We start from the raw sequence: 72,089 nt of genomic DNA, 5'->3' as shown, positions 1-72,089 counted from the left end.
TAAGCTAATTTAATAATATGGCATACAAAGTTATGTTAAAGGCTTATTCACGTTTATCCAACAAATGGCAACAAACACAATCCGAAAAAAACAACAAATTGCTGATGCGTTGCAGACTCAAATCTCCATCTGTATCCACCTTTTTTTAACGCGGAAGTAAGTGGTGACATATTTCCTTTCCGGTGTGAGACTTCCGGTTCAATAGCCAGCCGGTAGAAAACAGTGTAGTGGAAGCACGCATAAAACATTATTTAAAAGCGCTCTAAGCGAATCTGTGTGACGTCACTTTTTGTTGATGTTTGAACTGTTTTCAAACAAACGGAGCGTAGCTAACTCCTCTTCCTCCCTTTCGTGCTTTCATGAACGCGCCCAACCCCCACCCCCAAATCATTCTTGTCATTTATTGGCTGGAACACTTTGTTATGGTTTCTGGTGGTAGGTTTGACCACTTTGTTTTTATTGCAGTTTGTGGAGCCTAGGCTGTCTACAGAGATCACGTTTTTTTACAGTTTGATCAGCGGACAGGCAGCAAGCAGATAGTGAGGAGATGTTTGCTGTATGAAAAAAAGCTTTATGGTCTAAAACCCGTGAATTTGCTTAGAGCACCTTTAAACAGTTTATATTTACTACACCTGCCATGTATGAACCAGTGTGAGAATGAAATTAAGAAGTGGCTTGATATATGAAGATAAATTCAATCATTTCGTGTTGTTGATCGGAAGTGACGGGTCTTCAATGCGCAAATATAAAAGCACAGTGACATACAAGTATCTTTACAATGGGCAAATCAGTCGAGTGTTTGTACATGGAATTGACCAAGACTTTGTGTTTTAACTTTTCAGGGGCTGGATTAAAATGTTACAACTGTCCCTTTGGTGTGAGGTTTTTTTAAACTGCAGTTTTTAATAGACTTGTTTATGGCGACAAGTTATTTGAACAAACCATAATATATTAAACTACTACATGTATTGAGTATTGTTTTCGTTTTATGAAAATATTATTACATCGCTTCTTACGCACTAGGTGGAGACATGAGCTTACTTTTTAAAGTATTTGCTTTTTATTTAAAACATAACAAAAGTATGCGCAAACACATAACAAACCATTATAAATTAACCAAGCAGATTATGTTGTATATATTCTGTACTGTAATCGCATTTTTGTTATAATATATAGTAGCAGAATAAATAAATCAGCTAAAGCAGCATATTTTTATCAGCATAATATGAGTTGTTTTTAAACAATTATTGTATTTATTGTTTGCAGTTTCTATGAAAGGTTTTACATGGATTTGTAAATACAGATCATGAGTGCATGTGCGCCACATACACATTTAGGTCTTGTGCATGGATTATGGTTAAAACAAATGTTTTGTTGAGATGTACTGCATTTGTATTAGCTATTATGGCAACCCCTACCTGCACAAATTATGTCGGTCTTCTTGGATTTCATAATAAACATAAAACAGCCAGTCAAAACGGCACACTTGTGTCCTTTTCGCAATAGACTACCATTAGCTTTAGGTGCTCACCAGATATCATAAACAGGAAAGCTCAAAGATGGCGGTGCCCACATTTACGTCAAGAAACAGGTGGATTCTGTACAATGACCAACATCTTGATAGATACACAGATAGAAAAATGGTCAAAATATGTACCCCAGCTATCACTGGGGCAGTACCTTTAAAAAAGTTTCTATATATAGTAGGGGTGGCACGGTTCACAAAACCCTCGGTTCGGTTCGTATCACGGTTTTATGGTCACGGTTCTCGGTTCAGTACGGTTCTTGTTGTTATTTCATTTTTAACACTCCAGAAATGTATGTATTATCCATAATTTAGGATACAGTATTAAAAAAGTTATATCATGTAATCATGCACAAACTGAATTTGACTTTAAGCACATTATTGGGACCATCCCTGAGGAAAGCCAGGTGATATTTTTGATACAGCAAGAGGAAGATAATGATGATTTCAACATGCTTTTCATTTATTTGGCAAAAAAAAGAGAATGTGTATTGCCATCTACATGAACTTATGTGCTTTTTTAGCATACAAAGATAACTTGCATTTATCAAAATGCCAACTTCAGTGTAGCTCTTAGATTTATCACTGAGAGGCTGCTTAAATATATGTGGACGAGAGAGAAACATAACGTTTACACCTGTAATATTTAATCCGTCCCTTTTGTTCACTTTTGACCACTTCTGTCCTGATTACTTTGAGGGGCAATTTATGAAATAAGATCGCGCAACTTTCACACGCTAGCAAAATGAAACTACGCGGAAATCAGCCGCTTTCGTTTTATCAATGAAAGGCTAAAAATAGCGCTGTTCCTGTGTTCGCAGAAAAGACGTGAAACAGTGTACCTCAGATTAGATAAATGGTCGGAGAGAAGGCGGTCTCCTGTGGCTGTTCGAACACATTCAACCCATAGACTGCCGTACTATTGTTTCCGCTGTCATCATCCGGGCAGACTTCCTTTTCTCTCCCACTTGCCATTTCTACACGTAACATAACCTGCAGTACTTACACTCCACACCAGTCACCTCTTCTTTCGCGCGAAAGGAAAACATGCTATCTGAGGTCACATACAGGGCATGAGGTTACATTGCTCATGCCATGAACCGTTGAACCGTGCGACGCACGCGCACTCCGAACTGAGACAAGCGAACCGAACGGTTTGGATTTTTTTTCATGAGCCGTGCCACCCCTAATATATAGGTATAGATATGTATACATTTAGTACCAATATGTACCTTTGAGATACTAATATGTTTCATGGTTCAGGTACTAATATGGACACATTGGTACCTCTGAGATGCTAATATGAACTCCTTAGGGACTTTTTAAAAAGGGCACAGGCCCAGTGACAGCTGGGGTACATATTTTGAGTATTTGTCTAACCGTGTAGTCACAATTTATGCTCCGAGGCGATACGTCCACAATAATTAATGCGAAAATACCCCAACTGTCAGTGAACTATGGCTTTGTATAGTAAATGCCGCTCCATCTGAAGGCAGGTGATGGCGATTTACTACTAATCAAGGAACCGGCTTTACTTACGAGATGTGCATGACAATCACATGTGATTTATTGTGCAGCCCTAGTTTGCAATAATTGTAAAACTTTGAAAAGTTAGATATAGTCAAAGTTTTAGTCCACGTGACGCACCGCTGGATTTTTGAAACCCTGCGCCTACAGGAGAATGTAGTATGTATCCCAGGAGATGGATTGCAAAAAAAAAACATTACTTTGCAAGGCTATGCATTCGATCGTGCGCGTACGCTGGCAACACGAAAAAACTTTACTCCGAGCTTGATGCTGTCTTTCTTTATTGTTTTTTGATCAAAATAATTTTATTCCTATTCTATTGAAATGATTAGTTAGTACAATATGTTCTACACTCACAAAAGGTGAACCCAGTCATAAACAGTCTGATTCATTACATGGGGTAGGCCAAGTCTATGTTGTGCACAATGTTGATCCAATAGCACCGTTTGATATTCTATTATTGGATACAGATAGTGTTAGTCCAAGACCACTGTTGCAGTCAGTTTCATTTATAGTCCACCCAACTAAACAGCCCAACACACAAAAGCAGCTTTGATTAAGGCTGAAAGAGAGGAAGTTATTAAGAGCCTATCACAGTTCTAATCTAGTAAACCACCAAGGTCAGTGCAGATAAAGAGAGGAAAATTAATTTCAAATGCTTTTCTGGTAATACAAACCCAAAAATAGAGCTTAGTCAAATTAAGACGGCAACAGCGGCTTACAGGGAAGTTCAAGCAGCGTTTAAAGCGGTTCACAGTTTCTTACAGAGCATGGGGCATGGCTGTGAGTAAACTCATAAATGTGCATGTATGTGTGATTTTGCAATGACTCAGTTGGGTGTGGACCTGGCTTCACCTCTGTGGTAAGTTGTTCCTTCAGTCCCTATTTTCTGTTACACACTCCAATTCATTTCACTCACAATATGAATAAAAATGAACACCACATTTTACACCACATGTAAAAAAAAATCAGAGAAAACTCTTCTCTGTTGTATGTGATCATTGTTGCGGTCATTGTTTACTTGTCACCTCTCCAAATTAAACCAAATGGCATATGGCTGAACGTTTGCCCTTAAATTTACAAGAAATTATCTTTGGGCCCTGACTCAAGTAATGGAAATTCAGCTTCCTTGCCAGCCACAGACCAGACCTCTGCTCGCCTAACCTTGGCACCCCTACTGTGGACATCCATAAGCGATTTCCTTCATCAGAATGTGTATTGTTTGCAGGTTAATTGTGTGTGATTGCCGCTGTTGTAAAGGTCATACATTGTTGGCCTGAGATGACTTACAAGTGTCTTTACATTTCAATGTGCAAAGAATATATTGTCCTTTAAGAATTGACTTTGGCAAGTACATTAAAGGTCCCGTTCTTTCTGTGTTTTTGAAGTTTTGATTGTGTTTACAGTGCGCAATATAACATGTGTTCATGTTTCACGTGTAAAAAAACACAGTATTTTTCACACAATTTATTTATCTGTATAGCGCTGTTTTCACTGTCCTAAAAACGGGCTGATGTCTTCCTTGTCCTATGAAGTCCCTCCTTCAGAAATACGTAACAAGTTCTGATTGTTTAGTTTGTTTAGTGTGTTGTCATTCGACAGGAGCTTAGCTTAGCAAAGCCGTTTGAGCCAAAGATGGCGACTGACGTATTTCTGTGGGCGGAGTTTAGTCAAAAACTGTTTTATTGACGTCACTCAATCGAGAAGTAGAGGGCTGTAGTACAAACCGGCCATTCGCTGTAGACTTTGAGCTTTATCATTTTACAGGTATTATTTATGCTATTATAGCAACATTACACACTAACTAGGGTTTAAAAAATGGGATCAGGAAGAATGTGACCTTTAAATGTTACGTGCCAGCTGGTTAGTAAAAAAATTTGACCTGGTCTATGAAATCCATTTTAAAGTCTTGTAAGGTAATTATGGGATTAGGAGCATCAAAGTTCGATTGCATTCACTGATTTCACTTTAATTTTATTCTTTGACATGACCTTAAAGGGACACTTCACACATTTGCAGTATAGTTAGAAAGGATTTCAGTGTTACACTTCCTTCTTTCAATGATGTAAAAATCATAATTTTGCATCATTGAAAGAAGGAAGTCCTATATCTTTGTAGAGGGGGTGAGACTACAAACACTCCTTTTCTCGGTCAAATAGGCACCAAATTCGAAATTTATGTAACATTTCGACTACAAATATGATCCACTTTTAATAAAGATGAATGTTTCCACGGGTGAAATGCTCCTTTAATCAGTCAATAATTAAGATATCAAGGCTATTTTTCACAAAATGATCTTTACATTTGCTATGTAGGACTATTTTATGTCAAAAACAATAAATCACAAAAAGTGACTTTCGCTAGATTTTTACAGACAGACTGGGTAACGTATTTCTGGCCTGTAAAATTTTAAAGTGACTTAAAGGTGCATTGTGTAACTATGCAATATAATATGCATAACTATATTAAGACATAATAAACTGTTACGTTTTTCTTACCTTAGAATGAGCCGTTTTTATCTACATATACTGCGAGTCCTGGTTGTGGCTAGAAAGAATACAGCTACGGCCAAAATCTTGTGAAATTTTTCTAGTTTTCATCCTAATCCTACCCATAGATATGTATAAAGGCTAGATGTCTCGCCCGCGCTGCTGGCCAAGTGAGTGGAAAGTCTGCATTCGGCGGCCATCTTACCACAGGCAGCTCGCTTACTCGTAGCATTGTGTTTTAATGTTGCATGTACTTTTAAATGACCATAACTTGCTTAATTTTCTACCGATTTTCAAACGGTTTGGTTTGTTATTAGCATCAAAGATGTACCTATGACACTGACTGCATACTAAAAAAATGTATTAATGAAACATGTTAAAGCATCCAGAATTATAGCCACGTTAACAACATTTGTAAGAAACCAAACCGTTTGAAAATTGGTAGAAAATTGAGCAAGTTATGGTCATTTAAAAGTACCTGCACCATATAACTCAATGCTACGAGTGAGTGAGCTGTCTGAGGTAAGATGGACGCCAGGTGATGACGTTAGAGACTCCGCCGTAAGACATGTAGCCTTTATACATATCTATGATCCTACCCTCAAACCTAACCCTAAACCCAACATCTCGCGAGTTTTGCCCGTAGCTTTATCCTCTCTACCCAGAACCGCGAGTCCCCATATACATTGCCATTTCACACTGCCATGTTTCTACAGTATATAAACGCTATTCAGAACATTCTTGCAAGCCTTTGACCAATCAACCATCAAGAAATCTTGATCACTAGAATTTTCAAGGGGACATTTTTATTTATAGGTTTATCTGATTAGAGACAATACAAAAGACATGATTCCAGAAGGCTGAAATAGAGAGTATAGCTTCATCTCTGGTCCCTATACTTCTGCATGTCCAACTATTTATAATATGTAAATTTAATTGCTTTAATTGCTTTTAATGCAGGCCATGAAAATCATATGGATACAGAGTATGTGTCATTGCTCAATTTAAGTTGCTTTTTCTTTCTCTGTCTTCCTTATTCAATCAGTCCTTGAGAAATGTTCCTACACAATAATTGGGCAAAGTGCTGTGTAGTGTTTGTTCGAAATTCCTCAGGTGGATGCAGGAGACAGCCCAAAGTATTTCCAACATTCCTCTTCCCATCACTGGAACAAAGAAAAGCATTTCCAATGCTGGAGTACTTTCTTCCTTTTTAAAGAGGTTAATCACGTAAGGGGCCAAGACAAGGGCTCACACGGAGTCTACGACCTGGAACATTTGTCACTTCTGTACAACAGCGAGACATTAATGCTGTGTTCAGGCTAACTTGCAAAGCTTTATTAGGTATGCATTAGGCGGCTACCGTGGCTTCACTACGCGTCTCGAAAAGGAGGGTGAGCTGTGGACTGAGCCCATTCAAAAATTCAAATATTGGCTACAGAGAGATTGTTACAAAAGTTATAATATGGCTGCATGCTCCATCTGCACAGCATATATTGTGAATATATGTCTTTAAGAGTGATTGCAGTTATTCGTCATCACTGAAGTTTATTATTTGAATGTGTTTTATAGCCCTGCCAGTTTACACTGTCATGCGATTGTACTTGCACACAATTCTTATATAACATATGTGCATGCGCACCCGAAGCAGGCACACAGACAGCGGATGTCATACACCTTGTAAATAGTAAAGTTCTCTTTTGCATCTTACTGTGCATAAACATAATTTGCCCTTGCTTGTGTGATGCCAGGCTCTGAAACTGCACTAAACCTATCCACCTGATTGGCAATGCAATTGTTTAGGCAAGCAGATCTCTCCCTAACACTTACTACTATCTCAAACCTCTAGATGGCTCTATCAGATGCCCCAGATTGGCTGAAGGCAGATTGATTTTTACCTTTCTGTGTGTGTTACCCAAAAGGGCTTTGCTACAGGAATGTTATCACAGGTCCTGACGTGCATTCACAATATGAAAGAGCCACTCACTTTAGACTGAAAAACAGACTGCAATGGTATATGAATGAACACTTACGATAAAGTGATTCCTAATACGAACCATAACCCAGTCCCTCCAGAAAAACGCAATTATGCGATCGCATGATTCAATGCATAATCAGCCAAAGTCCGTAAACTATTTTTTCTGAAAGGACTGATAACCAGCTCAATTAGTTAAAAAAATAACATTAACCTAAGTAAGAAAATAAAGAGCTCAGACGCAAAACCCTGTAAGTGCGCCAGGCATGGTTTTTTTTTTGTAAAAAATACATGTCACTCCTGGGCAGTTTGTGGCCTAATGGTTAGGGCTGTGACAGAGGCAGTTTTTTACCACCGCGCTGGTAAACGCACAAATTCACAGCAGGGAACTACACTAACCTTTTCCACTGGTGGCACTTGCGCTACCAACTTTTTCAGTTACTGGCGCAAAATATGATTTGGTCGCACATATTTTTTCAAGTTATATTAAGGCGCTCTGGATAATAATGAACAATAATAAAACTGTATTGCATACAGATATGCTTTTTATCTTACTTGCCATCTTTTAAACCACATGCCCCCTTGTTTTCTTAAACGTTGCAGTGTTTCCCAAAGATCTGAAATTTACTTGTGGTGGTAGTCATTACCCACTGACAAATAATGGTGTACTATACATGTGACGAAGAACTAATAATGTGTGACACAACACAATACTTTGATTTATTGAAAATTAATATTAATTTCACATTATATTTCATTAATCTAACCACCCCAAACTTTCTTTGCCATTAACAAAGCTGACACTGTTTGTCAAAGCACCACGAAAACACTTACTGTTTTTGCACTGATATATGAAGCAATTAGACCCCTTTTATCAAACTCAATATAATACAATACTATGTATAGTATATTAATAGACATTGCAGGTCTACAGATTATAAATGTTACTGATGTTATAATGGTTATAATTTCTATTAGATAGGCACATTAACTGCTTATGTTCTATCTTTCTATTTCTCCCTTGCCGATTAAAAAAAAGCTTAATTCACTCATTATTTCAGATTTAAAAGTCTACTTGCTGTCCCGATGACAGACTTTACATTGCTTTGCGTTTTTTATATCCCGGGTCAGATTATGCTTTGCTCGTTCAGTGCAATGGGCTTGACATTGGCACTGCTTTTTTGCTACAATCTCTATGCAAACTTTTTAAATATGGATATGGTTTTAGAAAAGATATGGTTTATTAATAATACGATTATTTAAAAAATGTGAGAAAGAAAATGCAGCGCGTGGACATAACAAGAACCATCGCCATAATAACCGAAGGCATGCTGAAACTGCACTCGAGCTTTAGCGCGGTAGCGCTCATGGCCGTTTTCCGATCGACTCGGGTTATACACACAATATTAATCAGACTTGGGACCCAAAATAATTAAAATTGTTTCTCCGCCGGTGGGTGCTCCTCACAGCGTCAGGCAATGCTTAGGTTACTTAGCAAAGAAAGACGCTCTGAAGCACCCACACGCTTTGAAGAGGAGGAAAGCAGTGCGGTCACGTTTCCGCGTGGTTTTAGACACGACGTAAAGTAAATGTGAAGCAACTGTCCATATATGCTTGGCCATTTCGGTGGGTGCTCGGCCGGAGCATCCACGGGATCGGCCCCTATCTGCATGTTTATTGTAGCACCTCCATTCGTGAAACAATAAGTGGGAAACCTTTTTGGGGTTATAATGTTTCCAGCCGCACTGAAAACGCGTTCTGGTGGTGTACTTGTAGCAGAGATTGATACCTTTATTCAACTTTGAGTGAACGGCCGTTTCTCAATCCGAAGGCTGCAGCCTCCGGAGGTCGCATATGCAGGCTGCATGTCTTCAAGCCTGGTTTATTTCAGTTAACTGAGTTACATTTGCAAGTCATAAGTATATTACAACAATGTATGATTAACAAAGAATAAGAGTCAACTTTATAATTGTTAATGTTATGAAATAAGACGTATGCAGCTCGCAAACGCGACCTCCGGAGGCTACAGTCTTCGGATTGAGAAACGGCCAATATCTTCCCTCATTGTTCCACCCCATTACCGATATCATCACTGATATCACTTGTCTTCCCTTGCAAATAGTGCATTAACTCTACGTCTGCTGGCTGTTTGCAGTAACGTGAACTTGAAGACATCTCACTGGGCAAGATTGTAGTTTATATTTTTTATAATTTGTGACGTGAACACCACCGCAGGACGCACTTCCCCACCGTGGGTCGCACTCCACCACCGCTGTGGTGCGGTGATCATTACAACCCTCACAGCCCTACTAATGGTTAGAGCTTGTAATCAAAGAGTCGCCAGTTTGAGTCTTACAACCAGCAGGCTGTGACTGAAGCCCTTTTCACACAGAGATTACAGAAAATATATAGACAATGTGTCCGGGAAATTTTTATTTTTGATTCATTCAAACCGCCAATATTTTTTTGGAATCTGTGCATGCATTCACACACACATAAAGACATGTGAAGTATTTTTTCCACAGCGTTTGAGATTTGCTATTTGTCTATGATTTCGTTCTCGAGAAACCATGCACGTGCATTTTAGTTTATGACAAGATGATAAGGAGTGCGTGATGCACTGTTCTGTCATGCTGATCAATGATCTTAGCTTCAGCACCGATAGTGATAAGCTCCCTGATCTCTGCTTCAGTCCAATTTGCTGACATTTCTCGATGTGAATGCCGATCTGCATTTAAATCCCTGAGTTAAACCATAACTTCTTGCTCCAATGACACCCTACGGCACACCCCTTACGTCATTGGTAAAATTAAACTTTTCGCATCATTCCACAAGCATTTTAACCATAAACAATGCACTGTCACTTTAATTGAGCGTGAGCAGCGCAGCAAAAATTGTTGCTTCAGTGCAGCTACTTTTAGGCGAGTATATGCTGCTGATGCGTGCGGTGTGCGTGCTCTAACTTGTTAACATGGGCGCAGAAAAAAACATGCGCCGCTTACGCACTGCCCACGCGTGCGGTGTGAAACCGGCGTAATACATGCCGAGATCTTTCGGTTGATATCATCATCTCATTTTTAATGGAGGTGTCGTTAGAGGCTTTTGCATCTGAGCTCCTCAATTATAGTTTAAGCAAAACATAACTCTTCATGGAGGCGTGCTGGAAACACTGAGCAGTAAAGGAAGAAGAGTCTGGGGAAACTGACTCACTAAGAAAGATCAAAATAAACCAAAGCCCAGCAGCCTGTCTATCTTGGAATAAACATTATCGTTCATTGGACACTATCAGTTATCTGTATATTTATCTTTATAATTATCATTCATAGTGTAAATGGTCCTTAAGAGTCATAAACTAACTCAAGAACTAAATGTAACTCATACAGCCCATGCAATACATATGACATTATGCAGTAACAAAACACATTTACAGACAAGAAAAACAACAACATGAGGATGTTAAACCTGCTTACATCAACAGAATAAATGTAAACCACTATCAAATGCAGCTTAGCTTACACTGAAAGGGATTTAAAACAAACACAGAGGCAGATACACCACTCATCTGACACAGAAAACCGTGTTCAAAAACCAGAAAGAAAAATCTATCTCTGCCGACCTTTAAAACATTTACAGTTATTGATTTGCTTGTTTGCCTTTAATTTAGCCTTTAGTCTCAGCAGTGCGATAATGTGTTGTATCATCCATTATACAGCATCAAAGAGCAAATAGTTAAAGGAGCATTTCACCTGTGGAAACATTCATCTTTATTAAAAGTGGATCATATTTATAGTCGAAATGTAACATAAATTTAGAATTTGGTGCCTGTTTGACCGAGAAACGGAGTGTTTGTACTCTCACCCCCTCTGCAAAGATAGAGGACTTCCTTCTTTCAATGATGCAAAATGATGATTTTTGCATCATTGAAAGAAGGAAGTGCAACACTGAAATCCATATTTCTCCCGTCACAGGGGAAACAGAGGGAATGATGCATGACCATTCAAAAACATGACTGGGTTTCTAACTATACAAAGCTTAATGCAAATGGGTGAAGTGTCCCTTTAAGAGTGTAAATAAACATACTAATGCAATGCACTGTGACATTCGAATTAAAGAAACATGCATTTTTATAAAACCTTGCAGCACACATTCTACATAATATGTACTTTATACTGTACATAGTGTAGAGAGACTAAGGCTACATTTACACATAGCCGGGTATTCAGAGAAACAAATATTTCCCAGCCTCTGTTTTCAATAATAACATTGTGCACACAACATCGTTTTCAAACGTGTAATTTACATCAACCCGCATAAATACGCCGTCAAGCGTCATAATTACTATGTCAAAGCTATGGACAACAGTGTAGGGAGAGGAATAAAATCCTCAGAATCGACACCAACGAATGACACGAGCGACTTCCTGTTCATTTGAAAACAGCATAGGGCGCTCACATGACGTTAAGCATTTTCTGGCACATAATGTGACGTTTCAGAACCTAAAACCCTGTTTCTCCCAGTTGACACGCCAACACATAACCAGGGTTATCAGAAATCTTCACTTTGGCCTTTCGCACCTTGGTGCTCGGGCGTCGGGCCCTAATAATGCATTATGATGATAGATCTTGTTCTACATGAGGAGATTTGGAATTTTCCAGGGTGTTTTCACATTACAAAGATCTTTTAAACTAGAAAAGAACATCTTTTAAACTAGGGATGCAATGAAACTAAATTTCTGTGCCAATACAATACCACAATTCGATTACTTGTGTGTGGGGCCTCCAATGTAAGCAGCTTAATTCAAGCAAGATACAGATAGTTTTGCTTTTTACTCCTTGTTTTAAAGTATTATGTCATGAAATCCTAGAAGTCCAGAGCATACAAACTGCAATCCTGTTGTCATTTTCACCCAGTTGAAAATAATCTAACAGTTTAAGTTCTGATGCGTTTTCTGCACCCTTTGATTGCTAGGATATAATGTGCCCTGAACATTGGATTATGTCCGAAAGTGGGACAAAAAAGCTTTTATCTGACTAATTATGGGCCAATATATCATATGCTCTATAGCACTTTGTAACTTTGTCTGAACTTTTTTCCAGTCAGTGACCAACATTTACAAATGGCAATATATCTTGTGCGGGCCATTGATTAAAACTTCTCAAGATGATACAATTTCTAAACAATATTTTATCTTGATGGTTTCATACAGTGTCGTAAAAGACTACTAGTCCATACCCTGTTGTTGTTGGGGGGGTGGGGTTTTGGGGAGGGGGTTGTTAAACGGTATGCATTTTTGCATGTTCACTAGTGACAGTCCTTAACTTGGGGCTTGTATACTAAAAAAAATACATTCCTTCTTTACAAGAAATTCACAAAAAAAGTTTCTCCCAATTTGTTATTGGGCCACCAAACATTACTTCCGCTTTTACCATGTCTTACACACACCTTTATACCAAATATTTTCCTTTCATGCACTTTTTATGGGACTTACAAGAACCAATCATATACAACAATACAAGTTAATGTGTTGCAACAATATTCAATATAACAACTGCAAAAAATACCAAGTGAAGGAAGCCAGACTGTCCTTAAATGATAGCCTAACCACAGGGTGTTAAAAATATAAAGCTGTTATCAATGAAGCACACACACAACATCCATTTGTTGCCCAGCTTTGACAGATCAAGTTTGAAATGCTTTCTAACTAAAGTTTACTTGCTTAATGTAATGTTAATCTTATAACAAGCAGCCTAAACTAAAACAGCATACCATGAACCACTAAATACATCAATACACATAAATGTAAATATGCACCCAAAACAAAACTGATATTTGAAAAATACAATTTTGTCTGTTGTGAATAAATTACAACTAAACTAACCAAACCAAAATACTACTGGTATTGTCTTCTTCAACTGATGAAACGTTATTTTCTATCACGTAAACAAATCCTGACCTAGAGTTGCTGAATATTAACTAAAATCGGTTATTAGCGGATTTAGAAAAAAGGTTTAAGGGTTTTATCTACACAATCAGTAACCACTTTCTTTTGATAAGACCGTAATTATGAACAACTTAGGCTCATTTGTTATGGCACAAATGAGTTATAATCAAAACAAACGCCTCAACGACCCCAGTCTGAGAAGTTAAAAGCCAGGGTTACTTCCTTAAATACAATGGACAGCAACAACACGAACTGTGCTCAAGATTCTTTTGGTTAGTTTTCAGATCAAGAGCATTATTCATTATACTCCATTATCCGCCTCCTCTCCGTGTGTCATGCAGAGACACATGTGAGAGGAATAATAACTAAAATACTCTCAGGCTGTAAAGCATTACTGAGTGTCCACTTCACCAGCCTGACAACTTGAATGGAAGATTTTCTGGCAAGTGAGAAGTTTGAGGAACAAGGAGAACAATCTCTCCGGGCACCTTTGAATCAAAATGTCACCACACACACCGAGCTCCTGTCCGGTTAGTGACTTACCGGAGTGTGGGCCCGATACAGTTCGTGTCTGTGCTCTCAATCTCGCGCAGGATTCGCTCGTGCTCTGCCGCTGTCTCCGCGCTCGCCATCTTCCATATCCTCGCGACGCGCTCGCGAAAATAACGCACCGAGAGGGGGGAAAACACTGGAGCTTTTACTTCCGGTATTACGATTGAACGATTCATTATGGATAAATAAAGTTTTAGAGAGAACGCAAAAAACATATTACGTTTATCTAATCATTTGGAAAAAAAATAAACAAAGAAGGGGTAATTTAATTTGAAAATGTTATTATTTTCTTTATTGAATTGTTTCAATTGAAGTTTAAAATTGACATTTATTAAAATTATTATTTAATATGAGACCATTTTTATGAATAAAAATGTGTTATGGTTAATATATGATTAATGGAATAACGTCGTATGTTTTTATCGTTGCTGAATACAACAACTTCTACAACCCAAAATAAAATAAAAAACATGTGATGAAAGACAGTGACATCTAGTGATTCAAAAGCTGAATCAAACTAAATGTGCAAAACGTATACATTATCTCATCTGGTTTAACAAAAAATAACTTTTAAAAAAACTATTAAAATAAACAATTAAATAAAAATAGGCAATTATACACATTTATGAAATTCTGGGAAAATTTGTCACGCACTAAACCATATAACACATTTTTATTTTTTTACTAAAAATTTGCCTCAATGTAAGTTTCTAGTTTTCTATTTTTATTATTATTATTATTATTTAATTTTTATATTTCAAACGATATGGCCATTCACAACCTCTGTTTATTATGACGTATTTATATATTTAGTTAATTTATAACAATTCATAAATTATTTTGTTAATGAATTAATTCAGTTCCCTTGATGTGTATTTATTTATTGTTTGCAGAGTTAGTTTATAATTTTAAATGCGTTGCACTTTTAACCTGAAATGCTGTTGCGCATCTATACAGCATAATGTAGTACATCTGAGTGTCAACAGAGTATCAGAAGTGCTAACAGAGCCAGTCCAAACATCAGCCTGATAACACCCGGAAGACACACACCGACAGACGGCAGAAATCGGTAAGAAACTCGATATTTAACTCGAAATTTGTTATATCAATAATGAATGGAGGCAAAATGTGACTTTAAATCGCCCGCGGAGCTGGACAAAACTTTAACAAGATAGTAACTCCCTTTTCTTTTGAAGAGATCATTGCAACAACTCGATTTTTAAGGGTCTTTGGGGGTTGGACGGAGCCTCAAAGTTGTAAACAAATGTTTCTCGTTGGTACCTGTTTTGAAACCCTGCTCATTTAAAGACGTGAGATGAAACTGCGCATTTATAATTATGATTGGCACCGTGATGAGGAAAAGGCTAATTATCTTCTTGACAAACGTCATTGGAGACAATAGGTTAAAATGTAACGTCGTCAGTGGATATTTCACTGTGGCACTTGCTCCAGATGTGTACTAATTAAATTATTTTCATGTTTCATGGTAAGACTATTAAATTGTAAGAGTAACTCTCTGAAATTAGCTCTAAAAATGTGGCTTTGCCTGTTTGTACCACAACGATCATAGTAATCAATAGACGTGGTAAAATGTTTTTTTTATCCACATCACTGTTCTATGGCAAGTGGTCAAAGCACGTACATTGTATTGTTTTCGTGTATTACTCATTAATGCTTTGTTAGCTTTGTTTTCATCTGATTCATGATCTACCCCTAGTTGATCTTTTTGTGCCATTTTTTAAGTAAATAGCAAAGATTAAATCATCTATTTTTTTAACATACAGTCATGACTTTGAATTAAATAAAGTTTGTAATCAAAAACAGAAATATGATAGAATAAATGATAATGTAGATTATTTACCTATTGTCTTTAACTTACAGTGTAATCATGGCGCATATGTTTACACTTTCTGACAATGAGTCAGATACTGAAGACCAGGAGGACTCAGGCCGGACAAAAGCTAAGATAGGATCACATCAAAGAATGCAGCACCTCAACGTGACTGATCAGTTGAAAAGTAAGTCTCAAGGGCCAGTGGGATAGTTACAACTACACAACATCATTTCTGCTGTATCCTGGATACAAAACACAGCGGTTTATCAACAGCACAAGTACCTCACTGCATTTTTCCAAGGAATCAACATCAGTTTTTGCTTGAAGTTAAGCTTTATGACTACAGAAGTTGAATTACATTGACCTTTAATTATTGTTTGACCAAGTTTTAAGCAAATGCATGAAACAAACTACTAAACAGCCAATTTCTGTACATGATTAATTGTTTAAATTACTTGTGTTGTTTTGGTTTTGGTTTTACCAGTTGTGTCTGTCATCAAATAAAACCTGTTTCATTCTGTATAGAGCAGGCCATCATGATGACATTACGGTACATGACCAGCCATAAACAACTAGATTTATTTTGGTGCAGTAGAAAAATGTGTTATTTCGTTAAAAGGAATATTCAATTTTCATAAAAATAAAATCCCAATTATTTACTCACCACCATGTCATCCAAGATGTTGATGTCTTTCTTTGGTCAGTCGAGAAGAAGTTTTTTGAGGAAAAAATTCCAGGATTTTTTCTAGAATGGACCTCAATAGTTAACAGTTTCAATGCAATTTAAAGGTCCCGTTCTTTCTGTTTTTTTGAAGCTTTGATTGTGTTTACAGTGCGCAATATGACATGTGTTCATGTTTCACGTGTAAAAAATGCTGTATTTATCTGTATAGCGGCGTTTTCACTGTCCTAAAGACGGGCTGATGTCTTCCTTGTTCTATGAAGTCCCTCCTTCAGAAATATGTATCGAGTTCTGATTGTGTAGTTTGTTTAGTGTGTTGTGCATCGATAGCAGCTTAGCTGGGACTGACGTATTCCTGTGGGTGGAGTTTAGTCAAAAAACTGATCTACTGACGTCATTACAGCAGGAAGTTGAGGGCTGTAGTCCAAACCGGCCGTTCACTGTAGGCTTTGAAAGGCAAATTCTGTTAAAGAAAATATATCGCCTGTCAGTGAACTTTGAGCTTTATCATTTTGCAGCTATTATTAATGCTATTGTAGCAACATTACACACTAACTAGGGTTTAAAAAAATGGGATCAGAAAGAATGTGACTTTACTTTTATTAGTGCTTACGCAATACGTAAGGTCACGCTGGCGTGCCACATGGCTAATCCAAGACGAGAATTTTTTTAATAGTTTAATAGTACATATTTTTTTATTTGCGTCGAAACTGCAATTTTAAACTGCACTGAAACTTTAAACTGTTAGGAGCGGTTTCCCGGACAGGGATTAGACTAGTCCTAGACTAAAACATTTTTAAGAGCTGTCCAAACTAAAAACAACTTGCACTGACATATCTTAAAATACATCAGGGCCCTTTGTTTTGCCTCACAATGCACACAGGTAACGTTTTTAGTAAGGCATGTTTGTTAAAACTACTTATATTTCATAATTAAACTAAGGCCTAGTCCTGGATTAAGCTAATCCCTGTCCGGAAAACTGCCCCTTGGGCTTCAATAAAGTCTATGCAGCACTGCGTTTTTTAAATTGGGAAAAATCTTGAAATGTTTTTCTCAAATTTCTTTAACTTAATTTCTTCTTGACTAAACAAAGAAATACAAAAACATTCCTTAAAGGTCTACTCTGATCTGACAAGGCTCATTTATATTCACATTTCATTAAAGGTGAACAACTGGTGAGGCAAAGAAATCACTCAATGAATGAAGAGGCCCTAAAGGAGTCCGGCATAGGAGAGGGAGGATTAGTTAATGATTCTTTCCGGCGTCGATCCAGTTCTGCTCCCCCTGCACTGTGGGCAGCTAAGAAATACGGCCGACAGTTGAGGAGAATGAGTGATGAATTTGACATCCTACTTGATCAAGGGGTAAGAACTCTGTTTTTGGACATGAAAAAATATTCTTTCTAAAAACTGTTACTGATAGCCTACCTACAAAAGACAATATTTAAAAAAAAATACTTAAAAATACCTCTGATCCTTATAGATGAAGAGGGTAAAGAGTGCAGGAACATCATCTCATATGCGCCAGTCACCCAGCTGGTTGGCTTTCCTTTGGAGTCACAAAGAATCTGATGCCGAGTCGCGTCCTGCAGAGTGATTGAATGTGAACGTATAATGGAAAATGGACTACTGTACATATTGATGCTGGTACAAGAATAGGATGTGCCTGCATTCAAAAAGCAATTCCATGAACTGGCTGTAAACCTTTTTTATGAACTGCACTGGGACTCTTGGCTAAATGAATAGCATGATTTCACTGGCATGTGGCACAGAGGATACACAAAATGGAGATAACCATTTGACCTAAACTCTGGGAATATTTATGCAGTAAATTAATGAAACAGATCGCTTGATATCACCATGTCCAAAGCACAATCTTTCTGTCACGTTTGGTGATATTGCAACAAAATATAATGAAAACTGGATACTTGTAAGGGCTAAAACCTTTTAATTTTGAAGGTAAAGACTAATGCGAAGTTATGAAGAAATAGTTTTTAACAAAGTTTAATAAGGTCCAAGATGTTTATTTGTATATGAAAAATTGTTAAGTGAATTTGTAATAATATTTTTAGAAAATCGTCTTTTCAACAACGATGAAATTTCACTTGTTAGTATCTAGAACGGCACACACAGGGTTGATACTGTAAAGGGACTTTGACCACTCTGAGGGCCCTTTTCCTTTATTTCCTTAGAGTAATAAACACTCTTGAAATGGTCTACACAGACATAATAACTTTTTTTAATACTAAAAGCACATGAGCTAAACAACGACGAGTTTGAATACCCAAAACTTAATATTTTTTTGGTCTAAATACCCCAAAGGAATAGAACAGGGAGTCCATCACCACTGGTATTACTTGATTTGACAGATTTCAGATGTTCTTTATGTTTGTTTGTCATTTTAATGTTTTTATCTTGTAACAGTATAGCTTAATAAAAAAAGAAATTAACACAAAACTTTATAAACTTGTTTTTGCAATGCACAATTGTTTTTTTATAATGTAAATACTTTTTACATTTTTGGTGCATCAAGAAATGTAAACAGAAGATTTACCCTTTACCCCACTACTAAGTCTGTAAATGTACAATTTCTTTATCTTAATGTTGTTGTTGTAATCTTACAAATTGTTTATAAGATAAGAATGACTTAATACCTGTGTCAACACATATATCCTCTGTAGTTATCTTTTAATTTTAAACAAATGACATGTAGTTAATGTAAAGTGACTAACAATAATAGATGCAGAATTGTGGAGGTTCTTGTATATTAAAGGGTTATCACATAATTGTCTTTTGTTAGGACACTTGTTTTGGATCCCAGCAGAACTTCACTCCACAGTCAAGAGCGGAAAGACTTTCCATGTCCTTTTCACTAAGCTCGAAGTCAAAAAGACACCCATTCTTCTTCACACGTTCTGGCTGACACGATTTCGGAAGCACTGGAATCTTCTGTTGTACGGCCCACCTCAGCAACACCTGCGCTGGTGTCCTTCCACACCTTTTTGCCACATCCTGAACCACAGGGTCTGACAAAAGAAGCCCTGTTCCAAGAGAGGAGTAGGCTTGGAAACACACCCCTGTTTCTTTACACAGAGCTCTAAGCTCATTTTGTACTAACTTTGGGTGAAACTCCACCTGAAGAACAGCTGGAGAAACTTTACAGTTCCTCAGAAGCTCCTGCATGTGTTCAACGGTATAATTAGAGACCCCTATGGCCCGAAATTTTCCTTCTGAGTAAAACTCCTCCAGAACAGCCCAGCTTTGAGCACGGTTTGCAGGGTTATGTTCATCCCCCACTGGCAGCCCCTGTGTACCTGGCCAATGAATAAGAAATAGATCAATGTAGCCTAGTCCCAAGTGCTCCAGGCTTCTTAGGCAACCATCCCTGGCTTTAGAACCCTGATCTTTAGGACCTAGTTTACTGGTAATGAAAACATCCTCTCGTGATAGGCCGTGCTTGGGCAGCAGGCAACGGAGGGCATGACCTACATGTGTTTCGTTACGGTACACTGCAGCTGTGTCAAAAGCACGGTAACCGGCTGCCAAAGCAGCATCTAAAGCGTTGTAGGTGTCCTCTTGCCCTTGCAAACGAAATGTGCCCAGTCCCAACAAAGGCATCCGGGTCCCGGTGTTGAGAAGTACAGATGGCTGAGTGTCTGTCATCGTGAGGTCTTAAACTGGACAATGAAATTCTGTGATACCTAGAGATGAATTATAGCAATATTGCAAATGTATCAGTACTGTAGTAATAATAGATTAAAACACACTTTGCAGACAAAATTCCAATGGGACAGTAAACAGGCATAACTTACCCAACAGGTTTTTAAAACCATTAAAAACAAATAGTTGCCAGGGAACTTGATCAAAGTCCAATGTACGTACAACACAGATCAGATTTTTTTAAATGTTAATTTAGACTGATGAGTTTTACCTGGAACACGTTGCTGCTGCAGCCTTATCTGACTGTTACAGTTGTGGTTTTATTACCCGACAACTTAACCTGACTTGATCATGAGACAGCACAAGGGCGGAACGTATTTCTGCATATGGCTAAACCGTAGATATAAATAAACGTAGATGTCTGCCTAGCGGCTGTTTCTATGGGCTACAGTCTTCCGCCATATTGAAACGGTCCGTAAACACTCGAGAGCAGATTAAACTGCGTGTGCAGCTGTATTTATACTTATTTATGAATATGTTGTGCTGGTGTATAGAACCAAACATTTCAATTGCTTAACTTATATACACCACACAGGCATTATCTAATATAAAAGTTATCATTGCTTAATACCTCTAATATTCAGCGAATCCATATAAAACATAAACTAACAAAATTTTACCAGTGAAAGGTAATCACATTAAACCACGGCAATTTTACAACCAGAGTCTTCTTCTTTTAAAATGTGCGGCAGGTTAGACGCCGTCGTAACCAGAGTCTTCGCAAAGTTGTGCTGATTTTACTGTGAGAGACGACGTGAACCGTTCCAAAATGGCGAATGCATCAACGTGTCCGTAGCTGTCGACTGGGACCCATCTATTCATACATGTCTATGACATTGGACCAATCAGAAGGCTTGTTCGACTTCATGCGGCGCCGCAAGAACTGTGTTTAGCGCATGATGTAAAACTACCGCGAGAGCCGAGTCGAATTTAGACGTCTCCGTGTGATTTTCCGAATGGCTCTCGCGGTACTTTGACGTCATCAGTGTGTCGGTTCTTGTGGCGATACATGAAGTCGAACAAGCCTAGTTTGTTGTGATGACGCCGAGGCGGGAACTCTGACAGGATTTCACAACCCGTCGGGGTTTATTTAACCATTAACACACCGGCGGCGTTTAAGTTGGCTCAGATACTTGATACTTTACGGTAAATGAGTAATTACCATATAATTTACATTGTAAATTGACACGTTATAAACATTTACATAAACACTGCTTTAGTATACATAAAAGTAACGTTATATAAGGTCATTTACCATTTGTAGAAACGTAGTAGATAAAATATAAAGATATTCACTCAACATCCTAAGGTACTTATACATTATTATTATCATAATCTCTTTTTTTGTATATTTTTTTCTGACGAAGGTGTCTTTTCATTAAATTGCTTAGTTACAGAATGTCTATCCAGGCCTTTTCTTACCCTGTACCTGAGACCAGATTTTTTCAGGCTGGACAACATGTCTACAAATGTAGGATAAGAAAAGGCGAGAGGAGCAGGTAAGACGATAAATACTTTTGTTTGATCATTTAAATTGGTTTGAGACATGATACAATGGTCATTTCTGATGAATTGTTAAAATGTCTAGTATGGACATTGTGTTTTACAGTAACTGTGAAGAATGCATGCTGGATGAAGAGTTAGTCAATGAGGAGCTGGAGGTTTAGCATCAAGTTTATTAGTTTAAATTTGATTGAAACTACACAAATAATGAGTCTTTCATTATTTCACCTAAATTTGTTTTGCAGGATGCTGTGCGTGCAGTGCTTGCAAACCTGGATGGGCTTCACCCCTTCACTACCCAGCATTTCAACATTTTTCCATGTATGCTTCTCTGAATAGATCTTTAAACATAGTGTACAATTTTGTTATTTTTGGCATTTTGACAGAACTTGAGCTGATATCAACAAGATGTACAGTACCATTCAAAATTTTAAAAACACTTGACTGAAATGTTTCTAATGACCTTAAAGGGGTTATATTATGCATTTTTTCTTTAAAGGACAAGTTCGGTTTTTTACACTTAAAGCCCTGTTTTCAGATTGTTTATGATGAAATAGAACGGTTTTGACTGAAATTTGGACATATGATGCTGGCCCGAGAATTTTCGGTTTCTGTTGTATCAGCCCCAACCTCTTCAATGGCTGCATAGGTGCACTAGAACAATCCTTTCTAAAATGCATTAAACCTTCGTTTACAAAGACGTGAAACTCACCGAGTGGTCAGGGATGTTCACTGATATGCTTACACAAAAAAAATCGCTGCAAAATATGCTTTCCAACAGGTTTTATCGTAGTTTTTGTTTGTAAAGGTGGGAGGTGATACAATAAACACCCGAAAATTCTCGGGCCAGCATGGTAAAATTGCCACTTTGTAGGCCTTAGCAAAAGTGTGCCGTTTTGGGGTGTGTCATTTAAAATGCAAATGAGCGGATGAAATGCAAACACTGATCACAATGATGATGGTTTGTTGTAATTGAAACTTAATTTTGCTGTCAACTATTTCTCTCTCTTTCTCTCTGCACTAAATGGCAGTGCCGTGGTTGGATAATGCAGATTAAGGGACTGTATTATTGTAAGTGGCCTTGCTACCTACATTAAAAAACAGACGAAATCTGAACAACCTAATTTTTCACATGCTTTCAAAAACGGCTTACCAAAACTAAGTTACTGGTTGGTGTTTTTCACGTTTTCTAGGTTGATAGAAGCACTGGGGACCCAATTATAGCACGTAAACATGGAAAAAGTCGGATTTTCACCCTATGACCCCTTTAAATATCTTTAAATATCTGAAGGTGTGTGTTGAAACGTTTGAAATTACGTTTGTAGACAAAAATGCAGTTTGCCAGCGTTTTAATTTCTTTCATTAGAAAACATTTTTTATTTTGTGATGATGATTTAGACAAAATAATGAAGAAAAAGAAACTTATATGAGTACATAATACATGGAAACTCCTCAGTGCTGTTAAAAGTTTCCCACAATTGTGTTATTACATAGTTTTGATGCATTTGCTATTATTCTGAAATATGGAAAAATATAGAGACTGGGCGTTTTGTACAGTACTGTATTCAAACTAAGACTGATAAGTGTTAGTATACAAATCTTTAGTATCATTACTGTTTTCTCTTATCCAGATAAGAGTAAATGGGAACAAGTGTCCAAACTGAGATTCATGAGGGAAGGTGTAAAACTGTCTGCATACCCCTTCCTCATCACACTGTACGTGGAGTGTCGTGAACCAACCGGTCGTTCAGGTGAGACTCCTCAATAGCAAACGTTCACTGTACCCTACATGATACTCACTGTGACATATGTGCTTGTGTCTTTTTTGTTTAACAGTGTTAAATACCAGTGTCTGTAACCTACCGGTAAGTGTCTCATATCATATTTATACAGCTGAGTCATATTGAAAACCACAAGAAATAAACTGTCAAACTTTCTGTTGATTTCATTTTGTTAATGGGATAATATCCTAATTGAAACTTCATATAGCTATATCACAAATATCTTATCATAGTTCTTGTTTTTGAGTTGGTCAATTGCTCAATATGTAAAGTTTTTAGGAAGGATTCATAGCTTAGAAAGGAAAGTGCCTGATAACATGTAAATGCCCACAGGAAAGAGAGACTATTTTACTTGCTGGTGACACACTGGTAAAAGACCAAACCACTGCAGTTGCACATCCAGAAGAGGGCGTTATGAGCCAGGGCAACCAACATAAACCATCTTTAGAGAATCTTCAGTAAGTGTGTTGTATAAAGTAATAGATCATTGCCAGGTCCTGCCCATCTTTTACGGTGTATTTAGATATTTGTTCCGTGTGTAGTGTAGGATAATATCATAAAATTTCTAGACTTTTAAGCACACATCCTAAACTATTCGCTTTAAATGCTTATATCTTCTGTATGCGGATGTTGATTCATACAAAAAGGCTTTTTTGTATTTGACAAATGAAAACGTCTCTGGTTACGTATGTAACTGTTGTTCCCTGAAAAGCGAAAGGGAGTATGGCAAGGGAGACGCAGCGTCTCGTTCCCTGAGACGCTGCTTCTCCCTTGCCATACTTCCTGCATCCCTGTAACGCCGTCTTTGGCAATATTTCAGATAGCGACATACTTCCTGGATCCCGCATCACCCTGTCTTTGTCGTTAAGCCTCACCATTGGTTGAATTTGATATACACATTCAGATGCACTTACCCCTGGAGGCGTCCTCAAAGTGTCACTGCAGTGATGCAGCACGAGTTCCCTCGAAAGGGAACTGTAACAATGTATCTTAAAACGTAACAGAATGTAACCTTGTTCTCACTTGAAACGTGTCCCCACATTTAGTCCTTGAATTTGAGGGTATTGGACCTGGAAAGTCCTTGAAAGGTCCTTGAATTTGAAGTTAACTAAGGTGTGGGAACCCTGTCTTTTGTTCTTAAAGGCTCATTGTACAAATTCAAGAAATCACTGTTTACATGATGTGCACACATCAAGCATGTGCATTCTGACTTCTTGCATTTTACACAAATGGTGCTTATTTTGGTGTCATGTTTTGTGGGGCACAACTGGCATCACATGTATTCACCTCTGGGTTTTCTGTGGGTTTGAATTCATCTGCTTTACAAAGTATTTCATATACAATGAAAATAGAAATGATAGTTTACATTTACTTTTTTGTGTCTGAGAAAGTCTTTATCACTACTGAAAATAGTGAGTAAAGCTCACTTTTCCCTTTCCAGGGTAGTAAAACACCAACATATACGCAATAAATGTATTTAATTTGTGTCTATACAGTTGCATTGGAACAAATAAATATGGGTCAAATTGACCATCAAAATCGTAACAAAAATCATTTTTTGTGCTAAAAAAACTTCAAAACACATCAGTGTATTCAAACTTTGCATTCATGTTCATGGCCCTAAATGAGAAAAAGTGACAAAATGTCTGGAAGAAAAAGATAACTTAAGTAGTATTTCATATACATTGTCAATAGAAATGATAGCTCACTTACCATCAGTATCAGTCTTTTTCAGAACTCAAAAGAGTGAGGAGAAGCATTTTTACCCCCATTTCAGGACAGTAAAACACCAATATAGCAAGAAACACTAAAAATATATATATATTAATTTAGGTCTATACAGTTGCTTTGGAGAAAAAAAATGGGTCAAATTGACCCGCGAACCTCAAAATCGTTACAATTTTTTTTTGGTACACTTCAAAACATATCAGCATGTCCAAACTTTGCATACATGTTCACGGCCATAAATGAGGAAAAAGTCACAAAATTTCAAGAATAAGATCACAGGATAACTGGTTTATCCGACAGCTTAAAAATCAAAACGGGTCAAATTGACCCGGAACATAATATAAGGGTTAAACTTTGCAGTCCAAGTTGAACCGTAACAGACTTTTTTACAGGAAGTGTAATATGTAGTACATGAGCACCTAATCATTCAAAAGGCCACTCAAAGTGATGATGAAACAAACCTGTTACATAAGCTGTCAAATTAAAGGATGGTGATCCTGTCAGATCAACCAAAACCCAGGAGATATTTCTGGGATTTTCCTTATTGTTTTTAGTGATAGATGATAAGTTGATATAAGGTCTTGTGTCAGATGCAGCAGTTATGAAACCTCAGAGGAGCCTGAGCACTGGGCGCCATCTCAATGAAGCTGTCACTCAATCTTAAGGCAAAACATAATAATTTAGCTGTTAAAATAACATCCTCTCTCATCTAATTCTTCCTTATAGGCACGGATGTACAAATCAATAAAAAAGCAGAGAACAGAACTTGACATCTACTTTTAATTCTGCCTTGAACTCATTTTCAGTTTGTGGTGGGCGATAGATGCTGAAGTAAATGATTGATGTTGGTTTATGCTGACAAGGACTCAGCAGTCCGTGTAAAAATAGATACCTTTTCACAGAGGATTTGTGAGTGTGTGCGTGCGTGCGTGCGTGCGTGCGTGCGTGCGTGTGTGTGTGTGTGTGTGTGTGTGTGTGTGTGTGTGTGTGTGTGTGAGATGAAAACCCTCAAGCTGGTAAGCTTGCACACTTTCCTAACACAGATCTTCTGTTTTTATGTAAAATGCACTGGAAATGGGAACAGGAATATATAATATGTCAAATACAATAGAACAAATGGATCTTTCTCTCCTCGTTTCTCTTTCAGGGAGTCCCTTTGCTTGGCTGATGGTGCAGAAGGGATGGTTTGTGGCAGTGAGGTTAGTGTATGTTTATGTATGTGTGGTAGGCCGTTTTATTTCTCCATCACTAATCATCTGTAATTGCCCCTTGAGGGTGCACAATCTGACATATTAGCCCATTCAGGTGGCATAAGTACTCCATTATGTTAATTATAGAAGCTGGTAAAAATAAAAACCTGTTTCAGGTACATCTGGGATAGATTTAGAAGCGAACTCATCCGTCATTGTTAATCTCTTTCATAGTCTCTCTTAATGCTTGCTCGGTTGTACTTTTTCTGTTGCAGATTCATGCTGAATCAGATGATGGTAAATTGCACACTCAGAATATCTCTTACTTACCCTGCATGTTTCTTTATTATATTAAATAATTTCTTTAACATTAAGTAAATTACCAGGCAAATAGAAGGGTTTACAATCCCATCTTTTATCAGTTTATTACTATCCTAATATCAAAGTACTGTATTAGTTTTTTTTTTTTTTTTTTTTTTTTGAGGATTAATAAGCAAATAATAAGTTTATTTTATCTTAACTTAGCATTAATTTACATTTTTTAAAATTTGTAAATTTAGCTGTCCCTGAAACTTCTAACCCAGAATCAGTTACTGGACAGAACACGGGGATCATTACCAAACTAGCAAGGTAAGCGATGCATTGACTATTTTTCAACAGGTTTTGCAAACCCTCCTGATGTCAGTTGTGTGAAAAACTGATAATTTGGCCTAAAACAACAAACCATTAGTTAAGTTATTACCAGTGTTGGCTCGTGACTGCTTATCCGAGGGGCGCTAATTCAAAATAAGTCATCGGAGTGTCATGTGTGTTGCTTGTGTTTTCAAAATATGTGTTCGTTGCGTCATGTGCATCATGTGTGTTGTCAAAATAAGTGCCTTCTGCACACGCGTCAAAACCGTTTATGATAACAGAGATGTTCACATTCACAAAATACACACAAGACACTCACTTAAACTCTGACTATGCATGAGATTATACGAGTATCTGGCAAACGCGATCGTCTCTTTTATCATAAACCCTTTGAAAAAAGGAACCACACACATGACGGGCTACATACATGTTGTGACGAACTTCGCATCGTGTGTCCTCGAAAAAAGAAGTCACCGGCTGCCGCTGCTTATTACACGCCGCAGCTTTAACAATGGACAGTATCATGACTTATCAAATACATACTGTGCTAGCAAGTGCTTTTTTAAACAATCACATCAAGGAGTTTCAGTACAACCTATTGTACTGTAAAACTTATCAGGACTAAGTTCTTTCATAAATCTGCTTTTCAACTGAAATGCTAGAATCCGGACTGAGAATGGATTTTTTTTTCATCACCTGCATGTTTCATGTTCTCCCACAGCTCCCTGTTTCCTTTTTCTATGTTTTTCCACAAGAGTTCTGCAAAATAACATTTCAAACCGACATTCCTTGACACTGTTTTTGTTGGAGAAATTCTGTTTTAGTTTGAAATGTCTTAAAAGTCTGAATTGCAGTTGTTTATAATTGCAGTTGTTTGTAATGTACTGTATGTTTAGCTTTTGTTCAGAGTGTAGAAATTGCTATTCTAATGTTCATTATGTGCAGTGTGTTTCAAATACATGTATTTTTAACAATTGCTGATAAGTGTAAATTATTTTTTGTGTGCGTGAGGCATTTTGCGGGTGTGTGTGTGACACACCACTCCCAATAAGTAAGGTGAAGTCATAAGCCAAGGTTCTACATAAGTCTATGCATAGAGACAGAGCGCAGCGCGTCATAACCTGAAAACCACGGCCACCGGGGGGGAAAACAATCCAACCGTCTCCATTGACTTTGTATTGCACGAGGCCGCCTCCTTGTCATTTCTGCCCTATAACAAAAAACACAATAATGCCTAAAAGCTGCTGTGTGACAATATGTACAGCTAACAAGCAAAAAAAAACAGAAATATGTTTTTATAAGCTGTGGAGCCATAAAACCCAGCCTTTAAGGAGAAAAAAAGTGGATCGCCGACTACGTTTCCCCCTAGTGGACACAGTTCTACTAATATGAGTACTATGAAAAGTTGCCTGTTTCCACTTTTGTGTCTTTAAACGATCGTTTTTTGGGGTCGACAGCTTATAAAAACTTATTTCTGGGTTTTTTGGCTTGTTAGCTGTACACATTTTCAAACATCAGCTTTTAGGCATTATTCTGTTTTTAAGTTTTATCTGTAAATAAGTTTTTATAATTAAAGAGCAAAAACTCTTTAGTGTTGCTTTAACCTGATAAGGAACACTGTGCCGTACACGGCACACCCCCTCCCTTGCACGTGAGGCTGCATAAACGTCATTGTAACTTTGAAGCATTAAATCTTCAAAATATACGGTCATGCGGCACATCGTTGTAAAGCTTAGACTTTAGGGATTCCATTAAGCGCACACACAAAGCATCATATGATTTATAGCAGTCATAAAACTGTAATCAAGTTGTTAGTTACCTGAACCGGGCGGTGCCGATTTAGGATATTTACTTACCTTCAAAATCTTCCCTTTATCCACTTCAGTGAAATTGTCCAAAACAAATTGTTCATAAATCCCCAAAAGTCCAAGGAAATGGAATATCCAAGCCTTTTAATCAAAAACTATTTGTTCATCTTACAATCTTGACGTTTCTGACCGAATTACGATATAAATAGTGTATACAATTAGTTCACTAACGGACATTCGTTTGAATCTCACTTTTCATTCACCATTTATGAATATATTTGGATGTCACGTTTATTGTGCAACGTCTGAGGAACAAATATGCCCCTTTGTGGAATTTCAGCCGTTCCATAAGAGGCTACGTGAGGTATTTGGTTAACATAAGCCCAAGATATTTTCACATTTTATTCTACGACATAAAACACACCAGTAATACTTGTGACATTTTAATGTGTTTTGAAAAGAGTGTTTGCTAACAAGTTGCTACATGGGACTACAGACTTTGTCAGGGACTTTAAACGTCATCATGGGCACAGTTTGCAACAAAGATTCATCCAGAGTGTATTTCCTTATCAGGGAACATGTTTTTAAATGTGTTTAACCCTAATAAGTCCCTTGGGGTCAATCTTACCCCCAAGCCACTTTTCTTTAGTTAAAAAACAAGGTTCCCTTCATCTCAGTGAAATAAGATTTTGTGACTTTTAAAGACTATCTGTCAATATTCATATAAAAAAAACTGGGCTTGATTCGGTCGATCAAAAGAGGTGTAATTTCTTTTTTACTTAAATAGACCCTTGGGGGTAAAAATGACTCCAATTGAAAATGAATGGGGAATGCAAAAAATATTTTTTCTTTTTATTTGTTAAAACAATGCATCCAGAATAAATCTGAAAATTTCAACACAGAAAAACACAGGCCTGGTACTAGAGCACAAATGCAATATAGAAAAGACATGCTCGATCACAAACAGACACACAAACACACAAAGGTATGACTGCCACAGAGAGCGTTTTTATAGAATTTAGCACAAAAAAAACACAGCCGCAGATGTAAAGTTGTGGGCTCTAATGCTCACACAGGTGTGCACACACACAAAAACTCACAAAGATAGAGTAATACTTACACACACACACACACACACACACACACACACATAAAGACAGACAAGCAGAAAGACCAAGTTACACGCACACAGAGACACACATTTACATTCAGTCAAATTTCTGTGGCATTTTGTAAAAACAAACATTTCAAAATGCATCAAAAACTACAAAAAATCTAATATTTGAAATAATATTTATTTTTAATGTCCTTTCTAATGTTTAAATATACATAAATTCACAAAATGTATCACTAAATTAGTGATGTGAGCGGTTGGCCACATTCAGTAAAATGAATGTGTCTCTATGGGTGAAATTATTTATTTCCTAAACTGTAATTCTTTTATGTTTTTTTCTAAACCCCAAATGGCTGAATTCAACACATAACATCTAGATCAATATCTAAAAAAATTGTAATCAAATTTAGATCATAATTTATGTGAATTTTTCATAAAAATTTGATTTTTTCCAACAGTCTCTCGACATCATTGCCATCACCACCAGACTTCCGACAGCTCTTTCAAACTATATTAACCCTCATAAGCCCCGATTTTCCTGGATGAAATGTATATATTTTTGTAATCTTTTAATTTCTGGGGTCATTTTTATCCCTGCGGAACTATAGAAAATCGGGGCTTATGAGGGTTAATATAGTTTGAAAGAGCTGTCGGAAGTCTGGTGGTGATGGCATTGATGTCGAGAGACTGTTGTGTAGTTTGCTTGTAGGTTAGCTTTTATTAGTAATCACATTTAGACTTAAAAGTCATAAAAGTTGAGTTCATCTGTAAAGATTATCTTGTTGGGCAGAACGTGTCATAAACTCACAGAGCTTTTTGTGCGATAAGTCTATGGGAAAAATAAAGCGGCTTTTTGGCAAAGAAATCAGTGCCCTGCTAACGTCTGGGTTGGCCTACAAAAATACATGCAGCACTCTATAGTCAGCACCAGGGAATGGATGAATAAGAAGTTTGACAAACAAGTTCTAAAGGAAGAGTTTACCTTTATAACAGACCGATGTAGCTAGCGAGAGTATGGTCAAAGATATTTTACCCAAGATGTGTCACTGCTATTGCTTTAAATGGGGGACAGTGACCAAACATTGCATTCGTACTTGATGCCTTTGAATGCAGCATTTTAGAGATTTCTGCTGCAGCCCTGGAGACATTGCAAACATGGTGGCACAGTGACGCAACTTCCTTAAAAAGACTTTGATATGGTGTAGTCTATGGTAGGGGTTTTCAAACTGTTTTACAGTATTACAGTGGGATAAGGTGGGTCGCGCAAAGTCGCTTGGCTGTAGCAATTAATGACCCAAAAACAGTTCAGTCCAACTAATGACAAGCAATAACAATGATTTCATGTTGGTGGGTCCTGGCACTATTTGAGTGGGTTGTAAAACGTAAAAGTTTGGGAAACACTGGTCTATGGCATAACCTGACATTTGCCTCTTAACCGTGTACTTGTAGAAAAACGGACACCAACACAGAGCTATAAACACCAGCAATCGTGTAAATGCCATAACCATGGTACAGCACAAGGTAGAAATTTAAAGGAACAGTATGTAAGAAATTTATATCAATTAATCATAAAATGGCCCTGATATGTCACTAGACATTAAGAAATAATTTTAATTTCAAATACTTATATCACTGACAACAGCGGTCTGGCCAGGATATTGTCATTTAAAAAGTGGAATTGCAGCCCTCAACTGATGTTTATGTTGTCATGTTGTGTATTGGCCACCAGTTGTGTGATTGCAGTACCAGTTTTAGCCACAAGTTTTGTGATTGCAATACCAGTTTTGGCCACATTCCTACATACTGTGTTCCTTTAACCATTATACACTTAGGAGGAACGATGTCTCTTGTTCTCTGCAATTAATGAATATATTTATTTTCAGCTTAATTAAAATGCCTTTGATACGAATTAAAATTAAATTGAATGTTCAACGAAATTAGGAGCGCTGCTCCTGACATATAACCACAGACAGATAAGGAAGGACCAGAGACAATAATCTGAATGCACATTTCACAACATTGTGCATATTTTACAATTCAGAATAATTTATATGTATTAGTTACAATAAAATTTGTACTTGAGTTCATAGTTCAAGTTTAGATACTTATGTGGATAGATTAGTTTAGTTTGACTAAAAGCAGCATGAGCAATTACATAAGGGAAATCCGGAGGGGTCATACAGTTCAGTTTGTCAGTCAAGTAGAGAATGAGAAATTGAACAGCAATAAGTGAATGTACATGTAAAACTTTTTTGACAGGCAATGGGGAGGGTGCCCTGATAAACATGCACAGTGAAGAGGACACATTGGTTAGTGGGTGGGACTTTACTTATACCTGCACTACATAAATTAATCTGAGACAAAGAATTACACACTTGCATCTGTCTTGAGATCAATATTTTATCTGAACACACTTTGACAAAGTCCACATCTACAGGTAAACTTGTCTATTTCCTTTGAGTCTCTAATATGTGAAATACTTTTAATGTTTGCATATAAGAAATAATATCGTCATGTTGCCAAATATCTTTAGACTTTTTTTAAAAACATGTTTGGTAAACATCTGGAAATTGTGTTGCACCAAAACATTTTAGTTTAAAAATGTTATGATAAAGTTGCATGTACAGTTTTGCTCAAAATTCTCAGATTGTTTAATTTGTCATTTTTGCAATTTCAACAACTTTCTTTAGCGGTATTATGCTTAGATTAATCTTTTCACAATATAGGGGCATCATTTTATTATTGATCAAGATTGCAGCAGAATGTACATAAACCATATTCAGAAATGTTCAGTAAATTTTCATATAGTTTAAGGCATATGTTTTCAAGTTTTATCTATTATAGGGCCAGTGATTTGCATGGATATAAATGTATACAATAATATGTAAAAATATATCAAATAGAGAAACTCTGATCAATGAGCATAAACACAACACTAAGCAAAACGTTTACTGTATGATGAAGTAGATAAGTCCCAAAATACTAAAATATTTTTAAATGGTCTGTGTCACATGACCAGCTTTATAGTTATACAGGTAGCTACTGTTTGATGGTATAGGGTACTTTTGTGGGTAACAATTTTACCTCATATTGCTTCTTGCTCCCATTGCTTTTAAAGCATCTTAAGTAATATTAACACAATATTAACAATAATTTGCTTGATCGTCCTCAGGTTAACATCATCATGATGTTCCGCTCTATGACATCTGATCTGATTGTACTCACGTTGCTTTTGGTTCTGTTAGTACTGCTAATGCCTTATACTTGGAGTTTTCAAGCACTGAGTCCTGGCTGCCACCTCTTCCGTGAGTAAAAGCAAACTACTGTTATAAAAATTGTACATACACTATAAGAAAGAATGTGTTAATTTTTTACACATTTTTTGTGTTACCCTATTTAACACATTATGTATCATTTCGTTTTGAATTTTATTTTGTGTTCAAATAAATTAAAGAGACAACACAAGATGTGTTAAAAACAACACAAAGTGTGTTGTTCCAAAAATAACACAGAGATGTGTCTAGTTAAGGATTTAATGTCCTGTCCTTAATACAACATGTGTTGCTTTAATGCATTCGTTTTACTAAATCATATCTAAAGTAAAAATTGTCATCCTTCTTTTTACATCTAGCATTTAATGTAACCATACGGACAGACAAACGTGGGACGTGTCGAGGAACCCAGGTGGTCTATGCTTGTGTGGGCTACTGTGAATCGAGCGCCTTCCCTTCCCGTTACTCTGTATCAGTGGCCTCAAACTTTACCCACAACATAACGTCTGCTTCACGCTGTTGCACCATTAGCAAGGATGTAAAGGTAGAGTATTGGCAGTATGTTGTTCTAACTATTGTGTTTTTATAAGATTAAATTGTACCATTACTTCAATGATGCTGGATTATTTTCTTCTGTGGATTAACTAATTCCACTATAATTCCATTGTGGAAAATCTGCATTATATTTAATAATGGGAATAATTAATTGTGTTTTTGGTCATTTGTTAAAGGCCCTACTGATTCGTTTTGTCTTTCTCAGGTTAAAATCCGTCTTCACTGTCCTCGTGGCCAACACCATGATGATATTGAGATCTTGACTGCACGTGCCTGTCGCTGCAACATGTGTCACAAATCCCGTTACTGAGACTCCACATGAGGAACTTGTGAAAAGAGCTTTGTGCAATTATAATAAAATTAGTTGACACTTGACAGATAAAACAATATTCTGATTTTACATTTTATTTATTTTTTGTTTGTTTCTAATGTCAGTCTGACCTAATGACATCAGGAATGTAGGCCTACATATCACATAACGCTTAACCCTGGAGACCAATGGGTCAAATTTGGCCAATGTTAATTGATGCTAAGAGAAGGGTTCTTGGGTTCTCCAGGGTTAAAATGATATTTTGCACAAAGATTGCACTTTTGGACAACCTTTGCTGTCTAATGTTCTGCTAAAGGAGTGTTTTTATTTCTCTACATATCAATAACTTACAGAAGTCAAGAGAGGACATGCACTATTATTATTTTTGCTTATATTTTTACTATATATTATTTTTGTGATCACAAGATGGCACAAGACTGTAAAATCCTATTTTCAAAAGGTAAAGATTGCTTTTACAGAGTACTGTAAACACTGGTGGTTCAGGTCACATGCATGTCTTCCGGATTTAAATAAAATTATAGCTGAAAGATATTATTGAACATCGACGCTATTAATGTTGCACTACACTGTGGAACCTGGGAGTTAACTCGACTCGGACCATTTGGGGAAACCGGTTGCATTGGACCATTTGAGTTTTGGAACACATGGATTTGAGTGCTGTGAACTTAAACAAATTGAGTCATGTGCAGTTATACACTTATATTTAAGTTCACACTACTTAAATATAAGTGCATAATTGCACATTACTCAAGTTCACAGTACTTAAATGTATGTGTTTTAAAACTTAAATGGTTTAAGGCAACCGGTTTCCTTAAATGGTTTAACCCTTTATGGGGCAAGTAACCATATTTAGTCACTTCCGCACACATTCAAAGAGCCCTCCCCCTGCCTTCATTTGGAATAGTAGAGTCATGTAGTTTTCTCTTAGCCGATCAGGGGAGATCAAGCTATCTCACGGATATTAACATCAAGGCATCTGACCAATCAGTAGTGGCCTGGAGCACCTCAAACACAGCCATCTTCCAGAAATCAAAAATATTACTTTTTTGAACCTGGCTTCTCCCACAGCAATAGTTATAACATCATAACTAAGTTGATGTAACTCACAAATTATTCAACCAAATTATTTGGTTGAATAGTTGTGCTAAAGATTGAGATTGTTGTTATTTGCATAGCATTTTTTAAAATTTGCTTAATGTTTGACTGAAAACTAAACGCACCATATTTGATCATATGCCCTGTTCACCTAAGTGGCACAAATGTCTATTTTTAGACATATGCCTTATAAATGTATGTTTTCAATTATAGTTAAATGGCATACAAAGGTACTTATTGTTAGTGTGAGGCCTAGTACTGTGTGAATTGATTTAAATTACTAAATATTGGTTTGTGATAAAACACAATTATGAGCAAATATAAGTGGTACTAACAGTAGTTATGAATGAATTTTCTGTTTTTATTATGTTTTTATATTTTCTATGTCAATACTCTTTTTTCCAGTAGATCTACATTACGCTGTTACTGTTTTCCTTTACAAATAAATGAGAGTTGGTTTAATATTAAGCATATTTCTTTTGCAGCTGTCTGCTCGGCAGCTGAGAAGAGGGGTACCATTGTTGTTCCTGTAAACCCAGTCAAGCCAGTATCAGTACCGCAAGACCATGTCTCTAAATAAATGTTCCTATGTCTCTAAATAGCTTGTGCCTATAATAAATAAATGTTCCTTGCAGTTTGTGTGTGTTTTTTATCAAATTTTAAAAATTCACTCTCTATAATTTATTTTACCCTAGACAGGCAAGTGCTCATATATGGTAACTTCGTTGACCTTGATTTGCAATGCAAAGGTGAAAAATATTGTTACTTTTTTTTTTTAAAGAATGTCCTGTAACATCCCCCATTGGCTTTCTGAGGTTAAAAGTTAGAATTTCCAAAGATTTCAATGAGTGCCCTATAAAGGGTTAAGTTAAGTTGACTGTTAGGTTTTACAGTGTACTTTGCATAAAATGTGAGAATATTGACAAAATACATAACTAATTAGCATGAATAATACCAAATAAATACTACCTAAGTTGATCTGAGTGTAGATAGGAAACTATGGCATGATTATTCAAAGCTGCCACTTGAGAAGCCAGTCAGATCATTTCTATGGCCGTGGTCATGACCTCTGTTTTGAAATAACTGTTAAAATAATTAAAGAGCACCTATTGTCCGATTCATGTTTTTAAATGTCCTTTGGTGTGTAAGTGTGTACTAATACATGATAACGATATGCAAAAGTTACAAACACCAAAGTAAACAATGACACGAGTTATCGTCTCCAACGTAAATTTATTTTCTTAAACTATAACAAACATACGGATAGGCAACAGTTTACTTCCTGGGATTGGTGATGTAGACAAAACCAACATTATCATAATTCCTCCCACTTCGAACTCACAGCCTGTAAGTAAACCGAATCTTTCAAACATGGTCATGACATTTCTGGCTGAGATAAGAGGTATTCAGGCCAATCACCATGTACAAATTAGCTGGCCAATCAGGGACACAGAGCTAGTCAAATCCCTGTTTATCAGGACGAGAGTGAAATCTGAAGCTACAGATTTTAAATAACTTTAAAAAAGTAAAATTAACTTAAAATAAAAAAAAACATTTATCCAAAGTTCAGGATTGTTAAAGATAATAATCCATTCAATCCATTGAATCCTGTGGCCGGTTGCATAAACACAGCCATGAAGTTAAGACTGCATCTTAAAGGAATATTCTATTTTCTTAAAAGAAAAATCCAGATAATTTACTCGCCACCATGTCATCCAAAATGTTGATGACTTTCTTTGTTCAGTCGAGAAGAAATTATGTTTTTTGAGGAAAACATTGCAGGATATTTCTCATTTTAATGGACTTTAATAGAGCCCAACATTTAATACTAAACTCAACACATAACAGTTTTTTTCAACTGAGTTTCAAAGGACCACAAACGATCCCAAACAAGGCACAAGGGTCCCATCTAGCGAAACGATTGTCATTTTTGGCAAGAAAAATAAAAAATATCCACTTTTAAAGCACACCTTCTCATCTAGATCCGGTCGTGATGCGCCACCGTGACCCCACGCAATACGTCATGACGTCAAGAGGTCACAGAGGACGAACGCGAAACTCCTCCCCAGTGCTTACAAGTGTCTTGAAAGAGGACCGTTCCGATGTTGTTGTATGTGGAATGATACTAATTAATGTCTTTGTGGCAGTTTATTGTTTGGTCCGCAAATGTGCGTTTTATATATGTAACACGTGACCTCTCTACGTCACTACGCATTTACGTTAGGTCGCGCTGGACCGGACCTAGACGAAAAGTTGTGGTTTATAAGTACATATTTTTTATTTTTCTTGTCAAAAATGACAATCGTTTCACTAGATAAGACCCTTATGCCTCGTTTGGGATCATTTATAGACCTTTGAAACTCCGTTGAAAAAAACTGTTAAGTCCATTAAAATGAGAAAAATCCTGCAATGTTTTCCTCAAAAAACATAATTTCTTCTCGACTGAACAAAGAAAGACATCAACATTTTGGATGACATGGTGGTGAGCTAATTCTTAATTTTTCTTTTAAGAAAATGGAATATTCCTTTAAGAATAAGCCTGACTAATCAGCAATTAGTAAGGGCTAATCAGTTATTATTTGGATTTAAATTAAACCAATCTATGTAACATACTTTAAACCAGGGGTCTTCAATTAAAATTGCTTAAGGTATATAGTAAATGAACTCTCCTACAAGCCGAGGTCCGGACAATTATGTATTGCACGTAAAAACATAAATTGACGGCTTTTGCCAGACTAAAGAAATTAATGTAAATATTTGCTTTTATTGAACACAATGTAATTGTAACGTGTTGCTTTAATGAAAGCGGAGAAAGTGTGAATCCATATGCAAAAGGTGTTTATTAAGTAAAATCCCATAAAGGGCCAGCAACCAAATCCAAACAGGGTTAATCCAACAAACGTAATCCAAAATACAGGCAATGAGTCAGGGCAGGCGGCAGTACAGGCAAAATCCAAATAACAGGCACAGGTCAGAAAACAGGCAGATGCAGATACAAATACAGATATAACAGAAACAGATACAGGTAACAGGATAAACAGACGGGTATTGGCGATGTAATAATCAGCATTGAACTGGAGTACAGGAAGTGGCTTTATACAAACAGACAGGAAGTGTGAAGCGTGACATGGCATGATGAATATCAAAATAAAAGTCAGAACAGAACAGGATGTCAAAATAAAAGTCAAAAATACAAAAATACACAGAATACAACCAGAACACATAACAAAACCTTACAGAATCCCCCCTCTAAAGGGCGACTCCCGGAGCCCAACATACAAATAATAAAGTCCAATAGAGGGTGGGCGGGCGGGCCAGGACCTCTTGGCAATGGCAGGGCAGTTCAGGAGAGGTCCTGGGTCATGAGGCCAGGATGGTCCAGGAACATGGGGCAGATGCGGGCCTGGGTCATGGGGCAGGCTAGGACCTGGGCCATGGGGCAGGCTAGGACCTGGGTCATGGGGCAGGCTAGGACCTGGGTCATGGGGCAGGCTAGGACCTGGGTCATGGGGCAGGCTAGGACCTGGGTCATGGGGCAGGCTAGGACCTGGGTCATGGGGCAGGCTAGGACCTGGGTCATGGGGCAGGCTAGGACCTGGGTCATGGGGCAGGCTTGGACCTGGGTCATGGGGCAGGCTTGGACCTGGGTCATGGGGCAGGCTTGGACCTGGGTCATGGGGCAGATGCGGGCCTGGGTCATGGGGCAGATGCGGGCCTGGATCATGAGGCAGGAATAGACCTGGAACACAGGGAGAGGAAGGGTCCGAGCACACTTCGGCCTCCGCCTTGGTGTCCTCTGCCTCCTCCCTGTGTCCGGGTACTACCCCCCCCCAAAAAAAACTTGGGAAAGCTCCCAAAGCCCAGGGTGGCGATGTCCCAGGTGGTGGACCAGATGAATCAGACAAGACAGGTGAATCGGGCAGGACAGACGAATCAGATGAGTCGGGCAGGACAGACGAATCAGATGAGTCGGGCAGGACCGACGAATCAGATGAGTCGGGCAGGACCGACGAATCAGATGAGTCGGGCAGGACAGACGAATCAGATGAGTCGGGCAGGACAGACGAATCAGATGAGTCGGGCAGGACAGACGAATCAGATGAGTCGGGCAGGACAGACGAATCAGATGAGTCGGGCAGGACAGACGAATCAGATGAGTCGGGCAGGACAGACGAATCAGATGAGTCGGGCAGGACAGACGAATCAGATGAGTCGGGCAGGACAGACGAATCAGATGAGTCGGGCAGGACAGACGAATCAGATGAGTCGGGCAGGACAGACGAATCAGATGAATCAGATGGATTAGATGAATCAGAAGAATCAGAGGAGTCGGGCGGATCAGGTGAATCAGGCAGATCAGGTGAATCAGGCAGGTCAGGTGAATCAGGCAGGTCAGGTGAATCAGGCAGGTCAGGTGAATCAGGCAGGTCAGGTGAATCGGGCAGATCAGGTGAGACGGGCAGATCAGGTGAGACGGGCAGATCAGGTGAGACGGGCAGATCAGGTGAGACGGGCAGATCAGGTGAGACGGGCAGATCAGATGAGACGGGCAGATCAGATGAGACGGGCAGATCAGATGAGTCGGGCAGATCAGATGAGACGGGCAGATCAGATGAGACGGGCAGATCAGATGAGACGGGCAGATCAGATGAGTCGGATGGTTCAGATTCAGGGCCTTGAGGAACCTCGGGAACAACAGAGCAGAAGGCAGACCAAACGCACCACAGGGCTATGGCAAATTCAGGCAGTATTGAGTCAATGAAACATACCTCTGTGGTCGTCGGTTCAGGCAGGGTGGCCATCTTGATGTCAGGTGCAGGGTGTACAATAGCTCTCATCAGTGCAGGTGTGGAGGTGACGATGGCTCTCTGAAGTTCAGGGGCAGGGATGGTGGTAGCTCTCTCATAAACAGGTGCAGGTGCAGAGACAGGCAGGATGGCGGCCATTTTGGGAACAGGCAGGGTGGCGGCCATTTTAGGGACAGGCAGGATGGCGGCCATTTTGGGAACAGGCAGGGTGGCGGCCATTTTAGGGACAGGCAGGATGGCGGCCATTTTGGGAGCAAGCATGGTGGCGGCCATTTTGTGATAAGGCATGACTTTTACAGGTTTGGGCAGAACGGGCAGAACATGGCTAGGTGTGTGGTGAATATTCCCAGGTTCATTATCCACCACACCCACAGTGAACGGAGAACCACACAATAACAGGGCAAAGTCAATATAACTCTCCAGGGACCAGGCAGACATATCATGTGGCATACATAAGCGCAACCATTCATCCAATGCATTATAAAAAAATGGTTTCAAAGTGTCCTCATCATAATGCACTTGATTACTTAAATCCAAAAAGTCACTTACAAAATCCTCAATGGGCCGGTGGTTCTGACGGAGTGCAAGTAGTGCATAAACAGGTTTCATGGTGCTGGTGGGAGATTACAATCCTTTGCTGGATTCCGGTATAGGCTGATTATTCTGTAACGTGGTGCTTTAATGAAAGCGGAGAAAGTGTGAATCTATATGCAAAAGGTGTTTATTAAGTAAAATCCCATAAAGGGCCAGCAACCAAATCCAAACAGGGTTAATCCAACAAACGTAATCCAAAATACAGGCAATGTGTCAGGGCAGGCGGCAGTACAGGCAACATCCAAATAACAGGCACAGGTCAGAAAACAGGCAGATGCAGATACAAATACAGATATAACAGAAACAGATACAGGTAACAGGATAAACAGACGGGTATTGGCGATGTAATAATCAGCATTGAACTGGAGTACAGGAAGTGGCTTTATACAAACAGACAGGAAGTGTGAACTGTGACATGGCATGATGAATATCAAAATAAAAGTCAGAACAGAGCAGGGTATCAAAATAAAAGTCCAAAATACAAAAATACACAGAATACAACCAGAACACATAACAAAACCTTACAGTAATGTGAACATTTAAAACTATTATGGCTCATTTACAGTCCAGGTTTTGTAATTGTTATGTCATCCTGTCATAATCAATGAATTCTCTGGTATGTATTTTATTGTATTGTAAGTTTCTGCTTGTCCACAAGACACGTGTGTGTGTGTGTATGATGGGAAAGCTTACAGTTTTTGCCTCTGGAAAAGAGTAACGTGCAAGGAATAATATAAGCGATGAGTGTGAAGCAAATGTTAAAAATGAGATTATTTAGAAATTAAGAGAAATAATTTACTTTTGTGAAAAAGTTTTACTTTCACTTCAGCAAGATTATCATTTATATATTTACATTTATTTCACTTTTATTTAAAGCAACTGTACAAGTGTTTTAACAACAATGAACAAAAGACTCACAAAAATACTTTGACTCAGCAACCAAAAAAAGAATAACATTTTTTGAATACAGTGTAACAGTAGGCGAACACTGGCAGAGCTAGAATTAAATGGGGTGCCCAATGCTACTTTATGTGGTCCATAGTCCATGAAAGAAAATGATGTGCAACCTCTATCAAAAAAGCATGAATGAATTTCATGATTGCTGATTACTTCATATTACTCCACATTAGATAAATATTCCTATAGGCGACCGCACACACTGCATGCATTACTAGCACTAATGTAAACATAATGTAAGGCTGAATTTTAAACTTCTATTTTTTTACATCTGATTTACTTTCTGTTAATGACACAACACAAAAGATCTCATGTTAACTGCAGTAACTTTCGTAAAAATTGTTCAGGAAACCTAAACATCTTATATTTAACACTAAGGATTTTGGCAAAAAAGTAATTCATCATACATTAAAAAGATCACTTCAAGAATAAAAACATGGCATTGAGTTTTGTCTATTAACGGGAAAATAATTATTGGAGGGAGTGAAAGTAGCGCATTCAATTTGGACACCCTGGACACCTCTCTAGCTCCACCACCTTATCTGGAGTATTCCACTGGATTCCAGAGATGGGCTGAACGCACTGAAAGTCGCAGACTAAAGAGAGGCAAGAGCCAAAGTCTGGCCTTCTGCTGTTTTCATATGAAATTTAAAGGAGACTGAAGCAATCACAAATCCGTGTATATACAGTTCATGGAGCTAACATAGCAAAATTCCTAACGACACCCATGGTGAGGTGTTATTGTGCTTTCGGTCTGTGTTGAATTTGTGTCTGTGATGTCACTACTGTGTCTTCCTATTCACCATCAGATGATACTGAAGATCAGACAGACATCTTTAAATTTTTACCACCATCTGTAAGGCCTAAAAATGAAACATAACACTGTCAGATCAAGAGATATAAATGAAATCATAATCATAATAAACAATCTGTTTAGTACATACTCATGAGATACAACTATACAAAAATACATTTTCTTTATTTTTTTATTTATTTTAAACATTTTATGTAAATGTAAGAGATGAATGTATTGATATGTGTGCAGTTCACATGTGCTGGTGATGATTTAATAAATAATGCTTACAACACGAAATAAAAAAGCAAGTTATCCAAGTTATGAAAACTGTTTAAGATGAGCATCTACCCAAGTGTGCTTAACTATAGGGTTGTGCACCTATCAAACAAACATCATTAAAAACATCTTATTTAATGTGTACGAACCGTAAGATCACAACATTAAATCCTGGACTGAATAAACTCAACATCAGTTCTGCCCTACAAAGCGAAAGCGCAGTAACTACGCATTTGGTCAAAATTGAGTTAAGGGTTAAAATGGGCTTTGTGAGATCTGTTGTGTCTTGTGACAAAGTCTCCTGGTTAAATTTTGTCCCAATTCAGAGAAATGTGTGTGCCAAAATTGCAGTAACATGTTTGACTGGCTGGTGTAAAAAACTTTAAAGCCATTTTTCTCAGTTTCAGTGTTTGCGTAGATACTGCACTTAGCCTTTGGAGGGCAGAGTTTGTAAACAGACTTAGACAATGGATTAAATTATCATTGTGTTGATCTGACAAAGCATCAAGTGTTGTTAATGTACACTTGATATTTTTTCAAATTTTGTAGGCTTAAAGGATACCAAGCCTATTAAAGCACCAGATTAATTAAAATTTATATTCTAGTATTTAAATTGCACTGCATGAGTTTACTTGAAGAGTTTCGTTGCAAAACGAGATAACCACCGTTTTTTTAATTGTTCATAAATCGCGTTTTTTGGTTGTGCATTTCAATTAATTTCAATGCAACTGCAGTTGGTTTGTTTTGATTTAAAACCTTCATAACTTAAAAAATACAGCTAAGTAGCACCATAGAACAAAAAAATAACATGATAACATAATAATAAACATGTTTTGACAAAGTTGTTAAAAAATGGATTTATCTCGTTTTGCAACGAAACTCTTCACTTTAAACATTTATTTCACATGAGCTCTACTCACCCCACGGTCTCTAGTTTATTATGTGGATCATCTTTTAGTTCAGAGATCAGCTTCACTCCTGAAACTCCAAGATTATTCCCAGTCAGCTTCAGATCTCTCAGGTGTGATGGGTTTGATCTCAGAGCTGAATTCAGCGAAACACAACCTTCATCTGTGATTTTACACCGCTCCAACCTGTAGAGAACAGAGACACACACATCAGAGCAACTATGATGTCATCATTAAAGATCATTACAAATCTAAATATATAAAATTCTTTCTAATAATAAAAAACTAATGGTGAGATGGTGGCCCAATCTTTAAATTTAGAAAACTACACATTATGTTTATTGCATTAGAAACTTACAAATCAGTTTTGCACAAATATCACATGATCCTACATGGAAAGCTTTTGCAAGGCTTCAGCAAGCTTAAATACACATCACTGGACTAGTTTGGTCATGGCAGAATAATTTTTAGTCCTGTTGAAGCTAATTGTGTCTTTATATGTTTTTTCAAGCTTGGAAATATTGTGTTACAGCTTTTATGGACAAACAGAGTGAGTAACTGAGATCATTTCTATTTTACATTATTAAGACGCAGTGGTGGAACTAGAAGTGCCAATGCTACTTTAGGGGGACCGTAGTCCAGTAGCCTCTTATGGAACGGCTGAAATGTATTTGTTCCTTAGACGTTGCACAATAAACGTGACATCCGAATATATTCATAATAAATCCTGAATGAAAAGTGAGATTCGAACGAATGTCCGTTAGTTAACTAATTATATTCACTATTTATATCGTAATTCAGTCAGAACATCAAGATTGTGAGATGAACAAATCGTTTTGGATTAAAAGGCTTGGATATTCCATTTCCTTGGACTTTTGGGGATTTATGAACAATTTAGGTGCGTTCCATTCGACCGTAAGTGGACTGCGAAGTGGACTTCACAGGATATTCCGCCATCTTAAGTGAGATTCCAATCCGAAGGGAGCGAACATGTTCAGTTTGAAGGGCACTGCGCACGGCATAGGGAATCAGGGAACATCGATACATCACTTCACAGGAAGTGGAGAGCGATAATCACCCAACTGTCATTGCGCGCCTCACGTGATCACCAGTCAGAACGGTCAGACCGCTATGCAATTATATGACAATCGTTTAAAAACACATAAATACACATAGTTAACCAAAAAAAGTTTACTTTCATATTTGCATGACAGTTACAGCAGGGCTTCAATTCTGTTAATAGTCAAGTAATAGCAGCAAGAGTCAATTTAAGTGTATAATAAACATTCGTTTTTCATTACGTAGTACTCAATGTTTTTTTGTTATTGTATAGTGTACATATTTTACATGTGATAGTAAATAAAAATTAAAATATGAATGTAGTCCTATATATATTTATGTTATATCAATCTGCGCGACCCCGTCGACGTTGACTTTCTTTGATGACGTTTGAAGGCCGTTCCAAATGAGCGGTTATTGTCCGTGAAGTCCACTTCAACTGATATACCGTGCTCAGGGAATAGGGAGCAGTGAACACTCCGTAGGGACCCTGTCGAATGGAACGCACCTTTTGTTTTGGACAATTTCACCGAAGCAGATAAAGGGAAGATTTTGAAGGTAAGTAAATATCCTAAATCGGCGCTGCCCGGTTCAGGTAACTAACAACTAGATTACAGTTTTATGACTGCTAAAAATCATATTATGCTTTGTGTGTGCGCTTAATGGAATCCCGAAAGTCTAAGCTTTACAACGATGTGCCGCATGACCGTATATTTTAAGATTTAATGCTTTAAAGTTACAATGACGTAATGCAGCCTCACGTGCAAGGGAGGGGGTGTACTGTGTACGGCACAGTGTTCCTTATCAGGTTAAAGAAAACGATGTGTATACCTGTATTTAAAAAAGCATGTGAATGAATCCCATGATTGCGGATTACTTTACATTACCCCATATCAGATCATTTTTCCTATGCTGTACTGCATTACTAGCACAGATGTAAACATGATGTAAGGTAGGGTTGAATTTTGAGCTTTTCTATTTCTTATTTTTCATCTAATGACATGTCTGTTAATGAAGCAAAAGATCTAATGTTAACTGCAGTAACTTTCAGTAAAGTTGTTTAGGAAATCTTAACTCAATGATAAACCTTAAACTTCAAATGGCAGAGCTATTTTTTAAGTAAATATGGATTAATATTTGTTGCAAAGTTACAGAAGTTAGTCAGTCAGGTCCTTTTGTAATTTAATTAACTTTAATGACAGATAAATAAACAACCGGTACTGTTTATTATGCTGCGTTAACACCAGCCAGGATAGAGGCGTGAAGCGCGAGTGATTTCAATGTTAAGTCAATGTGAAGAGGCGTTGACGTGCGTCTGGAGGTCTCGCGGCGCGTTTGGCGTGCCATCTAGTTCGCGCGAATGGCGCAAATTGAGCGTCTGGCGCGGTACGCACGGATGGTGCTTTTTGCATTTGGCGCAAATTTGCGGCTGACGCCCGAGTTGAAAAATTTGAACTTTGGCGGAATTTCACGCCGCGTTAACCAATCAGGAGCCTGCTTGCTGCTATGGCGGCATCCCCGCCCGGAGTCACTCATTCAACCTGAAGGAACGCTTGATATTGTCCGTGAGCAGTCACCCGGAGCTATACGACACACAAGTTCTTATTTCTATAGAGACAGGAATAAAAAGGACCTCGCTTGGAAGAGTGTCAGTGAGGACATTGGGCAGCCTGGTAAGTTGTAATACACATTTCACTTTTGAGTCACGTGACGTTTATCAACCCGCGCCATTTATTTTCCCCCTATAGTAAGGTTAACAAAAACAATGCGGTAACTCTCTTGATAAATGCACAAATCAACATCAGTCATCTTGCAAACAGGCAACCGCATAGCACTTGCCCCTCCCACAAGTAGCGGATTTTGCCTCTGACCTGCGTCAAATGCTTGCTTTTTCCGCGCGTCTACTTCGCTCTAGACACGCGAATGCATTCAAACTGTTCAAGCGGCAAACTAGGTGGGGTAGAAGCGATTTTGACGCCTGAAACGCGATTGGTGTAAACGCAGCATTAGGCTTAGACCAAATTAAATTTCAGTAGTCCGCCTGCCCATTTAGTCTTAATTAATAGTAAACATACTTGGATTGCTGTACTCGAAAAGAGCTCTGAACCTTCAGAGAGAGCAAACCTGAGCCCAGGTTCAGTTTTTATTCAGTCAGAAAGACAAATAGCGTATACACACTCTTCTAGCCTATGATAATCATTTTGTGATATTTGTAAAGTACAATTATATATTAATAATGTTTGTTTTTTACAATGTGGTGCATTTAATTAAAGATGGAAATTTTAAAAAGTGGGGGGGACATGTCCCCCCTGGGAATTGCACCACTGCTGTTAAATGTAAACAGATGTTAATAGTGATCAGTGAGAGTCTCTTGTTTGTCATCATTATCAGATCTGCAGTATCATGTTATTGAGGAACTGATCATGTGAAGATTAATCACCAGAATTCACATTTCAAACAGATTTCAATACATTATTACATCACATAACATCATATTATCTTACTCTAGTTTCTCCAGTTTACAGTCAGGATTCTTCAGTACATCAGAGATCAGCTTCACTCCTGAATCTCTTAGATCATTATCAGACAGCTTCAGATCTCTCAGGTGTGATGGGTTTGATCTCAGAGCTGAAGTGAGAGCAACACAACCTTCATCTGTGATTTTACACCGTTCCAACCTGCAGAAAATAAAGACAGACACACAAGATCAACTATAGGGTTGGAAACCGAGAACCGGTTCTTATTCAGAGCCGGTTCTGTTTTTTAAAAAGGAAATGGAACTGCACGTAATTCTTAAGGTTCGGTTCAAAAAGCGGTTCCGATGCGATGCACGGGCAAAGCGCTGGGAGCGGTCACTTTAAATAGCCATGTCTTACCTCATGAATATTAATTACATTGAGCCACTGTTTACAAAGAAAACACTCGCGCTGCTGAGGTAAGCTTTTTGTACTTCGTGTTAAATATGTCTAAGAGTCAAAAGTGTGAATTCTAGGGCTGTTGACAGTCTCACCCAGTGAGATGTCTTCAAGTTCGTGTGAACGCAAATGGCCAGCAGACTCAAGAGTTAGTGCGCTATAAACTGATATCAGTGATGACCCGCTGGCTTGGGGGCAGAACAATGAGGTAAGATGTTCTCTCTTGGTCAAGGTTGTGAAAAAGTATCAATCTGCGCCACCAGTACATCATCAGAACGCGTTTTCAGCGCTGTGCAGACATTATTATAACCCCAAAAGGTTCCTCACTTGAAACCTGTGTTGTTTCACAGATGAAAGTGATACAATAAACACGCACAATCCTGTGGTTACAAAATGGCCAAGCACATAATGCTCAATTGCTTCACATTTAAAATCTAAAACCACACGAAAAACGTGATCGTGCCACTTTCTACTCTTTAAGCGCATGGACGCTCCAAAGCGTCTGTCGTTGCTAAGTAACCTAAGCATTGCTTGACGTTGTGACGAGCAGCCACCGGCGGGAAATGGCTCTCTCCGCCTCTTTAATTTTTGCTTTATATTGCGAGCATGTGAAAGTTGCGCAAGCTCTTACACATGTACAAATCTCTGTGTAGCAAGTTTACCTCTTTCCCCACCATTGACGAGTTAACTCAGTCAGGAGTTAACTCGTCAATTAATAGAAAACCCTTCCCTGCCAATGATGAGTTAGTATCCACCAGGTTTTTCCCTTACAAACTTCATTTTAAAGAATGAATAAATTCGGCATCATCTTCAACAACAAAAGAACAATAAACAGTTTAAATAGATTTCATTACATTATTATATAACATCATATTATCTTACTCCAGTATCTCCAGTTTACAGTCAGGATTCTTCAGTACACCAGATATCAGCTTCACTCCTGAATCTGTGAGTTTATTATCGGACAGCTTCAGATCTCTCAGATGTGATGGGTTTGATCTCAGAGCTGAAGTCAGAGCAACACAACCTTCATCTGAGATTTTACACCGCTCCAACCTAGAGACACATCACACACATCACTTTCTCATTTCACAACATACAACTATGATGTCATCAAATCTGTCTGATTGGAACCATTACATGTCCCAGAGAAAAAACATGAGTTTATTAGCCTGGGTGCCAGCCGAATTTAGCCCCGCCCACAACATTGTAGGCTGGGGGAAATTCGGTCTGGAATCGTTCCGTTTTGGCGCTGAATGCTCGAACAAAAACTGTTGGACCAATAAAATTTTCAGGGAGGGCTTTAGACAATGATGGACAGATGATCAACAGTAACGTAATCAACCACGTGACCAAAGAACGCTTGTGTTGAATCCGTTTACAACAAAGACCGCTGCCCCAGAAGAATTGAGATATGAATATTCTGCCATCGAGTCTGTTCTAGAAGATATCGACAGCACATTCATTTTAAAAGAGGAACAGAGAAACGTGATCAATACATTTGTTGATCGGAAAGATGTCCCTCCTCCGGGATTCGGCAAAAATTTAATTTATCAGCTGGCTTCAATGGTCGCTAAGAAGATGGGACACAATGAAAATGGGGAACTCGGCGTGCACGACAACGTGGATATAACTAGCAATCGTTGCCAGTTCCTTTTCGAAAGCTCCTGGATAAAGTTCATCTAACTTATGGTAATGGTAAGAGATAGTCTGACTGTATGACTTAGTAAATTACTCACAATGTTGTGATATGAATGAAATGTTGTAAACATAGTAGGTGTTGATGTACGTTTGCTAACTCAGACTTAGTACAATCATAATGTTAGTGTCATTGTAGCGAAATAACTAGTAGTTCGGTCAGGCTGCAAAAGATGCCATTTCAACATACGTCGCACACTCGGTTGCTCTGATTGGTTGTAGGTCTATCCAATTGAGTGCAGAGGCATTTTTTGTCCTGGTTCGGTTGAAACACGCCCCATAATCACAGCTCAATTAAACGGTTTCAGACTCAAATTCTGACTAGAATTGAGTATGACAACGTCAGGCTATGAGTTTATACAACTAAAAAAAATCACATTTGAAATTATGAATAAATTTAGCATAATCTTCATATGTCAAAGTACTAACTGCACTCTTAAGAAAGGATGTGTTAATTTTACAAATTTTTTGTTTTATGCTTTTAACACATTACATGTCATTTTGTGTTGATTTTGTGTTCCAATAAAAACACAGAGATGTGCATATTCTGGGACAACGCATTTAGTGTGTTGTCCCTAAACTAACACTGATTGTGTTGTTTTTAACACATCTGTTCTAAGAGTGTGTGTTGAGTCTGTTTAATCTAGATGTAAATATAACAGAGGTAGATGTTAATAGTGATCTGTGAGAGTCTCATTGTCAGCATTATCAGATCTACAGTATCATGTTATTGAGGATCAGATCCTGTGAAGATCAATCACCAGAATTCACAACAACAGAAAAAATAAACACTTCACATAGATTTCATTACATTATTAGATCACATAAGATCATATTATCTTACTCCAGTATCTCCAGTTTACAGTCAGGATTCTTCAGTGCACCAGAGATCAGCTTCACTCCTGAATCTCTTAGATTGTTATTATCATTCAGATCCAGATCTCTCAGGTGTGATGGGTTTGATCTCAGAGCTGAAGTCAGAGCAACACAACCTTCATCTGTAATATTACACTTCCTCAACCTGTAGAGAACAATGACTTATGCAAATTATGCAAAACTACAAATTTTGTACACGTTAGGAATAATCTATAGCATAGTGGAGAGTCTTGTATTAAACTGAAGGGGGTTACATGACTATTTACCTCATAAGTAAGGTAAGGAACATTAAAGATCGATTTGCTCATTTTTAATAAATGCAAACCTGTTTACATTCGATTTAAAGATGAGACGTTCAAATGGTTTACTCGTTATAATGTCATATATGTTATTTAAATAAATTTTTATATTTGCAGCATCTGGGTTACCATGTGTTATTAGACTGGCCAGCCAGAATCAAGCATTTTAGAGTGCCGTGTTATAATAATATATAACATCCACCTCTTCATGTAAGGATACTCTTCTACTCTCAATTCCTCAGTAATTGAGACACTGCGTGTTTAAATTTCAAATAAATACATCACACATGACTATTCATAAGATCGCATTAACATGTAATCAATAGGGTAATGATTTAAGGCATATACTGTATGACGAGGTGTCCAAGGAGAGGGCACCGAGCTCAGATATATATATATATATATTTGCCTAATTGCAACGTCCTTAGCACACCCTCTGTGAAGCCTAATGTGCAAACAGTACAGTATGCAATGTTGTTTGGGCAAAAGCAACTTCGTGATTGTCATCATTTGCCACAGATGTAAAAAAAACAAAATACGGACCGTAAATATGAAGTCATAACCAGCCATTGTTTACAAATACAACACTGAGCTCGCCACATGTAACTTTCACTTTATCTCCGAGTTTACCGGTATTTAAATACTGATGTGTGAATGATGTCTTGCTGGTAAAAAGTCAGAATGTTACTGCGTGTGTGAACAGTACATTTTTGTATTTACTGGTAAATTCATTCTGATAACTTCATGGTAATTTACCAAAATTACTGTGTGAAAGAGGCTATAGACTGGAGTCTGTCAGGTTGAACACATGATCTTATTTCCCCAAGTGCTCGTATGTTCATAATGGACAAGATGATGTCTGAATCTTGGATATTTGTCTCATGTGGACACCCCGGACCTCTCACAACAAATATGAGAGACAATCTTACCCCAGTATCTCCAGTTTACAGTCAGGATTCTTCAGTACATCACAGATCAGCTTCACTCCTGAATCTCTTAGATCCTCATTATAAGACAAATCCAAATGTGTCAGATGTGATGGGTTTGATCTCAGAGCTGAAGTCAGAGCAACACAACCTTCATCTGTGATATTACAACCCCACAATCTGTAAGAAACAGAGACACAAACAAAAGATCAACTATGATGTCATCATTAAAGATCATTACAAATCTAAAAGAAATCTGATGGCTGATTTAAACCATTACATATCACAGAAAAAAAACATGAGAGTTTACACAATAAAAAAAATTACATTCATTTTTTTATTTAATTTTTAAGAATGAATAAATTGAGCATTATCTTCAGACTGTGTCTGTTTAATGTAAACAGATGTAGATGTTAATAGGGATCTGCGAGAGTCTCATTATCAGATCTGCAGTATCAAGTTATTGAGGATCGGATCATGTGAAGATCAATCTCCAGAATTCAAAACACGTCAAATAAATTTTATTACATTATTACATCACATCATATTATCTTACTCCAGTATCTTCAGTTTACAGTCAGGATTCTTCAGTACATCAGAGATCACCTTCACTCCTGAATCTCTCAGTTTATTCTCAGACAGATTCAGATGTGTCAGGTGTGATGGGTTTGATCTCAGAGCTGACGTCAGAGCAACACAACCTTCAGCTGTGATATTACACCTACACAACCTAAAGAGAACAGAGACGCACACTTCACTCTCTCAGATCACAACACACACATCAGATCAACACTGATTTTCTTTTGTTTGTTTTTTTCATGATTTATTGTTTTACAGTTCATTATGAATCATAACATATCAACTGTAATACACTGCAGTAAAGTTTATTACTTCTGAGTGAAGTAATAAATCACATTATAAACTCATCACTCAGATATGATAGCATTAGCGTAGCGGTGCGCAAGTTCTACCAGGAAACTCGAATGTTACGTCATTCATTTCACAAGGTGCAATCAATCACCCCTGATACTGAGAGTATATAAACCTCGTACTCACCTGTCTTTGCGTTCGCAGATACTGATGCCAGCATTTACACGCTCGATGTCCAGTGAATATGCTAATGCTAACTAAAGCGTTAGTTACCCGAATTACGCCGATTCAAATGTTGAGTGATGTTATCGGGCATTCGAACTGGTTTCCTGGGATTTTATTATCTCGTTTTCGTTTCACCTGCAACATCGCGAGGAGCTCTCACAAAAGGTTAAAGACTTAAAAAGGGAAGTCTGCAAGCTTCCTTAAGTGTGTAACCCTGCAGTACACAGAGAAGGATACCACATGCGTTTCTTTTTATGAACAGTGCAGGAACATTTGGATGATCTGTAAAGTGTAATATTAATATTGACTGTCGCACACTCTGAACGCCGCAGCAGATGTCAGTAATCATCATTGATTGGCGAAGCGCTGCACCTGCACGGGTTTGGAAGAATGCCGAAGCTTGTTATCTCCCTCATCACAGGATCTTTGTCTTTCGTCTACAATACCAAATGCTCCGCTTATCACTGGTTTTAAACCGTACGCGAATGTTTTGTGAAGCAAAGACATGGAATCGACTTGGATGAACGACTATTGCTCGCGAAACTTTCACACATTAAATACGGCGTGTATGCTAGTGATGGGCAGTCAGGCTCTTTCCATTGATTCGGTTCTTTCGGCTCAAGCGCTGGCTCTACATTTTAGTGATGGCAGTCCGGCTCTTTTCATAGATTCGGTTCTTCTGGCTCGGCTCCCTTAGAAGAGCCGGCTCCCCTGCATGCGTCTGAAGATTCGGCTCTGCTCGTTCGCTACAAAGAATCAGCTCTTAGAGCCGCTTGTCGCGAGCGACCCATCACTAGTGTATGCAGTGCATGACATGATGCAAACAGGCAAATGACGCGGTCTAATGTTCGTGTGTTTCATTGGAATAAGGAATGCGCAAAGTATACGAGCTTCATCTGAACTGTCCCTTTCAGTGTTTCCCTAAAACATCAATAATATAAGGTACTATTTATTCATGTAACAGGTCTTGCAACGTCCTACCTGCTACGGTACTACAATGCAAGTTGCTTAATGCTTAACAGTATTCAGCAAACTGTTCATATCAAATGCAAATATTCACGTTAGATCTTCACTCACCTGATCCTAATTACAGACTTTAAGGATACGGGGATACGCTATTTTCGAACTTTAAATCTTATGGTAATATAGTTTTCAAGCACACATTTTGTTGCTGAGCAAATCGTAAGTGTGTGTGTGGTCGAATGGCAATAGTAATGCATATTGTCAATTTTATTGAGCACGGGGTTCAGCATAAATGTTTCCATCTAAAGCTTTGTGCTTTAAGATATTCAGTTATGCACATGTATAAAGTACGAGAATGCATCAACTTTTAATTGTACTTTTCAAATGAGACTTTATTCCAGATCTCAGTCAAATTCTTATCCGAGCTCGGTTGCGTTGAACATCCCATCTATTTATCTGGATTATCTTCTCCTACGGTAAGCTATCTTATTCATTATACTGGATTGGCTGATAGTGCACAGTACATGCTTTTACAACCGAAAGATGGCAATGACTATGTTACAGGCAATATGGAGACGGAGCTGAGGTTGTGTGGTGTATTTAATACAATTAAAACGTGCATTTGTGTTATTCCTGAGGGCTTGCCGTTGTTTTGATCGGTGTGCACTGCATTCTGCGGATGTCTCAACAAAAGTTGAGCCTGTACACCATGTTGAGTGTGTTTGTTATGCAGTAGACTTCAGTTGAAAAACGCGCGCCTTGCTGCTTTAAGAACACAACAGCTTGCATCAGTTTGAACCATTTAAGCGCATTGTGCTTTGTTTGCGATGCAGGCACCCAGAGCATGCGCATGGGTAGGCTACAGCGGATGTCTGGACACTGGTTTGAAGATGTAATGTGACTGCTAGATTTTATATCAAAGCACGTAATCCCAATTTAAAGTGCTGTTGAACGTTGGTAACGTATGTTTCGCCCGAAATGGTGGTGCCACCAGCTATAAACACAGAATACAAACACAATTTCCTTGTTTTAACATGGAACCCAATGGGAATAATGTCTAAATATTTCTTCAAGTGGTGTTATGTTTGAATATGGTGGTGTTCGATTATCTTATGTGTTTCAACTATTGAATTTCAATTGTATCATGCTGTTTTAATGACGTCCAACATGACTGGAGAATTGGAATGCATCTGAAATAACTTGTTTCTAATTTAATTCTATGTTCTGTTTAAAGCCTGGAATACACTACAGGATTTTTGCACTCTGACAAGATTGTAACAGCAAATGCATTGTGCGGTGATCATGCTGAATTTCTGACACTGTCAGAAAACTATTGTAGCCTATCTTGGACACAAGACCAGGAAAACGTCCATCTTTGAACTTCTCCCATGGACCGTACGACACTTTACCACCGAAGAGCCACGATCATAGAAATCGTGATGATTGTTTCACGATGCAAATCTCGTCTGGGAAAGCAAAAAATCATGCAGTTATGATTCTAAATGATAACTTTACAAGGAACTTTGTCTGGAATTAGGTGCGTACAATCCACTTACCCTGCATCCTCAAGTAAATAGCGAAACATGCATCAACTTTCCATATAACCACATTACACCGGCTGCTAGGATTTAAAACATTATAACAGCGCGGCTGCATACATGAGGCAAGCTATTTTAAAACTATATACATGTTTTTACTCAGACCACGGACATGCAGTTCTATAAGTGCTTTATTTTCAGTGCCTGCATTACCATCAGGCCTCCTTATCGACTTCCAGGAACTCTTATTACAAACGGCTGCAAGGATTTGACATGCATAATTGCTACATGTACAAGAAATTAGCTTTCGTTAGTATTTGGCCGTGCACACTTGCCGCGTGCACGCAGGTTGTCACGTTTCACGTCCGCAGTCGTGTATGGTGCGGCTTCGATCGTTGCTGGATTGCCAGTGTGGCGGAGGATCTTTCAACAAATAAATTAGAACTTCTTAAGTGCATATCATGTAAGACTATTTGTACAAAATTGTTACGTTTTATCATGCTATTATGGTTAGTCAAAATTTAAGCTGTAAACTTTCATCTAGAAGGCTATTACGTTCGGAGTACGTCCATCTATCAACTGCATAACCCTACTGGTACCGCGCTTCAGTTTTTGGGGGTCTTAATTTACATCGTAAACGGAGAATTGTATATAATCATCTGTGTGTCATGGCCAAGCAAGCAAGACAAGGCAATGGGTTATTTCTTAAAACCAAAAGTGCACAAAGCAGAACCAGAATGAAGACCAGAATACAGGACTGAAAAGTGATTGACAGCTAACATAATCGACAAAGGACAACTGAAACACAAGGACTGTATATATTCACGTTGGGTAAACAAGATATCAAGACACACCTGGAAAACAATCTAGAACAAGGACCAAAGAACTACAGTCATGGATGACATTACAGAACTTCAAATAAAGAGTACAAGACTGGGGAAACCCAAGACATGACAGACACTGTGCAATCTTTAGCATCAGTCAGATTTGTTTGTAACCTTCTAATCTTCTCCCTACTTTTATAATGACAATATAAAAGCATGTATACGTCAATTGTCTCTCTTCATCAGGAGCCGCGCTCCTAATTTCACTGTATGCAGGAAAACACTATTACATTCAATTCAATTATGGTAAGCAATAATCAAGGTATGTTTAAGCAAATTACTGGTGATGGTGGTGTATTTAACCTTGCTAAATCATGGCCTTTGCCATTTATATAATTTCTTACTCTGGCATATCGTTGCCTTTCAAAGGTCTACGCGGCCTTTTCTCATTAGGCATATCGTTGCTTTCTATGGCCTACGCGGCCAATCTCTGTCTGGCATATCGTTGCCTTCAAAAGCCTACGCGGCATTTTTCTATTAGGCATATTGTTGCCTTCTACGGCCTACGCGGCTTATCTCTATATGGCATATCGCTGCCTGCAATGGCCTACGCGGCCTATTTCTCTGGCATATCATTGCCTTCCAAAGGCCTACGCGGCCTTTTCCCACTAGGCATATCGTTGCTTTCTGTGGCCTGTGCGGCCTTTCTCTGTCTGGCATATCGTTGCCTTCTAAAGCCTATGTGGCTTTTCCCACTAGGCATATCGTTGCCTTCTACGGCCTATGCGGCCTATCTCTCCAGCCTATCTCTCTGGGGCATATCGCTGCCTTCTATGGCCTAAGCGGTAATCCCATGGCCTCTTATGGCATCCTTCAATGTCAGTAGATAACAATTTCTCTTATCTGTTTCAGGAACCTCAAAGAAACACTGGTGGGTACCGATCATTGCGATCAATTTTTGGGGATTAGATTCTGGCCTGTCTTCATCTTCAGACAGGAACCGCAAGAATCCGTGACCCCCGGATTTGAACTATGGTCGGGGCCTATGCCAAAGAACTATACTGTGTTACATTCTAACCTTGGTTGCTAACTACTGTTAAATAAACTCATATATCAAGTCTTAACCTATCTTCGAGTCTTTCTGGTAGAAATGATAGCATTAGCGTAGCGGTGCGCAAGTTCTACCAGGAAACTCGAATGTTACGTCATTCATTTCACAAGGTGCAATCAATCACCCCTGATACTGAGAGTATATAAACCTCGTACTCACCTGTCTTTGCGTTCGCAGATACTGATGCCAGCATTTACAAACCCACCCTCCCTACCACCATCACCAGGTTGGTTCCGTCCATACTCAAGGGGGATTAGATTCTGGCCTGTCTTCATCTTCAGACAGGAACCGCAAGAATCCGTGACCCCCGGATTTGAACTATGGTCGGGGCCTATGCCAAAGAACTATACTGTGTTACATTCTAACCTTGGTTGCTAACTACTGTTAAATAAACTCATATATCAAGTCTTAACCTATCTTCGAGTCTTTCTGGTAGAACTCTTCACTGTCTGTCTGTGAATTTCACCATTGATTTTAAGATAATCGTGCATTAGTTTTAAATGTCTTCATGGTTCATATACTCTACATATTGAAATATACTGTTGCTACTAAATTAACCCTAGTAAGATCACTCAGATCAACTGATATATCTGCTGCTGCTTAACTCTTTCCCCGCCACTGACGAGATGACACATCAATTAAGAGAAAACGCTTCCCTGCCAATGACGAGAATTTCCGGCTTTCCGCAACACCGCTATTATCCACCAGGTGGCGCACTTCCACAACTTATACAACCCGGAAGTAACGTGAAAAGAGAAAGAACTCCGTGTATGTTCTAAAGATCGCTCTGAATCTGATCTCTATCAAAAGTCCTTCACAAAAATTGAATTCTCTCAACTTTTTGCTCAAAATTTTATGTTTTTGAAGAAACCTACCCATATTTTAGAGGTGATAAAGGGAAAATTAATGAAGGTAGGATAATTTTTTTTTTTTTAAAGCAGAGGGTCTGTTCTTTTATTTGATATAATGTTTGTTTATATATTTAAAAAAGAACATTTTCTTGAATGCATTAAACTTTTGTGAAAATCATGAATAAGCTCTTTTTGTTTATCATACAACTATTATCATATTCAAACATATGAGGGTTGCAAAAATATCCTGAATCTGATAGTTAGAGCTGGAATTGTGTCATTAAACAATTGATGGGGGTTATGAATTTTTTTTACATTTTACTATCATTATCCTGTTAAATGATATCTTATTCAAATCATTATTAGAGATGATCTTACTTCAGTATCTCCAGTTTACAGTCAGGATTCTTTAGTACATCAGAGATCAGCTTCACTCCTGAATCTCTTAGATAATTCCAGCTCACATCCAGATCTCTCAGGTGTGAAGGGTTTGATCTCAGAGCTGACGTCAGAGCAACACAACCTTCATCTGTGATATTACAACTTTTCAACCTGTAGAGAAATAAAGAAAACCAACACGTGAGTAAATGATGACAAATGTTTGATTTTAGGTGAACATACTCTTTCAAAACATGTTGTATGGTACTGAAACTTAAACTATGTACTATAAACTATTTTATTATTGGTTCAGTTTAAAATATTTGCGAATGTGCGCGTCATGAATGTTCCGCCACAAACTGCAAGTTTGGGAAAAATTTTATGGGGTTCCTGATTCTCAACCTGTGGATGTTTTTCATCGCTAAAAGGGAGTTTGGGAACTTATTGCAGAGCACAGATGACAACATGTTTGCTCGAGATAGCAAAAGCTAGCACTAAGATAAAGCTAATTTTTACATTATAGCGATGATGCTGGTAGTGACGATTCTCTCAGACCAGTCAGTGATCTACAGTGTTTTGGCGTCACGTTTTGGTATCAGCTCGCCTCCTTTGGAACCCCAACCGAGGTGGTACTAAAAAAAGTATCAGGTACTACGTACTGCACCGAGTGGAAAAGCTCACAAAAGTAAGCTGACCCAAACCAAACCATGGGGAACTATGCAATGGAAAAGCGCCATTAAATTTCACTTGATCCGGGTTAAAATTTTTACAATAATTTAGATTAAATTTAATGTTTTTCTATTACTTTTAATTTAGATGTAAATCTCAGTAAGGGATTAACTTTAAACTTTCATCAGATGAGGTTTAAATATTATAAACAAATTCTCTACAATATGTGTCTAAATGAACAGAGACAGATTTGGTCAGTGTGGCATCAGGACTGGTGGGAGCATTATTATACAAATATTAAATATTAAAGGTGAGGCCTGTGAGTCTGAGATGCACTGATTCATGAATGATACATACAAGGGCAACTTTACTGAATGTAGAGTGAAAGAGACTGATCTTTTGAGAAGAGGAAAACTGTTTGAACAGCACAGGTGACAAATAACAGTGATATTTATACAGCACTTCTCATCTCTCATGTGAGCTTCAGTCAAGAGCTGCAGGTCAGGAGACTAAACAGATGCAGCGCTGCTTCATGACAAATCTCTCTTCGTGTTGAGTTATATAACATTACCAGAACTCTGTAATGGATGCTGTCTGATTTTAATACAGAGTATAAAGGATCAATGCTGATACTGATCTGTGTTCAGTCTGACACCAATGAACCCAAGTACATTACAAGCTTTATCACTGCTAATACAATAAACTTCTTCATTAAGATCTTCAACATCCTCATCAGTTTTTCTTAGATGTGTCTACTGGAGATGGCTGTGTATGAATCCGTGACAAATGTGGGACAATAAAGATCTACTCTACTCTAAATAGCCAGTGTTGGACATGTTACTATAGAAAAAGAATTAGTTATGGTTAGTTACTTGAATGCCCACTATATTAAATATGTTAACCACTAATTTTGTGGCAGCATGTGACAATGTGAGGTGCTTCATTAGATTAAAATTAGAATAGATAAAGAGATAAAATAACACATCAAACACTAAACTCCAAGCTGATCTCACAAATTTCCATGGTTTAGTCACATGGTTTAGTCATGGAATATTTTGCTTTCTTTACCGTGTCATTGTCATGGATTGGTTACTCAACTGTTTTGTCCTATTTTTTACCATTGTCGCTTTGAGTTTAGGGTTGGATTTACATAAAATGACATCCTTACCCAAACCCAACTATAACCCTAACGCCAGGCAACAATGTTTTAAAATTTATAAAATATAAAAAATAAATCAGAAAAATTGTATAAACCAATACTTAAAGGAATAGTCTACTCATTTTCAATATTAAAATATGTTATTGCCTTGGCTGGGAATTGTTGATGCATACCTCTGTCGTCTGTTTGAGTGCACGTGGGCGCTGGGGCGCGCTGCGACGCTTCGATGGCATTTAGCTTAGCCCCATTCATTCAATGGTACCATTTAGAGATAAAGTTAGAAGTGACCAAACACATCAACGTTTTTCCTATTTAAGACGAGTAGTTATACGAGCAAGTTTGGTGGTACAAAATAAAACGTAGCGCTTTTCTAAGCGGATTTAAAGGAGGAACTATATTTTGTGGCGTGGTAGCACTTTTGGGAGTACTTCGACTCGCCTGAAAAGTCCGCTCCCCTTCTCACTCTCATAATGGGAGAGGGAGGGTGTTGCTGCGGCGAGTCGAAGTACTCCCATAAGTGCTATTACGCCATACAATATAGTTCCTCTTTTAAATCCGCTTAGAAAAGCGCTACGTTTTATTTTGTACCACCAAACTTGCTCGTATAACTACTCGTCTTAAATAGGAAAAACGTTGATGTGTTTGGTCACTTCTAACTTTATCTCTAAATGGTACCATTGAATGAATGGGGCCAAGCCAAATGCCATCGAAGCGTCGCAGCGCGCTTACGTGCACGCACACAGATGATAGAGGGATGTATCAACAATTCTTAGTTAAGGTAATAACATATTTTAATATTGAAAATGAGTAGACTATTCCTTTAAAGGGACAGTAAGTAGGATTTACCCCCATCTAGTGGTGAAATTGTATGTTGCATTCAAATGAATAGTGCTCTCTAGCGCCTCGCTTTTCCAAATGCGTGTTGCAACTAAGATAGCCATAATGTAATCACTGATCTCCTTGTCTCCTTGAATTAAAACGCATTGTGGAAACACATTGGTAGGCTAGTGCTTTTTGTCCCTCTCTGCTATTATAGTTTATCAATACGGCGGAACGACATGTAAGCCTCCTTGGAGTTACCCGTTCAATGTAAATAAAGAGAATAAATTCTAAGCTTACAAAGAAAAGTCAGATCGTTGGCAGAGGTCATTTGACACCAATGAGGACACATTTATGAATAAAGACATTGATTATGACTAATAAAATACTTAAAACCCTACTTACAGTCGCTTTAAAGTGACAACGCAAACACCAAATCTAACCCTAAACCGAATCGACAATGATCTGAAAATAGGAAAAAGCAGTTAAAGCATTAATAATGCTTTAAGAGTAAAGTGACTGTTCACACTTACTGAACTGATCTGGATTCACAAATCACAGGCGACAGCTTCTGAAGAACTTTTAGCGTTTCAGCTTTGTTTTCTCCTTTAACAAAATCCTTCAAATTAAACTCATTCAGTTTCTGTTCTGATGTCAACAACACAAAAACTACAGCTGACCACTGAGATGAAGAGAGTTTGGTTTCACTTAATTTCTTAGATTTTAGATGATGTTGGATTTCCTCCACTAGTGAATGATCACCCAGTTCATTCAGACAGTGAAACAGATTGATGGATTTCTCTGGAGATTGAGTGCTCCTGATCTTCTTCTTGATATACTCAATTGTTTTCTCATTGCTGTGAGAGCTGTGATGTGTCTGTGTCATCAAAGCTCGTACGAGATTCTGATTCGACTCCAGTGACAAACCCAGAAGAAAACGAAGGAAAAGATCTAAATGTCCATTTTCACTTTGTAGAGCCTCATCTATAGCTCTCTGGTGAAATTTAGGTATTGATGCCTTCTCTCTTTGAAATGTAATACTGTTTTTATTAAAAACATTTCTGTTGTCGTTTGAGAAGGATATGTGAGCATAAAGAGCTGCTAGATGTTCCTGGATGCTCAGATGAACAAAGCAGTAAACTTTCACATGATACAAACCAAACTCCTCTCTGAAGATCTGAGTACACAATCCTGAGTACACCGATGCTTCTGCTCCATCAATACCACACTCTCTCAAGTCTTCATCATAGAAGATCAGATTACCTTTCACAAGCTGCTCAAACGCCAGTTTGCCCAGTTTAAAGATCATGTCTTCATCCTTTATTTTCTTCTCATAGTCCTTAAGATTTTTGATGTTCGTCTGAATTTTTAGGAAGTGTGTGTACATTTGAGTGAGAGTCTTGGGGATCTCTCTTCTCTTGGTTTCACTCAACATACTCTTTAGAACAGTGACTGAAATCCAGCAGAAGACTGGGATGTGACACATGATGTAAAGACTTCTGGATGACTTCAGATGTGAGATGATTTGATCCGACAGACTCTTATTTCTGATTCTCTTCCTGAAGTATTCCTCCTTCTGTGGATCACTGAAGCCTCGTACCTCTGTGACTCGATCAACACAGTCAGAGGGGATGAGATCAGCTGCTGCTGGTCTGGAGGTGATCCAGATGAGAGCAGAGGGAAAGAGATTCCCCCTGATGAGGTTTGTCAGCATCACGTTCACTGAGGTTGCTTCACTTACATCACACAACCTCACACTGCTGTGAAAATCCAGAGACAAGCGACACTCATCCAAACCATCAAAGATGAACAACACTTTATATTTATCACTGAATATTTCCATTTCTTTTGTTTCTGGGAAGAAAAGATGAAGAAGATTTAAAAGACTGAGGGTTTTGTCTTTCATCAAATTGATCTCTCTGAAAGGAAGTGGAAATATGAGGTGGACGTCCTGATTTTCTTTCTCTTCAGCCCAGTCCAGAATGAACTTCTGTACAGAGACTGTTTTTCCAATGCCAGCGACTCCCTTTGTCAGCACACTTCTGATGTGTTTGTCTTGTTCAGGTAAAGGTTTAAAGATGTCATTACATTTGATTGGTGTCTCCTCTGTTGTTGTTCTTCTGGATTGTGTCTCAATCTGTCTGACCTCATGTTCATTACTGATCTCTCCACTTTCACTCTCTGTGATGTAGAGCTCTGTGTAGATCTCATTCAGTAGCGTTGGGTTTCTCTCGTTTGATGTCACCTCATACAAACACTCAAACTTCTTTCTTAGATTTGATCTGAATGCGTTTTGAGCTTTAGCAAGATCAGACTCATGGCTGTAAAATATAAATACCAGACTATTACACAGATGGAATATAATTACTTTTATTTGTTTGTAGCACTCAACATGTGACATATTATTAGTGCTTTTTTTTATTAAAACAAACTAAACAATTATATTTAATGATTTACCTGAATTCAGGACAGACATTTTTATTGAAGTTATGTAGTTGATTTTCAGACTTCCTCCTCTGGCTGATGGGATCTTTTATGATTTGTCTGGGCAGCAAAATTGAGAAAGTTTGTACAATGTTGTGAATTTCATTTAATAAAAGAGCTTACTCATGATGATAAATGCTTGCACAGATGTGGTTGTGCGTGAACCTTTTATATTTCAAAGATCTGAATTGATTATATTTCATAGATATGCCTCTCATAGACAGATGTCTTAAAGGAAGTTCTCATACATTTAATAGAATATATAAATGTTATACTGTAATCAAATGCTTCAAAGATATTTAATACCTGAGATCAGGCTTTGTCTCTTCACTTTTAAACTTTATTGGTGGCTCCATAGACCAGCTACTTTTCATAGACACAGAACTGAACTCTGGATCGGATCTCTTCTGATGAACTGAACTATAAACACAACAAATTACAATTAATACTGATGATTGTATTCAACAAATAACTTTCATTTAAAATTAAAAAGCACTTGTATTGAAGTGAATTGTTAATGTGTCTGGTTGTGAAAAGCTCAAATTTCACAGATGTCACCATGTGAGCTATTGTGTGCTCAATTGTTTGTCTATCAATAGACATAATATTAAAGGGGACATTTCAAAATACTTTTTTAAAGATGTCAAATAAACCTATAGGGGCAGTTTCCCAGACAGGGATTAGACTAGTCCTAGACTAAAAAATGTTTAAGAGCTGTCCAAACTGAAAACAACTTGCTCTGACATACCTTAAAATACACCAGTACCCTTTGTTTTGCCTCAAAATGCACACAAGTAATGTTTTAGTAAGGCATGCTTGTTAAAACTGGTTATATTTCCTAATTAAACTAGTCCTGGTTTAAACTAATCCCTGTCCGGGAAACCGCCCCTTGGTGTCCGTGGAGTACATATGTGAAGTTCTAACTCACAATACCATATAGATAATTTATAATAGCAAGTTAAAATTGCCACTTAGTAGGTGTGAGCAAAAATTTGGTGATTATGAGTGTGTCCTTTAAAATGCAAATTAGCTGATCTCTGCAGTAAATGGCAGTGCCATGGTTGGATAGTGAAGATTAAGGGGCGGTATTATTATTATAAGATTCCCTTTTTACATCACAACGTGAGCCAAATTTCGATTACCAATTTCTTCACATGCTTACAGAGAATGGTTTACCAAAACTAAGTTACTGGGTTGATCTTTATCAAATTTTCTAGGTTGATAGAAGGACTGGTGACCCAAATGTCCCCAAAATCATGCATTGTAGATTATTTTTACATACCTGAGATCAGGCCTTGTATCTTCACTTTTAAACTTTATTGGTGGCTCCATAGACCAGCTACTCTTCATAGACACAGAACTCAACTCTGTATCTGATCTCTTCTGATGAACTGAACTATAACACACAACAGATTACAATAAATACTGATTATTGTTTTCAACAAATAAATGTATCTAGCACTAAAAAACAATTGTTATGTGTCTGGTTAAAAGGTGAAAAGATCAAATTTCACAGATGTCACTGTGTGAGGAACTCTGTTCTCTATTGTTTGTCTATCAATACATAAAAATGTGACCCGGGCTGGCAAACTGAGTCGGAATGAGCTAATTTTCAAAAATTAGTTATTTATATTTTGACACTCTCTATTAAAAATAAATATTTTTAATAATTCTCTATTAAAAAGTTAATCCTTTATAAACAATTTATGATTCATTGGAATGTGACAAAAAAAATTACAGAGCAACCTGTCTGAAAATGATAGAGCCAGCAAAATCAATTTTGAGAAAAATCAAGTTAAAGATTTTTGAAGGTTCAAAAACAAAATCACTCCATAACTTAAAATCACTGGTAAAACTGATAGATTTGGCACACACAAAGTTAAAAACAATACTAGGAAAAATATTATGTTCAACTTTTTTCTTTTTCTTAATTGTTTGATTGACATTGAGACAGACAGCTTTAATATCTACTGTAATGCAATGAGCTAAAATAATGTTTCACATTAGATATTTTCCCCAACAGTTAACCAAACATACACCTAAGACATATTATATCTCCATGAATTCTTGTCAAAACAGATATTTTAAAAACTGTAATTGTGTATGTATGCTTCATATCTGTCAGTCAGCTAGCGTGAGGAAGATCATTTTTGAGACTTCTCACTCTTAATAATTCGTTTAACATCAATCAGTTCCCAAACTTTATCTCTCTTTGTAATTATTTTAACATCAAGCAATTCCTGCACTTTATTTTCTAATTGGATGTTTTAAAACTAAAACCAAAATGTCACGAATGTGGATGGACACGCATCTTTGTATTAGATTAAGCATTTAAACTGGTACATCTCTCAGAAAACATACAAATAAAGATCATTTTAGATGTTAGGGCTAAATGTACTTTATTTCATGAAAACCTCAATTTTGACCACATTTGACATTTATACTTTCTTTTGCCTCTTACTCAAAATTAGACATTGCGCTTTGTGACTCATTTTGCCAGCATGGGTCACAAATTTTAAATGAAAATCATGCATTATAATTTTGCATACCTGAGATCAGGCCTTGTCTCTTCACTCTTAAACTTTATTGGCGGCTCCATAGACCAGCTACTCTTCATAGACACGCAGCTCAACTCTGGATCTGATCTCTTCCGATGAACTGAACTATAACACACAACAGATTACAACAGCTACTGATGATTGTTTTCAACAAATAATAAATAACATTCATCTACCACTAAAAAGCAATTGTTAATGTGTCTATCAGTACATAAAAATGTTAAATCATAAACATGCATTACAGATTATTTTTACATACTTAAAATCAGGCTTTGTATCTTCACTCTTAAATTCTAATGGAGCCTCCATAGACCAGTTACTCTTCATAGACACACAGCTCAACTCTGGATCGGATCTCTTCCGATGAACTGAGCTATAGTTCAAAAATAACACACAACAGATTTAATACTTTAATTTACATTTATAATCTCTATGGCAAAATCTGTGTTTAAAACCATCACTACAAGGAGATTTTAGAATTTGATTTAAAAACAAAGATACTGCAATATTTTCTTCGATATAAAGGTTATTTAATAAAGTGTTCATATAACGTACCTGCCTCCTGGAGAAAAATCTCTATCTGTTGATTTCTGTGTTCGATCCATGATGGAGCTGCAGAGGAGAATCTAATCAATCTGATCTCTACAACTAACCCTGAATAAAAATAACATTTTACGAGGTGCCACATGGCTAATAAAAACATACTTCACTTATGAATACATATATAAAAGAATGCATACACACATATAAACACTTGCATATACATGTATACTATATGCTACATAATATTATTACACAGCACTCGGAAATGCTTGATTCTGATTGGCCAGTCGTGTCGTTCCAATATAACAACCTCCTAAAACTAATAATAACACATGGTTACCCGGATGCTGAAAAATCCTTTTGAAAGGTACAGTTTAATATTACACAAAAATTAAATATAAATATGTCTTTTAATAACATATATCACATTATATTTACAAAGTAAATGGGTTATCCTCACGGAAAGTCTGGGTTCTTTAAAAACAAGCAAATAAAAATAAAATTTCAAATCAATATAAAATTTTTAACAGTGTGATCAGGACCTGCCTATACATTATTCCTTACATAGCAATAGAACTTATTTTTTGAATGAAGAAAAATTAAGTCTGTAAAGCCACATACCCAGTTAGACACTCAAAATCACCGCAAGGAAAATCCCTTTAATACCACAGCCATAATTTTGGTTAAATGCAGAACACCAAGGTGCAAGAAGAACGCAAGTAGGACCCGTGCGCCAGGCACACTCCAAACTAACTCAAGGACGGAATGTGATAGACCATGATCCAGGTCCTCCTAGATTTAGTCTCGCGTAGCCAGACCTTCAATACTGAAGGTCTGGTGTTTTTCGCAGCTTTTTCTGGACAAAGCCCGCCCACGAGCTGTTTGATCGACATGTCAAACAACCAATCACAGTTTGTTTCGTCTAGCATCACGTTTCGGACTCCCCACAATACGAGCTGGCTGAAAACAAGTCAGTTATTGAAATAACCAGCCGAAACCGAATAGCATCTAAATAAACAACATTACTCACCATAGTTAGTTGTGCACTTTATCAACAGCCACACCAATGAGACGCTCCCCTTAAATGTCTGTTTGAAGCATATTTCTTCACTTTGTAACACCTAAAAGCAATTCAGGAGAACCAAACTTTTTGACTCCACTAACTGCTTTAAGCAAAACTCTCGGACGTCTTTTAGAGAGTCTATGCCGCGAAATTTGGATATTTTTAAGAATTAAATATTTAGCTGATCATGATAACTGGTCATTTTTATCCACGTGAACACGACTGATTCTCTTCCCCAATGGAACGTCAGAGCTTTGTTTTCCAGGGACCAAAACTAATCGCGACACTCGCGTCTTGTGGAAATCCGGTTTATTTCAACCAATCAAAACGACTTCGACATTCTCACAGGGTTTCCAGGAAAGTGTACAGACGTTTAGCCAACAGTCTGTGGGCATGACGTCTGAGGCTGAGACTATCCTAGATCCACAAAAATCAAATTAATCGTTTGTGCAATTATGAGCCAGATGCGGGCAGGGCTTTTTTATAAAGACTTACTCCATGGTATAGTCCAGCACACGTCTGGGTACCCGTGGGTATTCAAGGAGGTGAACCGTGAATATTTGCTTTAACTTGTGGAATAATATTAACATAATTTGCAGTGCGGGTTAGGGTAGAATGGCAAAGGCAGACTGCGGGTCTAAAAGCCAAGACTGTTTTGACTCGATTCCATAAACACTGACAGGGAGCTGCTTTTATCTCTTTCCTCACCATTGACGAGTTATCTTGTCAATTAAGAGAAAATTCTTTCCTGCCAATTACAAGTTTTTGCGGTAATCCATCTTTATTATCCAGTAGTTACCCAACATTTAAGCAACTATTGTACAGTCTGTTTGTATATTTTCTAGAAGGCATTAAACTTTTGGGGAAATCAAGATTTAAAAGGACTACTAAATTATTTAAGTTGTTTTAGTATAAATGGAAACTATTTCAGTATAAACTAAAGGGATTTAAGTATAAACGGAAGTCTCAATGCAGGGTCAGTGCTAAGATGACCGCAGCTACCCTTAAGGAAGCTGGTGCACCTTAACTTGTAGTAATTAACAAAACACCTGACCCGATATCCAACGGCATTAATTTAACTTTTTAATCTGACCCATGTGATATAAAGACCGTGACCCAACCTGTACTCACAAATCACGCTGTTATTAGAAACCTTTAACTGTTTCCAGACAGAGCATGGACACAAACAAGCACATGACAGTTTAACTCTTTCCACACCACTGCACTCTTAAAAATGGCTGGGTCATTTTTGACCCATAATGGGTAAATATTGGACAGAACACACCGCTGGGTAAAATTGACCCAATGATGGGTTGTTTTAACCTACCTAGCTTCTAAGTTATACCCCATGGTTGCAAAAATAACCCAGCAATTTCTAGAGTATGACAAGTTACACCTAAACCTATTACCCTCCCCTACCTATCACCTAAACCTAAGACAACGCGAGGGTAGGACAATCTGACGTGTAGGATCAAATGCCAGAACACCGGCCCTGGGTAAAGATGCAGGTTTTTCTGTGACTGACAGGAATAGTTGTGTTTAGGTTTGTTCAACTTCATGCAGCGCTGCATAGACCAATCAGCGAATGACATCAAATACCACAAGTTCAAAAGCTTACAGAGCAGTTTGTTCTCACGATAATTCACGCCAAACGACAATCTTACAGTCTAACCATTTTACATTAACTATTGCAACATCTGTTTAAATACATCGACAAACTTTATAAACAATCGCTAATTTTTTGTCACCGACATGAGTGAGATTAAATAGCTTTAAATTCCCCTAAGGAAGTCTTCACATTTATCAAAACGTTATTAAATACAGAATTTTCAAACTTTTCGGTTTTTCATCAAGTACATTTCTTCCAGTAAAGACACTTTTATACTTTTTGTTTTGAATATCTACTTCTGCATGTACACATTAACAGCTCCACGTGATGAGTGACATATGCACCCGGAAAACTTTATTCCACGTTCTTACAGACCTCAGTACCGTTAGTGGACCCCATTAACTTCCATAGAATACTATGGAAGTAAATGGGGTCCACGAAAGGTTTAGTTACAAACGTTTCTCAAAATATCTCCCTTTGTGTTCATCAGAACAAAGAAATTCATACAAGTTTATAACAACATGAGGGTGAGTAAATTATGACAGAATTGTCATTTTTGGGTGAACTATCCCTTTAAATAATGATAATTGTAAATATGGCTCACAATGGCTCAGTTGTGTCTAAATATTTGCTAAATATATTACTCCGATTGTGATGTTTACTTTAAAACTGTAAATGTGATATGCACAAGAGTAGAGGTACAGTTTTTTTTCAAAATATGAAATTGTGTTACTAAAAGCAGGGTAAAGATAAATGTCCATGTATAACTATTGTAGAGTAATAACTGAGTGTAAATTTGAATTAATTCACTTAAGTCCAACATATGTGCCTCAACGGGTTTTGGTCCAACGGGTGGCACAGCCTGGGCACACACAGCCACCCTAAAATGTGATCCACCATTAGGCTGGATTACTGTCAATCTGATGATTATATGCCACTGGATCATTAACTACATTTAAAGATTGCATTAAAAGATTGCATCTGTGAGTCTGCACTGATTCTGACAAAAACATTCCCTTATTGAGCTTTAAATACTTTACTTGTGTTAATATAAACAATCATACAAGATGAATGAAGTAAAACCCACAGCTGAAATCATTACATTTACATGTAGGTAATTAGCAGACGATTTGTCCAATGCGACTCACAAAAGTGAGGAAAACAAAAGGGTTACCTTTTGCTCAAGTTACAAGTTACAGTTTTACATACACATCTAGTAAAATAACAGCAGTAGCGTTATGTGACCCGAAACACTTACCTCAATGAAAATGTTAAGATAGCCTACTCAAAGTCGTAGTTAACAAGTACAATTAGGCGAACAAACCAATACATAGACATTTTGATAGTCAAAATTTCTGTTTTGAACAAACGCGTTTGTCCAAGTGTAAAATGGCGACAGGTAAAGATGCAGGTATTTGTTTGTGACTGACAGGTAGAGTTGTGTTGATGTTTTTGTTTGACTTCATGCGGCGCTGCGCAGACCGATCAGCGAATGACATAAAAATACCGCGAGAGCGATTCAAAAGCATACAAAGCAGTTTGCTCTCGCGATACTTGATGTCGGTTATCTAGCTGTCTATCATTCTTACTGTTTCATTTTTATTTTTGTCAAAATCAGTTTATATACAACAGTTAACTTTATGAACAACTCTAAACTCAAAGTTTAGTCACATGTGTAATAAGTGAGATTAAATTGGGTTACGTTTCTTCTAAGCAACTCTTAAAAACGATTACATTGATCAAACTCTTATTCGCGTTTTCAACAATGTATTCCAATCCCATGTGATTCTAAACAGTAAACATACGTTCTGGTTGTTCAGGTTTAAAGGATTTTGAGTGTGGTGAGTAGAAGTTGTGCAGCCGGAAAAACTTCATTCCACAAAGTTCAAGTTCAAGTTCACTTTCTTAGCACATTAAAAACAACCATATAGGACTGACCAAAGTGCTGTACAATAAAATAAGTGTACGTAAAATTACACAGAGAAAAATAATACTAAGACAAGAAATAATAAGAGCAAATAGAATTAAACAATAAACAATAATATGCAAAGAAAAATAGGACTAAAAGAAGACATAATGAGAACAAATGTAGAATTTAAACCAAATAAAAAAGAAAAGGAAAATTATTGATATGCCAATAAAAACAGATACATTTTTAAAGGGAACTAAAAATAGTCAGAGAGGGTGCTAATCTTAATTAACAAATCATTTCATAACTGTGGCCCACTCACTGAAAAGCCTCTATATCCCCTCTATGCAAAGATCTCAGTACAGGCTGCAGTCACATTGATTCATTATAGTCCTTCAACGCGTTTCAGACTTAATTATAAAAAGCTTTATGAACTTAGCAAATATGCATTGAAAATCTGGAAGAACCAATAATTAAACAGCAAGTGCATATTTTAATTCCAATGCTATTTCAACAGTTACAGAAACTTAATGTCTGTAGTTTATTTTGTGTTTAATAGAACATATGGCATCACAAGTCTGTGAGAGACATAATATGTTTATTTTATTTTTTTAATTCTTACAGTAAACAGAATGCGGATTTAAAGAAAACTATGCCTCTACTGCCACCTACAGTAAGTTTGTGTTTCTTACAGTTTTTACAGTATGTTTTTTAGAAACATTACTTTTAGTTTCTTTATTTTTTCGACTTTTATTAAAATTCATAGCGTGTGTTGAATGTACAGAGAAATTAAATGTATAAGTTAATAAATGCTGCTGTTCTCTTATATCTGGCTGTAGAGTTGGTTTCACATACACATGAACTTGTTATAGTGTTTCTTATTAACATAACTAACTTTTAAGTTCAAATTGGCTCAAACTTATTTTATTTAATCACGGTCATTCATTTAAATTTCAATTCATGTTAATATGTTCATTTTAATGAAAACTTCTGTATTATGTTTTTTGTTTAATTATCAGTTTGTTCAAAACTTTTTGAATGTTTACTAAAGATAAAATTGCTCAGTATTTTAAGTTGTTGGTGTTAGATTCTTGCCAATAATGTATTTGAACAAACTAGTGTTTTTGTTCAGAATACATTTTTCTTGTGATTT

At 37.6% G+C, this 72,089-nt stretch overlaps 5 protein-coding genes and 1 pseudogene across 18 annotated transcripts in view; 3 read left to right on the top strand and 3 right to left on the bottom strand.

The window, feature by feature from the left end:
• exoc6b (exocyst complex component 6B) overlaps positions 1 to 14,155 on the bottom strand; it is a 167,134-nt gene extending 152,979 nt beyond the window's left edge. For all 3 annotated transcript variants that reach the window (XM_055200381.2, XM_055200396.2, XM_055200390.2), the window contains exon 1: positions 13,998 to 14,155. In XM_055200381.2, coding sequence (XP_055056356.1) covers positions 13,998 to 14,086 — 89 coding nt within the window. In that variant the 5' untranslated portion in view covers positions 14,087 to 14,155. The remainder of the gene's footprint in view (positions 1 to 13,997) is intronic.
• A 789-nt stretch (positions 14,156 to 14,944) lies between these two features.
• On the top strand, positions 14,945 to 18,987 carry badb (BCL2 associated agonist of cell death b). Its single transcript, XM_055200508.2, has 4 exons — positions 14,945 to 15,075; positions 15,888 to 16,024; positions 17,687 to 17,886; positions 18,005 to 18,987. The coding sequence occupies exons 2-4, from the start codon at positions 15,895 to 15,897 to the stop codon at positions 18,116 to 18,118; spliced, it is 444 nt and encodes a 147-aa protein (XP_055056483.2). The 5' UTR covers positions 14,945 to 15,075; positions 15,888 to 15,894; the 3' UTR covers positions 18,119 to 18,987.
• Positions 18,988 to 19,135: 148 nt separating this feature from the next.
• Positions 19,136 to 21,001, bottom strand: LOC129440852 (glyoxal reductase). 3 transcript variants are annotated; one of them, XM_055200423.2, is made up of 2 exons: positions 20,862 to 21,001; positions 19,136 to 20,222 (listed from the first exon to the last, which is right to left on the bottom strand). In XM_055200423.2, the coding sequence occupies exon 2, from the start codon at positions 20,182 to 20,184 to the stop codon at positions 19,318 to 19,320; it is 867 nt and encodes a 288-aa protein (XP_055056398.2). In that variant the 5' UTR covers positions 20,185 to 20,222; positions 20,862 to 21,001; the 3' UTR covers positions 19,136 to 19,317. The 3 variants fall into 3 exon arrangements, with proteins under 3 accessions (XP_055056398.2, XP_055056384.2, XP_055056390.2); XM_055200409.2 differs by lacking the exon at positions 20,862 to 21,001 and adding an exon at positions 20,334 to 20,846; XM_055200415.2 differs by lacking the exon at positions 20,862 to 21,001 and adding an exon at positions 20,453 to 20,846.
• A 53-nt stretch (positions 21,002 to 21,054) lies between these two features.
• Positions 21,055 to 28,046, top strand: LOC129440873 (membrane-anchored junction protein). 9 transcript variants are annotated; one of them, XM_073859961.1, is made up of 12 exons: positions 21,055 to 21,387; positions 21,506 to 21,550; positions 21,633 to 21,740; positions 21,830 to 21,902; positions 21,990 to 22,065; positions 23,376 to 23,495; positions 23,581 to 23,609; positions 23,859 to 23,983; positions 26,401 to 26,447; positions 26,678 to 26,740; positions 27,004 to 27,073; positions 27,798 to 28,046. In XM_073859961.1, exons 3-12 carry the CDS (start codon positions 21,640 to 21,642, stop codon positions 27,844 to 27,846), a joined length of 753 nt encoding a protein of 250 aa, XP_073716062.1. In that variant the 5' UTR covers positions 21,055 to 21,387; positions 21,506 to 21,550; positions 21,633 to 21,639; the 3' UTR covers positions 27,847 to 28,046. The 9 variants fall into 9 exon arrangements, 8 of the variants coding, with proteins under 8 accessions (XP_073716062.1, XP_073716060.1, XP_073716065.1 ...); XR_012360447.1 differs by lacking the exon at positions 21,506 to 21,550 and having other exon boundaries at positions 26,719 to 26,740; positions 27,798 to 27,855; XM_073859959.1 differs by lacking the exon at positions 21,506 to 21,550.
• A 2,996-nt stretch (positions 28,047 to 31,042) lies between these two features.
• On the top strand, positions 31,043 to 34,212 carry gpha2 (glycoprotein hormone subunit alpha 2). 2 transcript variants are annotated; one of them, XM_073859965.1, is made up of 4 exons: positions 31,043 to 31,507; positions 33,171 to 33,303; positions 33,630 to 33,814; positions 34,031 to 34,212. In XM_073859965.1, the coding sequence occupies exons 1-4, from the start codon at positions 31,505 to 31,507 to the stop codon at positions 34,133 to 34,135; spliced, it is 426 nt and encodes a 141-aa protein (XP_073716066.1). In that variant the 5' UTR covers positions 31,043 to 31,504; the 3' UTR covers positions 34,136 to 34,212. The 2 variants fall into 2 exon arrangements, with proteins under 2 accessions (XP_073716066.1, XP_055056474.1); XM_055200499.2 differs by lacking the exon at positions 31,043 to 31,507 and adding an exon at positions 32,171 to 32,435.
• Positions 34,213 to 41,328: 7,116 nt separating this feature from the next.
• On the bottom strand, positions 41,329 to 71,041 carry LOC129440824 (NACHT, LRR and PYD domains-containing protein 3-like; annotated as a pseudogene).
• Between the last annotated feature and the right edge of the window lie 1,048 nt (positions 71,042 to 72,089).

Source organism: Misgurnus anguillicaudatus, chromosome 21, assembly GCF_027580225.2.
Source record: "Misgurnus anguillicaudatus chromosome 21, ASM2758022v2, whole genome shotgun sequence".
Lineage (NCBI taxonomy): Eukaryota > Metazoa > Chordata > Actinopteri > Cypriniformes > Cobitidae > Misgurnus > Misgurnus anguillicaudatus.
Note: the sequence above shows the minus strand (reverse complement) of the source record. Positions and strands in the feature narration are given on the sequence as shown.

Bases quoted from the DNA above. Each gene is read 5' to 3' on its own strand.
- badb (XM_055200508.2), top strand. From the start codon at position 15,895: ATGGCGCATATGTTTACACTTTCTGACAATGAGTCAGATACTGAAGAC. The intron at 16,025-17,686 runs GTAAGTCTCAAG...ATTTCATTAAAG, and splicing joins CGTGACTGATCAGTTGAAAA to GTGAACAACTGGTGAGGCAA. The intron at 17,887-18,004 runs GTAAGAACTCTG...TGATCCTTATAG, and splicing joins ACATCCTACTTGATCAAGGG to ATGAAGAGGGTAAAGAGTGC.
- LOC129440852 (XM_055200423.2), bottom strand. From the start codon at position 20,184: ATGACAGACACTCAGCCATCTGTACTTCTCAACACCGGGACCCGGATG.
- LOC129440873 (XM_073859959.1), top strand. From the start codon at position 21,640: ATGTCTATCCAGGCCTTTTCTTACCCTGTACCTGAGACCAGATTTTTT. The intron at 21,903-21,989 runs GTTTAGCATCAA...TTTGTTTTGCAG, and splicing joins TAGTCAATGAGGAGCTGGAG to GATGCTGTGCGTGCAGTGCT. The intron at 23,496-23,580 runs GTGAGACTCCTC...TTTGTTTAACAG, and splicing joins TGAACCAACCGGTCGTTCAG to TGTTAAATACCAGTGTCTGT.
- gpha2 (XM_073859965.1), top strand. The intron at 33,304-33,629 runs GTGAGTAAAAGC...TTTTACATCTAG, and splicing joins TCCTGGCTGCCACCTCTTCC to CATTTAATGTAACCATACGG. The intron at 33,815-34,030 runs GTAGAGTATTGG...TGTCTTTCTCAG, and splicing joins CCATTAGCAAGGATGTAAAG to GTTAAAATCCGTCTTCACTG.